Source organism: Lepidochelys kempii, chromosome 18, assembly GCF_965140285.1.
Source record: "Lepidochelys kempii isolate rLepKem1 chromosome 18, rLepKem1.hap1, whole genome shotgun sequence".
Lineage (NCBI taxonomy): Eukaryota > Metazoa > Chordata > Testudines > Cheloniidae > Lepidochelys > Lepidochelys kempii.
In genome coordinates, this window is record NC_136397.1 from 3,936,612 (window position 1) to 4,007,550 (window position 70,939).

The following is a 70,939-nucleotide window of genomic DNA, read 5'->3' on the forward strand; positions in this document are numbered from 1 at the left end:
GGGCTTTGTCCCTGGGCAGCAGGGCTCAGGTTACAAGCCACCCACCTGGAGCAGAAGCCCTTGGTCTTTGGCTTTGGCCCCCCTGCCCGGGGTGGTGGGGCTCAGGCAAGCTCAGGCTCAGGCTCTGGTCCCTCCTCCTGGAGTCATGTTTTTGTTATCAGAAGGGGGTTACAGAGCAATGAAGTTTGAGAACCCCTGCTCTGCTTTGCTGTGCCCTGGCAGCACAAACCTGGTTTAATTGAACAGTTGGGGATTCTTCTGGTGAAGAGGCATCGCTCCATGGTGTAAAGCTGATGTAGCCACCCTGCATCCCTCCCTCCTGGCAGGCTGCTGGGGTGGAGCCAAGAAGAGGGGATGTGGCCAAGCAAGAGCAATCCTCAGTTGCTGGAATGAGACCTGTGCCTTGAGGCCATTGCAGCCAGCTATGGAGCAGCTGAGGAGAGACCAACAGGAACAGGGACTGTTGCCCAGTGCTTCCAGTGAAGGGTCCTCAACCCTGGAATTGTCTCACTCCCCCCTTAGGGTGTGACTGCAGTGGAACTGGAAGGTGTAATTTCCAGCTCCAGGAGACAACTACCTCCGACCCAGTGGCGGGAGAGGCAAGCCGCTCCACTACATACCTCTGATCTCAGACGGGTACATACCAGCGTCAGAAGCTGTGACTGGATGACAGGAGATGGGTCACTTGATAAATTGCCCTGTTCTATTCATTCCCTCTGAAGCACCTGGCATCGGCCACTGTCGGCAGACAGGACACTGGGCTAGATGGCCCCTTGGTCTGACCCAGTGTGGCCATTCTGATGTTCTTATACTCAGGGCGTTACCCCTCCAGCACTCAGAACACCGCTGCTACACTTCTGTTTGTAGCACACTGACTCAATGAGAGCTACACAGGTATGTGTCCTCGAGCTGGGGATTTCACCTTCCAGCTCTGGAACAGATGTGCCTTCTGTCTATCTGAGCCCAAGTTCTCTGACCTTCAGGACACACTGCAGGGGCTGTTCAATGTGTCTTAGAATCATAGGACTGGAAGGGACCTTGAGAGGTCATCTAGTCCAGTCCCCTACACGCAAGACAGAATTAATTATTATCTAGACCATCCCTGACAGGTGCTTGTCTAACCTGCTCTTAAAAATCTCCAATGATGGAGATTCTACAACCTCCCTAGGCAATTTATTCCAGTGCTTAACCACCCTGACAGTTAGGAAGTTTTTCCTAATGTCCAACCTAAACCTCCCTTGCTGCAATTTAAGCCCATTGCTTCTTGTCCTATCCTGAGCCATTAAGGAGAACAATTTTTCTCCCTCCTCCTTGTAACAACCTTTTATGTACTTGAAAACTGTTATCATATCCCCTCCGGTCTTCTCTTCTGCAGACTAAACAAACCCAATTTTTTCAACCTTCCCTCATAGGTCATGTTTTCTAGACCTTTAATCATTTTTATTGCTCTTTTCTGGACTTTCTCCAATTTGTCCACATCTTTCCTGAAATGTGGTGCCCAGAACTGGATACAATACTCCAGTTGAGGTCTGATCAGCAAGGAGAGTGGAAGAATTACTTCTCATGTCTTGCTTACAACACTCCTGCTAATACATCCCAGAATTATGTTTGCTTTTTTTACAACAGTGTTACACTGTTGCAAAACCTAAACCACTGACTGCCAGAAGCTGGGACTGGATGACCGGGGATGGGTCACTCAATAATTGCCCTGTTCTGTTCACTCCCTCTGGAGCATCTGGCACCAGTCGCTGTCAGAAGGCAAGATACTGGTTGGACCATTGGTCTGACCCAGTATGGACATTCTTATATTTGTATTTTTTAATCAAATCTATTTGATTTAATATGTTTCAGAGGTGCCACAAGTACTCCTTTTCTTTTTGATTTAATATGTAATGCACTTGTCCTAACAAGTACATTTAAATCAAATCAATTCAATACATCAGTAAAGCCAGTAACAATTAGACTGACCTGGCATGGTAGTCAGTCGCCTGCTCACTCCGTCCTCGCAAGCTGGGGACTTTTTGGCTTGACTCCAGACCCAGGTTTATCACTGTTAGGATCAGGTGCATATAATGATCAAACAGTGATTTTCCAAACTGATCCTTACCCCAGGGTCCACTGTCCGGAACTCAGCACTTCCCAGGCATGCAACCAATGGACCATCAGACCCAGGAAACCTCTCACTTATGGATGAGAGACCAGAAACTAACGAACATACAGTTTGCCCAGCCTGCCAAAAAGCTGTCCCAGTACACAACAGCAGCAGCAAAGGTGCTGTGAAACCAATCCCCATACTTTCCTCCCCTACATACCCCTACCTCACTGAGACGTTAATTGTAGAGTCTATTCAGGATTGTTCACATACATTCCAGCCTCACTGACCTCTGCACTCCAGGGAGCAAATGGGAAGGTCTGAGTGCATCACAGGTGCCCTGAGTCTGCTTTTTTTGCTTTACAGGTCAGACTTGGGCAGAGCTGATTTCCCTTCCCTTCCCTTTTAAGTCAGTGCATATTTACCAGGGTAGGGTGACCAGATGTCCCATTTTTATAGGGACCGTCCCGTTTTTGGGGACTTTTTCTTACATAGGTGCCTATTACCCCCCACCCCCGTCCCGTTTGTTCACAGCTGCTATCTGGTCACCCTATACTGGGGCCTTGTCTACCCTACAGACGCTACAGCAGCATGCTACAGTCACCACTTAGCATCATAGTGCAGACACTCGCTGTGGCCGCAGAAGAGTTCTTCCATCACTGCAGCTCATCCACCCCTCCAAGAGGCAATAGCTGGGTGGGCAGAAGAATCATCCTGTTGACATAGTGGTGTCTGCCTGGGGGTCTAGGTTGGCTTAACTACGTCTCTCAGGGGGGTGAATTTTTCATATCCCTAAGCTACGTAGCTAGAGCAACCAAAGTTTTAGGTGTAGACCAGGCCTGAGGGTTAACAGCTCTGCAGCCTAAGGCCCTATTAGATGTCCGTTCTAAATCATATCTACACAGAAAAAAAGTGACTTTTAAAATAACATTAGCTCAATCTGGGCTTTGCCTTTGGCAAGAAGAGGGTGCTTCACACTGAGCTAACCAATTGCAGCGGCTATCTCAATGGAACATCCTGCTTTGGAAGATCGAGTTCACTCAGTGGCCTTAGTTTAACATGACGGGTGCATTGGGGACCCACCATTAACACCCCGCAGAAGCAGCTTCACTTCTTCCCAGTTGTGCTGCCCCCCGGGCTATAACACAGCCATGTGTTACGCTACCTGCCCCTGAAGTCAAATAACCCGTTCAAAGCATCAAGTCCAAGGCCTCATATTTCCCAAGTGACGAGTGATTTTGGCTGCCCAGTGAGAGGCTTCATAAAGGGTCCTGGTTTGCAGAGGGTGAGTGCCAAGCACTGTTTGAAAATCAGGCTTCTTAAAGTGTTTCCGGGTTAGGCCCGAAAGGATGAAGGCACCCAAATCACTAGTCACCGAAAGTTTAGGCCTTCTCCCCAGGACAGTGTAATGCTTTGGACACTGGCAGATCCTCGGGTGTTTTACACATTAAGCAGGAGCAACAAAGGCCTTGACTACCGGGGAACGTGTTACCGGCTAGATAGGACTGGTCGACATTTAAAATGTAGGTCACCAGTGGGGCCACATGTGAGCGGGCAGTGGGACCTCACCACTGCCAATAGTATGCACGGCGTGTAAGGTGCATACAGCTGCAGGCACCACTGGAGGGCACCCGGATGGGCTAGTGAGGCTGAAGGGGCTCTGTTAGCCTCAGGCGAGAGAGAGACCGCGAAAGGGAGCAAGAGCAGGGAGGGTTGAGGGGCGCCTGCTGCAGTGTACGTGCAATGCACTGGCTTTGTGTGTACTGGTGAGAGAGAGTTTAGAAACTCTGCCAGTGCTGCCAGGGGAGATCTCCTTTAGTCCAGGGGACTGTTTGTGGAGCTGAAGGATGAGAGCTCTAGTCCTCTCTCCTGATGTGTGGCGGAGTTACCTAGTGGTCACATCTGATAAGTGCAGATTTAGCAAGTGGGCCACATAGACAGGAGAGTCCTCCTCCTGTCCTTGCAGCGAGGAGGCCAGACCCCACTGTCAGTCTCAGCGGTGCAAATAGAAAGTAACCCCACTGACTTCAGGGGACTTACTCCAGACAGACACTGTGTAAGTCAGAGCAGAATTTGGTTCGTGCTGCTCCAGCTACAGGCTCTCTCTACTGGGAGCTGATGCATTTTCATTATGGAGGTGAAGAGGCCCTCTTTGTGGGTGAGATCACTATATCGATGTCACACTCTGGGCACATGACTGACCACTGCTCAGGACCAGCTATCCTGCCCTATCAGAAGCCTGCTTAGGAATTTACATCAGTATAGGTGATTTCAGAGTAACAGCCGTGTTAGTCTGTATTTGCAAAAAGAAAAGGAGGACTTGTGGCACCTTAGAGACTAACCAATTTAATGTATTTGTATTTGAGCATTATTTATTTCCACAGTATGCATCCGATGAAGCGGGCTGTAGCTTACGAAAGCTCATGCTCAAATAAATTGGTTAATCTCTAAGGTGCCACAAGTCCTCCTTTTCTATCAGTACAGCTGTGTCTCTTAGGGTTATGAAAAATCCACACCCCTCAGAGATGTAACCCCCGCCGTAGGCAATGTCCGGCAACCTAACCACTGGATGACCTCTTCCCGTGAGACAGGAGCACCCCTCTCCCTGGCGTGAGAGTGTCTACACTTCAGCACAACAGCGGTGCTGCTGCACTGGTGCCACGGTGGCATTTTAAGCCTAGACAAGCCCTTCGTGCTTACAACATGAGCAAAGGTCTTCTTTGATGAGGTCTGGAGAGGTTTGGTGGCTGATTCAGAGGCTTTGTGAGGGGTGGATGACATAGCTGGAGGGATGTGGATTTGAATTGATGGGAAGGAAATGGCAGACATTGGCGACAAGTAGCTGTTAATTAACCCCTTTTCCTCCTTATTCAAGGGAACATCTTCAGTTACACACTGGCGAATTATTAAGGAGTCAGAGGGGAGCAGATGTGAAATGCAGCAGATAAGCTCTTTCATGATTTTTGTTTTAGTACTTGCTCTTTAAAAGGAGGGATTGTCCATTACTAGTCTTCTGGAGAAGCATGCTAGAAACAATAAGCAGGGCAAAAAACAAGAATTCGTTCCACTAGAGACTGTTCTTAACTCTCTTTATTGCCCCCTTCACAGAAACAAGGAGTTCCAACATAGCTCTCTGCCTGCCAAAGGCAATCAGGCAACTGACAAACTTTTCAGAGGCAGTGCGGATGCAACATAGCGGTGTATGCAAGGACTTTAACTCTAGACATGGAATAGATGACTCCTGCTATACAAACTATATGGAATGTGAGCTTGGCATTACAGAACTAACTCTACTTGTGCTGGTCAAAATATATTTGCTCCAAAATGAGGGAGAAATGCCTCCCCCCTGCACATTATAATATCACCAAAATAATAATGCACGGGTGTGTTTCTACTTTGGTTGTTAAGAATATCATCCATTATGGAGGCATAGAGTTGGCTTGTCTGTTACTTCACCCACAATATTTCTAGCTAGCTAGCTATCCTTCAGTTCTTGTTGTGCTGTGGTTTCTAAGAGCCTGCTCACACTTGGGATTGTTTCATTGATAGGGCTGCACTAGTGCAATCTCCCAAAGTAGATGTCTGGTATTGGTGTAAAATGTGAGTAGCTTTTGAAACCAAAGTAAGCCAGAATGGTGAAAGTCATCTGACCTGAGGCAGCATTAAAAATTTAATAGCCTTGTTACCTAAAAGGGCTCAGTGTCCATTGACTCCCAGGTCTGCTGTTACTAGATGCACCTTAGAGACTAACAAATTTATTTGAGCATAAACTTACTATGCGCAAATAAATTGGTTAGTCTCCAAGGCACCACAAGTCCTCCTTTTCTTTTTGTGAAAACAGACTAACACGGCTGCTACTCTGAAGCCTGTTACTAGATGGGCACCTCCAAACATATTAGTGCACTTGAGGCCACCACTGCAAGCTGATCTGTATGTGGGGATCATAGAATCACAGAATCTCAGGGTTGGAAGGGACCTCAGGAGGTCATCTAGTCCAACCATCTGCTCAAAGCAGGACCAACCCCAACTAAATCATCCTAGCCAGGGCTTTGTCAAGTCAGTCCTTTAAAACCTCTAAGGAAGGAGATTCTACCACCTCCCTAGGGAACCCATTCCAGTGCTTCACCACCCTCCTAGTGAAAAATAGTTTTTTCCTAATATCCAACCTAGACCACCAACACTGCAACTTGAGACCACTGCTTCTTGTTCTGTCATCTGCAACCACTGAGAACAGCCTACCTCCATCCTCTTTGGAAGCCCCCTTCAAGTAGTTGAAGGCTGCTATCAAATCACCCCTCACTCTTCTCTTCTGCAGACTAAATAAGCCCAGTTCCCTCAGCCTTTTCTCATAAATCATGTGCTCCAGCCCCCTAATCATTTTTGCTGCCCTCCACTGGACTGTCTCCAATTTGTCCACATCCTTTCTGCAGTGGAGGGCCCAAAACTGGACGCAGTACTCCAGATATGGCCTCACCAGTGCCGAATAGAGAGGAATAATCACTTCTCTCGATCTGCTGACAATGCTTCTACTAATGCAGCCCAATATGCCCCGTTAGCCTTCTTGGCAACAAGGGCACACTGTTGACTCATATCCAGCTTCTCATCCACTGCAATCCCCAGGTCCTTTTCTGCAGAACTGCCACTTAGCCAGTCGGTCCCCAGCCTGTAGCAGTGCGTGGAATTCTTCTGTCCTAAGTGCAGGACTCTGCACTTGTCCTTGTTGAACCTCACCAGATTTCTTTTGGCCCAATCCTCCAATTTGTCTAGGTCACTCTGGATCCTATCCCTACCCTCCAGCATATCTACCTCTTCCCCCAGTTTAGTGTAATCTGTGAACTTGCTGAGGGTGCAATCCATTCCATCATCCAGATCATTAATGAAGATGTTGAACAAAACCAGCCCCACGACCAGCCTCTGGGGCATTTGACTTGATACTGGCTGCCAACTAGACATTGAGCTGTTGATCACTACCCACTGAGCCCGATGATCTAGCCAGCTCTCTATCCACCTTATAGTCCATCCATACTTATTTAACTTGCTGGCAAGAATACTGTGGGAGACTGTATCAAAAGCTTTGCTAAAGTAAAGATATATCACAGCCATCGCTTTCCCCATATCCACAGAGCCAGTTCTTTCATCATAGAAGGCAATCAGGTTGGTCAGGCATGACTTGCCCTTGGTGAATCCATGTTGACTGCTCCTGATCAGCTTCCTCTCCTCCAAGTGCTTCAAAATAGATTCTTTGAGGACCTGCTTCATGATTATTTCTGGGGACTGAAGTGAGGCTGACCAGTCTGTAGTTCCACATATTCTCCTTCTTCCCTTTTTTAAAGATGGGCACTATATTAGCCTTTTTCCAGTCATCTGGGAACTCCCCCCAATCACCATGAGTTTTCAAAGGTAATGGCCATTGGTTCTGCAATCACATCCACCAACTCCCTCCACACATTTCATCCAGCCCCATGGACTTCTGCATGTCCAGCTTTTCTAAATAGTCCTTAGCCTGTTCTTTCACCACAGAGGGCTGCTCACCTCCTCCCCATACTGTGCTGCCATCTGGGAGCAGACCTTGTCTGTGAAGGCTGCCACCACAAGTCTCTGCTAGGCTTTATATCAGCTCAAAGGGAACTAAAGCATCTGCCTATAGCTTTAAACAAGTTAAACAAAGCAACAAGCACTTAATAGAGGTCAGATCCATTCATTAAAAGAAAACATATTTGTTTTAAACAAGCTATTTATTAGAAGGGGTGTGAATTGAGGGGTTGATAATGGGATGTGATGGGTTTTCATTTAAGAGCCACTGGTTCTAATGCAGTCTATACTAGTAATGGCTATTCCTGGGAGATATAGATATATATATTGTGACAAAGTTCCTGCTCTACCTTGGTGGGTCTTGCGCTTATTGGCAGATTTGCTCGCCTTGGAGCTTCACAGCAGTCCTCAGCTTGGCTCTTTTTCTGAATTCACAATCCCGGTCAACTCCTCCTGTGTCTGACCAGGAGTTGGGAGGTTTGGGGGGAACACAGGCCCACCATCTACTCTGGGTTCCAGCCCAGGGCCCTGTGGAATGTAGCTGTCTGGAGTGCCTCCTGGAACAGCTGTGTGACAGCTACAAGTCCCAGGGCTACTTCCCCATGGCCTCCTCCCCACACCTTCTTTATCTTCACCACAGGACCTTCCTCCTGGTGTCTGATAAGACTTGTACACCTCAGTCCTCCGACAAGCCACATTCTCACTCTCAACTCCTAGGACCTCTTGCTCCCAGCTCCTCACATGTGCACCACAAATTGAGGTGAGATCCTTTTTAAGCCCAGGTGCCCTGATTAGCCTGCCTGAATTGATTCTAGCCGCTTCTTGATTGGCTGCAGTTGTTCTAATCAGCCTATCTGTCTTAATTGTCTCCAGAAGGTTCCTGATTGTTCTAAAACCTTCCCTGTTCCTTACCCAGGGAAAAGTGACCTGGTTAATTGGGGACCAAGAGCTTTCCCTTCAATCACTCTTCTGTAGCTCTTTAGCCTGGAGGAAGAAGAAGGAAGAGGGCTGCTGCTACAACTCCAGCTCCTACTCCTCCCCTGGCTGAGCCAGACACCACCCCACTCCCTTCTCTGCTGCTACCAGGTTGCTGGCTGGCTGCTGGCCCCCCCACCCTTGGGTGCTGCTACTGCTCCAACTGCAGCCCCTTGGGGGTGGGGAGCCTGCTAGCCCACTCCCCAGAAGGGGGGAGTGAGGGACCCCAGTCCCAGCCACTGTGGACACCACCACCACCACCTGAGAGGGGTCCTTTCTGCCTACCTGGAGCTGCTGCCGAAGCCCCGAGGAGGAGGAGAAGAGGACCATCTACCAGTGGGGGAGCACCTAGAGACTCTGCAGACCACTGTGGAGGGGGCCTTCTGAACTGAGTAACTTTCAGACTGTGCTGTTGTGGTGGGGGTCTTGAGTGTGTTTGCAGGGACACAGGGGGTGTGGTGTGGAGCTGCCCCCTGATCTATCTGTGTGTCCCCCACCACTGCCCCCTCCACCACCCCCACTGGCTGCATACCACCTGCCTCAGCTCCTGTCTCTGGACTCAGCTGCTTGCTTGGCTTTGCCACGCCCCGATTCCACCCGTGGGCCGGAAGCAGCAGCCAGCCAAAGTGACTTTGTGCAAGCGCACGTGGGCACACGTGCCCCCCTCCCCCGGACTGCCCACCTCACAGCTTTGCCCCTTGCTGCCTGCCCCATTTGCCCTTTGCAGCTTTTGCCCCCCCTTTTGCCCCAGCCCCCCCTTACTAGCTTCAGTTTGTTTGCCTGCCCTGCCCGTTTTCCCTCTGTAGCCTTTGTTTGTTTGCCCCGCCCCAGCCTCTGAAGCTAGCCCCTCTGTTTCCCTGCCCTAACTCCAGCCCGCCTAGCCCCTTGCTCCGTGCGCCCATGGGCTTGAGCCACTCCCCATTTTAGTTTCAAACCTCTTCACTGCACCCCCAATGCTGTTGTATCCCCCCCCCACGCCTAGTGCAGCTAGAGGAGCCGGAATTCCACCCCGTGTCGGCGACTGACCCCTAACCCCTGTTTTGTCCCGGCGCCCAGCCCACCCCTTTTGGCGCCCTCCTCCCCTGCCTGCAGCCTAGCAGGGAGGAGTGATCGACCTGCCTCCCCTTTCCCCTCCTCCTTCTGGTGACTCCCCTTCCCTCCCTGCTCACGATGGGGGGGAGGGGATGAGATGGGTGGGGCCCCTCCAGCAGCCCCAGCTGCCCCTCCCCCGCCTGCCCCTCTGTCACCCCCACGAGCCTCTACCTCCGCTGCTGAACCACCTGCCGCCCCCGCGGTGACCTCCGCTGCTGCCGCGTCCCTCCCCCCCTCAGATTCGGGGGGAGCCTCCCCAGCCGGTGGGAAAGGCCCTGCTAAAAAGACCAGGCCCTCCATGGCAGGGGCTGCCCCCACTGCCGCTGGCCCACCAGCCGCAGCGACTCTCCCCGCTGCTCCCTCCACCAGCTCTGCGGGTGCCCCTCCCCCGGCCCCCAGGGCCTACGCTCAGGTGGCGGCAGCTTCTCCACCTGCCGGTATGGCATCTCTCCCGCCCACCGCCTCCACGACCATCTATAGCGGCCAGGGACCCTTCCCCACCATGACCAGGAAGCACGGCGTCCGTTGCCTCCTGGTGCCCGCCTCGCCCCACGTGGAGACCTACATGCGGGCGTTGGCGAGGGTGGTGGGGCCCATGGCCATTGTGGCGGCCTCCAAAATGTACGGCAAGGTCGTCTTCTTCTTAGCAGCGGAGGCCGCTGCCCAGGAGGTGGTGGAGAAGGGCCTGGTTGGGGGGGAGGAGGGCGTTCTTCCCCCTGGAGCCGCTAGAGGACCTGGGCGCCCTCCTGGTCCTGACCTCCGTCCCTCCCTTTCTTCCCAATGCCGCCCTGTTACCCGCCCTCTCCACCCTGGGGAAACCCATCTCTGTCATCAGCCCTCTCCCGTTGGGCTGCAAAGACCCCCCCCTCCGTCACATCCTCTCATTCCACCGGCAAGTGCAGCTTCAACTGCCGCTGGCGGCGCGTGAGGGAGAGGCGCTCGAGGGGTCCTTCCTGGTCCCCTACCAGGGGGCCCATTCCCGGGTGCACTACTCCACGGGGGAGGCCCGGTGCTACCTCTGCCGGCGATGGGGCACGTCCGGAGGGACTGCCCCTTGGCCCGGCAAGGAGGGGCATCCGGGACCCCCAAGCCCCGGCAGGGCGCCGGCCCCATCATCGCCGGCACCCCTAGCTGCCTGGTGGCCGGAGCCACCCCTCCTCCTTCCCAGTCCACCACTGCTCCCTCTCGGGCCCAAGGGGCAGCTCCCCCACTATGCCCAGACGAGCGGGAGAGCCCCGCCCCCGCTGCTTGCAATCTGGCGGGGCCTGTGGAGAAGGCTGTGGCAGGGATGCCGCTAGGCATGGGAGAGGGCCCGCCCCAGGGGGAATCCTCCCTCCCTCATGCTGCCCCACCATTACCCCCCCGAGTCCCTGAGCCATCGCCTCCGCCCCCTAACATGACCCCTGCTAGCCAGCCCCCGGATGATGCCATGGAGGGCTGGGCCCTGGTCCAGGGGAGGCTCAAGCTCCACTCCTCCCATCCGATGAGGAGGTCCCCTGGAAGACCAGGAAGGGGGGCACCAATGCCAAACCTTCTGCCTTGCCCACGGGTGTATTCCATCCACCGGTGCCAGCTGGGGAAGACATGGCAGCACCGGAAGGCAGTATCTCCCCTCCACGGGAGTCCCTCCCCTCCAAGGCCCCCGACAGAGCCCCTCCTGCCCTGGTACCATCCGAAGCCCCTGTGAGCCCCGAGGCAACCGTCGCGTTGCCAGCGGGGAGAACCCCGGGGTGGCAAACAGCGATCTCCCCTCCATATACTAGGAAATCGAGGCCCTGGGTCTGACCTCGGTCACCCAGGGGGAGGACGACTCTATGCCAGTGGGCCTCTATCTGGGCAACCTCACTCCAGCCCCCCTTTTTCCATGCTCACTCCCTCCTAACCGTTGCTTCCACTCCCACTTCCGAGGAGCCCCTGGACTCCTCCATCAACCCGGCCGCAGATGTCACCCCGCTGACGGCCACCGAGCCTGTTGAGGCGACGGCGAGAGTCACGCGGCCGGTACCCAGCCACCAGGGGCACCCCTCGTTGGTGTGGAGCAATCAACCTCCTTCCCGGGCTGGGGCCTTACAGAAGATAGTCCACCTCCTGATGCCGTGGCTGCCAAATCCACCATAGAGCCTGCACCCAGCATGGCTGAGAGCCCCCTCCTCACCCCCCCAACCCTTGAGCCTGATTGGGAGGCGCCACCATCCAGCTACTTGGCTCCCGAAGCCCAGAATCTCGTCTCTGACCCTGACCCTATCCCGTCCACCTCCCGCGATGTTATTGCCGCCCCTGGGGCTGTCTCCTTCCCTTTTCCAATAGGTGACCCCCAGGGAGCGGCCTTTGTGTTTCCCTATCCCGACCCACTAGGGGCTGCTATCCTCCCTCTGCCGCCCCCTATTGCCCCAAGGTTCAAAGCAGGCCAAATGGCACCAGTCCATCAGGCGCCCCGTCGGGGGTCTGCACCATGTCTGCCTGTCTCGGTGGGCCACGGGGTTGTACCAAGGGCCCCATCAGGGGATAAGCAGGAGATCGTAACCCCACCCCCCCATGCGCTGTGAGAGGAGTTGCGGGAGTTTTTAGAAGACGTCCGTGGCTCCTGCAACAAGGTACAGCTTGCTCTCCAGCAATGGGGGGACTTTCATCAAATCCTCCGGGCCGCGACGGCCCTCATGCGGGAGAGTAAAAGGACCTGGAAGCAAGGCGCCGCGGCCTACTGGCGGGTCTGTATCTTCCATGATTCCTTACTCACTTACGGGGTAGGTCACGGACTGTTGCGTGGCCCATCAGGAACCACGAGCGTCCCTGCTGGCGAAGATCCCCCCCAGCCCTCCTCATGGCACCTCTCACCATCGCAACATTGAACACCCGGGGCTGTAGGATGGGTCTCCGCAGGTCCCAGGTGCTCTCCTTCCTTCAGGAGGGTGGGTACTCTGTGGTTTTCCCGCAGGAGACCCATGATCCGACCGCCAAAGACAGCTGGCAGCTGGATTGGGGGGACAGGGTCTACTTCAGCCATCTCACAGCTCGTACGGCTGGAGTGGCGACCCTGGCTGTTCGGCGCCCACCTCCTCCTCCTCAGTCCACCAGTGCTCTTGCTCGGGCTCAAGAGGTACTTCACCCACCGCGCCCAGACAAGCGGGAGAGCCCCGCCTCTGCTGCCTGCAATCTGGCGGGGCCCCTAGAGGAGGATGCAGCAGGGATACCGCCGAGCATGGGAGAGGGCCCGCCCCAGGGGGAATCTTCCCTCCCTCATGCTGCCCCACTGCTGCCTCCCACAGTTCCTGAGCCATCGCCCCGGACCCCAGATGATGCCATGGAGGGCTGGGGCCTAGTCCAGGGGAAGCGGGGCAAGCGGAAGGCTCGAACTCTGCTCCTCTCCACCGATGGGTCCCTGCAGGGGTTCTCCATCTACCCCTGGAGGAGAGAGGGCAGGGCCTGAAATGTCTGCACACTCAGGTCCATGTCTTCCGCCTCCAGGTGCTGCAGAGGCTCCTTTATGGTGCAGGTAGTCTGGTGTGGAGCATACTTTGGAGGGAGGAGGGAGTGAGCATGGAAAAAGGGGCACGCCTTCTTGTGCCGCTTCCGAGTGCTCCGATAGGACTGGAGCTCCTTTATCTTCATCCGAGAGGTCTTCTTCTCCGGACTGCCAGTCTTTTACCAGGACCTCCTGCGGACCTGGAAACTGCTTTCAACGACCAGGTCTGTGGCAGCCATCGACCTTCTGCCACCTTTGGAGGGTGAGGATCCCCGGAGGGCCAGCCTATATTCCACCTTGGTCCGGAGGCCCAACGGGGATATCAGTTGGTGGCTCCTTCATGGAGCCGTGAGCACGGGCGTGTTCTTGGAGCAGTTCACCTCTATCCCAGACACCTGCCCCTTTTGCAACGTGAGGGAAACCCTGGCACACATATATCTGTAGTGTACCAGGCTGGAGCCCCTATTCCGGCTCCTCACCAATATTTTATTACGTTTTTGGTTGCACTTCTCCCCTCACCTTCGTATTTATGCACTCCCTATCTGTGGTCCCACAAAGTCATGGGATTTCCTGGTCAACCTCCTCCTGGCCCTAGCTAAAATGGCCATCTATAAAACCAGAGTGAGGAGGTTGGCCGATGGAGTCTCCTGTGACTGTGGGGCCTATTTCCGATCCTCGGTCCGTTCACGTATCTGGGCAGAGTTCCTCTGGGCGGGGTCCACTGACTCCCTTGATGCCTTTGAGGAGCAGTGGGTGCTGTCCAGGGGTCTCTGCTTGGTGTCCCCATCTAGTTCCCTTCATTCGACCCTTTGCCCACACTCCTGTCCCTGTTATTTCATTAGTTGTCCCCAATATTTATTTGGTGTCCAGGTCCTGTGGATCTCCCTCTTAGGCTGAGGCGGGGAATCCTTTAGCAGTGGGCAGGCTTTGCCAACCCACTTCCCAGATCCGAATAGGATCACTCTCCTGTAGCCATCTGGCCCGACACTGTCACAAAATTTATATATATAAATAAGTAGGTGGGTTTTTGTTCCAGCCCTGGTGGATCGGCGATACCACAGAGATGGAAGTGCCCATCTTCATGGAGGAGTTGTGTCCAGAACAGGGTTCAGGTAGGGGAAGCTTTACTGCCACTTTTTTTTCCTGGGTATGTTCGGACTAGAGTTTGTGATCCTGTTTGAATGCAAGTGAATCAAAGTCAGTGTCCAGACTATTAGCTACAATCGTGTTCATTACCTCAAGTTTGTTGGCAATCACTTGAGGACTACAAACCCCCTGTGGATGAACAGATTGACAGGCCTGGTGACTGACACTGATCTCTTTCACCAGTACTAAATTGCCTTGCCTACCTTTCAAGGGAGAATTGTTTAATTAATGTCTTCCTGGAGCTCTGGCCAGGCAAAAGCTGTCTGAGTGCTCCCCAGGGTTACTAACAATATAATGTCATAAAAACTTTCACAAGATATTTATTCTCTCATTGTGTTTCAAAATATTTGTTAACAGGCAGGAAGGACTGTGCATGGGAATACTTATGGCAGAGGGAAGTGGAAAGTGTCAGGTGTGTCTGGAATTTGCAGCCAGAGACTGACTTTGTTTTGCAATGCCAAGGTGTTGCTTCTATGGAAATAAAATGAAGCCGACTTCCTGGAATGCTGGTAGAGATCGATCTATAGAAAGCCTGACTGTCAGTCCTGTGACCAGTCCTCTTTTGGGCAAGACATGCCAATGTCAGATTTCCATACATATCCCTTTGAGTTTACATATTGCTCACAAGATGAGTCCAGACACATTCTGATAAGAGTTAATGATTCATTCTTTCTTATTTACATATGTTTGTATCAACTAAGTCACTACATGGGAGCATGAATAACCAGTCTGTCTGCAAGAGGATGTACATCTGGTAACCAAAGTGCCCTGCCCTGCTGGGTCCTGTCTGGTGTATATCTTTATAAGCAGTGTACCATATAAATGTTAGCTGGTAATTCATTAGAGATGGTTAGACTCAGGGCACTGGATGGGTCACAGGACTGCTACTGGCAGACTGAGCCTTCCACTTCTAGGTCAGTGATTGAAAAATGACCCAGGCTCATAGTTCAACTTTAGAGGCTGAAATCTGAAAGCTTTTATGTTACATATATGAAATAAATTGCAGACGCTGGCCCCAGTTTATCTAATCCCATATGCATGTGTTTAACTCTGAGTGTGAGCTTAATAATAGTAATAATAATAAGGGAAAAGGCCAGATTTTGCTTTGTCGAATGGACTATCGAATCCCTCCCATATTGCACATATATCAACTGACACTGAAAAAATTGGATGATGTCTTTGCACACCTGGACTAACTTAGTTAGAAAGGTATGCATTCTACATAATTATGAATAGCTTGTCTACCCACCCACTCAAAGGACTGGACTAGCAAATATCCCTTAAATCCCCCTGTAAACACTGATTGACCAGCCTTACTCAGCACAAAGGGGGATTATTGCCTCTGTATTTACAAAGCCCCTATAATTTCCCCTCCATCAGCACTTCTTCATGATTTTCCCTAGTAAGATTATCTCCTACCACCTTCCTTTAAAGGGAAGAAATGTAGGGTTTCCTAAGGAAACAAACAAAGATTGTCATCTCTTTGTGCCATGAGAGTAATCCCCAGATCAGTACTCCACACCCTCACCTTTTATGTCTATGCAAGAAACAGGCAGGTTGGTGGATTGTTGAAGACGGAGGAGTCAGTGACCATGCATCCTGTCACATATACACTGTGAAAGGGTTTGCTCTCCCTCCCTCCCTTCCTTGTGTTTCACAAAGATTTGTTGGACCAAGATTTTAAAGTAATCTAGATCAAGATGCCCAGATGTAAAAGGCAGATATTGCAGAGTCTGCATCTCAGTGTGACCTGATCAGATAGAAGGCTCCCCAAGGGGCTGAGCCTACACCCATTGCAGACAATGGCAAAGATCTGATTGATTACCATGGAGAACAACAGGCCCCTGCATAGAAGTGGTCAGAAATTTTCAGTAGAAAATGCTGATTTGTCAAACCTGAAATATTTCACAAAAATATTTAGTCAACCTGCAGGCAGGGTTTGGATGGAAATCTGCCTGGTTCTGAGCCAGGGCACCTACTGGGCTGCTGGAGACCTCAGAGCTTTCAAGGATCCATGGCTCCCAGACTGCCACAGTGCAGTCAGCCCCAGGTCCTCTGCTCCCGGGCAGCTCCACCATGTGGTCTTTCTCCCCCAGGATGCGGGAGCTGGGCAGAGTTGAGAACTGTCTGGCCAGGGAATTTGGAAGCTCTGAGGTACCCAGTGCTGGGGCAGTGTGCATGGCAGAACTGCCAAGGATCCAGGAATCTCTTGGAGCCCCTGAGTGAAATTGACATGATTCTTGTCAGTTTCATGGCTTCTATTTAGAGATGAGCAGCAGTGAACCACTGACATCAATCATGTCAAGATCACTTAGCTGCTGGGGTTCTGGGATGCAAAAGTGTTTTGGAAACATCATGTTTCTTAAATGAAATCTTTGGAATCCCCAGTTCTGAGAAGTTTAGAAAAATCTGTTTTCTACATGAATCCACCTGAAACAAAATTTCAAAATGACAAAAATTCCTGGGAACCGGAAATTCTGGATTTTAGTCTTCTCTGCCCCTGATGTACAGGTTCAGCATGTAGTAAGCAATCCAGTGGGGGAACAGATAGGGGGAGATGATCTCTCTCCATTGAAAGGGATGATGGGGTAGTAGAATGTCTCCAGATTTATATTAGTGAGGTTTAAAAACACACACAATGTTTAGAAAGGATAAATCCTTGTGCTACCGGGCCTAGGATTTTTTGTATGATAGGGGTTAGAATTAGGAAGAAATTGCCCACTATGGTGTTTTTTGCCCCTTCATCTGGTTCTGACTGCAGTCAGAGACAGGATCTGATGAGATCTGGCAATTCACTGCCACCTTTTATCCGTGGTCACAACTATAGATTCCTGTTGTTTCTTATTTGTTTGTTTTTTTAATGCTTTACAGTTTCTGGTCTCCTAGCATTTGTCAATTTGCTAGTATGAACTTTTTACAGTGCTAAAACATTTCCACAGGAAATTAAAATTCATTTTTCATGTGTACTCAGTGATCCTAGTCATGCACCAGCTGCTGACTGTAGCAGATTTCAAAATGCCAATCAAAACTAAAGGCCCAAGAGCTCGTTTGCTGTCTCTCTCTTTCTACACACGGCTCAGGCGGCGCCTCATGGTCTCGGACACCATCCGATGGTCCAGGGACATCTACATCGAACACATCACCGGCCACTGACAGCACCAGGAGGAGTGAGCCGGTACGACATCGTGCATCCACTATGGGAAAGGGGCAGAGAGGCTTTTTCCATTGGACCATATGAACTGGAACCATAAACTCACTGAACATTAAATCCCACCAAATAAGGGTAGATCCATCCCCATCATCGTATCCGCTCATTATACGCCACACCTGAACATAGCCATTATATGGACAGCATACCCCCATAGCTCAATGTCTGTACTCTGACCGGTTAACCTTTTACCCCCAATCGGGGAGACTGCAGATGATGTATTCCTTACTCCACGAGCTCCTAAACTGAATTTCGCACCCCTTGATAATCTGTATCTTATTCCCTGATAACCAGAAACTTCTATGCTTGAACTCTGTGCCGTTTTCTTTTTATTTCAACGTTATCTTAATAAAATTATTTAACCTGCGGTCCTGGCAAGACTGATTGTTATTCAATAATGGGTGATTTTACTCCGTTCTTATCACTCTGCTGGGGAAGGGACCCGGCTGCTTGGAGCAAGGGGGTGGGGAAAATATGTTTTGTTTTCTTTGCGAAGTGTGGAATAGAGTCAGTCCTGCCTTACAGCCTCCAGCAGACAGAGCAACAATCTCCTTTCAGCAGAGGAGCCGGCTCCACCTTTAAGCTCAGCAGGTGCAGTGAGAGGCCGAAAATTCAGAACAGCGACGACACCGGGGGATGAAAACACAACAGGAGAAACTCCAGCGTGAAACCACCATTTAAAGTTGGCAATCCTATCCCTCCCCTTCCCCCCTCTGCTCCACCCCAACATCGCCAAGGCCTGAGTGAATTGCAAAGGGAGGAGTTTGGTACCGAGCAAGGAATGAATTGCAGGCTCTGTTCCTTTCCCCCGGACCCTTTTTTCAATGAGGTGGTTGTACCGTGTGTACGTGCACGGGCGAGAGAAAGCGCCCATGGGAGGAGCGTAGCATCTTGAAATCTCTCTGTCTCGGGCCGGGCCGGGCCCGAAGACTCTCTAGGGCTGCGGGCCGAGCCGAGAAATGCCAAGCAGGAGCCCCCGGGAGGAGGAGCCCCCTCTGCGGTGGCTCGCTGGGGAAGGGCCCAGCCGGGAGGCTGCGGGGATTGCAATGCTGTCCTCGTGTGCCCGGGCTCGCCTCTGCAGCGAGCTCCTGGGCGATGAGCGCCGGCGCCCAGAGCCGAGCCGCGGCCCCGCCAGCGCGTTAACAATGAGGCCCACGTCCGCCCCCCGCCGTGCGCAGCGCGCGGGAGGCCGGGGCCCTTGACGGACGGACGGGCCAGCCACTCAGGGCGCCGCGCCCGGGCCCGCGAGCCCTCCAGCGGCGCACCCCCGACACACCCCCGTGAGCGCGCGGCCAGCCAATCAGGCGGGGCGCTCGCCACACACGCGCACACTTAAGCCGGGTCGAGGCGCGGCGGCCGGGCCAGGTCTTATACGGCGCGTTCCGAGCGCAGCGCGCGGCACGGGCAGCGCCGGGGCACCGCAGCAGCAGCAGCAGCGCGCCGGAGGACTCGCGTCGGCTCGCCGGGACCCCCCCGCGCGGCTCGGCGCCCTGGCCCGGGGCAGCGTCCCTTGGAGCGAGCGCGCGGGCGCAGCACCATGGAGTCGGGGAGCAAGGTGACCGTGGGCCCGGCGGGGGGAGGCTCCCCGGGACCTTCCGGCGGGGGCGGCGTGTGCGTGGCCGTTTCGGGGGGAAGCGGGGTTGGGGGAGGGCAGAGCGGCCTGCGGGGGGGGGGGGGGTCGCTGCTTCCCAGAGTCTTTCCGCCCCAAGCAGCCGCCGGCCTGGCCCTGGGCGAGGCGACGCGCACCGGGCGAGCCCCGTGGCCGGGGGCGTTCGGGGCAGGGTGGCTGGTCTGCGCTCGCCCACAGCGCAGAGGGAAGGCGGCTCTCGCGGGTCCAGCAAGGCCGCTTGGCCGCCGGGCTGGGTGCGGGCTCCGTGTCCTTCGGGCCGGGCTCCGTCTGGGGCGTGAGGCGGGGCCGAAAGCCCTAGGAGCCCCCTGCCCCTTACGGCGCATCGCCGCGGGCGCGAGTCCTGGCGGCTGTTTCAAACCTTCCCCCTCCTTGGCGCCGTGTGGGCTTGAGCCGCCGCCTGCTTTGGGCTCCCTTAGCCAGTGCCCCGCTGGCAGCGACGGGACCCGGCTGTTGCCCCACGGCTCCCTCCGGGGACGCCCCATCCCGCATTGCCCGGCGGGGGCGGCGGCACCTGGGGGGTCGGGGTGCTGCGCAGCGCATCCCGGTCCCAGCAGCGTGCGGAGTGGAAAGTTTTCAGCCTCGAGCGGCGATCGCGTGTTTAAAATAAAATAACTAAACAAATTAAACCCTCAGACAAGTGACTGATGGGGGGGGGGGGGGGGGAGTTCCCTGCCGGAGTCCCAGATGCAAGATAATCAAGCCATGTCCGAGGTGTTCGGTAAAAGGGCAAGTTTGCAGGGCTTAGGACTGGGGGGTTCCGCTCCACAGCCTTTGGGGCTGGACCGGGGGGCAGAGTTCGTTGAAACTTGGTGCTGCGGTTTGGTGGGAAGGATGCCCGCCCCTGTAGCCGGTCTGTATTCAGCGGCTTAAAATACCCCAGCCTTCCTGTGTGCGCGTTAGCCTTGCCTGGCCGACACTGGTGACCCCAAAGCTCCTAGAGGCACAGGAGGGAAGGGCTGTAGGCTTACGGGTCAGGACGGGGCTCGATGTCCCGCGTTCGCAGCAAAGTCCCCCCGTTTTCCCAGCGAGCCAAGGGCCGAGGGGATGCGGTGCTTCGGAAAGCTGGAGGGTTTCCTGTGTTGCCAATTCCTGGGATTTTTTTCCTTGTACTTGTCGGTTTTTTCAAGCCCTACCGTCTGGAATCGAGGGTTTCAATAAGAATCTCCCCTTCCGTTTGACATGTTTTCCGAGCACGGCTTGTTATGGAGAAAAGCGTGGGAATGAGGCCAGGTCCCCTCCAAAGGTTCAGACCAAAAGGCAAATAAAAAACCCCGAATCTTATTGGGGGAGCGGCCTGATTTTTAAAAGATGGGGGGCCTGACTCGGGATTTTTGAACATGTGGGGTTGGCAGTCCTGCTCTTTCGGTCTACGTTGTCCCGTTACGTAATGGGTCGGACCATTATGACTGTCTAGTCTGGCCGAGAATTACACCAGGTGGCGATTCCTGCATGGAACTTGTTTGAACTGGAGCAGGGATGTAATCCCAGAGAGAGTAACCAAGGATACCCTCTTACAAATTATACAATCACAGTAAGGCCTTAAGGGGGGAAATAGTGTATGTATTTCTAATAATTCTTCCTTTGAGTTGGGCCTCGCATCAGGTTCAAATCCCCTATAATCTAATCCACACACAGGCTTGACTTTCCCTCTTTTTGGTACATTTGCAGGACCGTGTTAAAAGGATTTTTTTCTTGTTTTTATTTGTTTGGTGGAAGAGCCCCCTAGTAGTCCCTGCCCTGAAGAGCTTCTTTGTTCTGTGCTTGGACCATACCTAGGACCATCTAATGCTGGTCCGGACTTGGAGCTCTTAAACACTAAGTGGATTAATTAACCCTTTAGGTTTTGTTTTTCTTCCCTCCTCCCTCAGGCTCCAATCCACAGCAGTCACCTTGTTTTACAGAGTACTGGTATGTGATGATTACATCGGTGCTCATGGTAAAAGAATAGGTTTTATAATGAAGAAAAGAGGGTGGGGGATCCAAAGCAAAAAACAGAAAAATCCCATCCCTGCCCAACTCCACAGAACAGAAGGGTTCAGATTGAGACTCCAAGTGGTCTTTTCTGATCTGACTTCTTATGGGTCTCAGATCATCCCAATGAGTAAATTGTTCCCCAGTTGCTCACATCTTCCCTGGTTACCTTCCACTTCACAGGCTCATCTGTTGCGTTACACTGGTATAGTTGATTTGGGTGGTGGTACTCCAGATTACAGCTGCTAAACCGTGGCCATGGAACAAAGGTTTGTAGTCTGGCTGCGCTGGGCTAGCTGCACTAGGCGAGTTTATAATGGTTGTATATTTAAAAATTGAGTATCCACGCAAACCTCTATGTAGCCTCTCTTTTGGTATAAACCTGGCTTACATCGATTTAGTTTTAAATGATTTCTTGCTAATTTAAACTAAATCACTGTGACTGGGTTAAATTGAATTAAGAGTGTCCACAGAGGGGGTTGAACCAGTTTAACCAAATTGATTTAAAATAATGATGTTCCTTAAACTGGCAGCTCTTGTGTGAAGATAAATGTGTAGACGAGCACTTACAATCATATTAGGTACTTTGAGTCAATTGACAATCAATTAATTCGAGTTGCATACTTGACGGTCGGGTCCCTAAAGCAGATTTTAGGCCCCAGTGTGCAATGAAAGGGGATACCAGAGCGGGGAATTCAGTCCAGCAGGCTCCTTCCCTCTCTGTTCAAGAGACCCATCTCTTTTAAAATAATAACTGGTCTTGTGACCATGCAGGGAGGGCACAGGAGAAGCCATGCTGTTCCGCCAGTCTGTGTTTTCTGGGTCAAGATGCTTACAAAGTTTATTTGTGCAACACTGTCTCCAGATTCCCTCCTTTCTCCCTAGCTTTGGAATGTGGTTTGGGATCAGCGCGTTACTGTATTTAGTTCGCTGCGCTCTTGTGCATTTTCAGGAGTGCTGATGGCTGGGTGGGGAGCTGGCTGGCAGCTCCCGGAGTGGAGCGTTCCTGTGTGCCCAGCTGTGGGCTTGGAACCGGAGCTCTGGGACGTGACAGCCAGGAGCACCTCACAGGCACAGCTTGCTCCGGAGGGGGAGGAGGCGAGCGGCTGGGACTGAGGGAATTTTGCCCGGTTGAACACAGAAGTCCAACGCTGGGCCAGATTCTGATCTCGGGCACAATGGTGTAAATCCGCAGTAGCTTGCATTTGGCTGTAGAAGCCCCAAAAGGAGGACAAGGGGCCGGTTCACCTACCATAAACATAGAACTGGCTGGTTTCTATCAGCTCTGTGCTTGGAGGATATTTCCTCGTCTCTCTTTAGCGGATCTTTTCAACCTCTCGATGCTGCCTTCATTTCTGGGGGGTCGGGGGGTGTCACTTCAAGCTGTTCGAGTGGAGACCGTTTAATCATAAAGGTCCCCGGGGCGAGTAGAGACCAGAGCGCTGGGCAAGCACCGGCTAAGCCTGGCACCCTGTTACCCGCTGCCTCCATCCAGTCGGGCCCGGCTGCCTGTCTTAGGGGTGCCCGCGTTTCCCCGCTGCCCGGGCCGGGGGTGGCTTCGTGGCTCCCGGGTACTGAGCAATGGGCCGGGCTGGGCTGGGATTGCCGCGGGTTGGGCTCGCACAGTCCCGGGGCTGGCAGCAGCCGCTGCCCCGGCTCCATTAGGAGGGAAGCTGCCGGCATGTCCCCGGCGCCAGGGGGCGGTGTCGCGCTAGCCCCTGCGATGTAGGCCAAAGGGGAGAGCGAGCCCAACATCCCCGGGCGGGGCCCGCCGGAGCTCGCCGCCCATTGGCGGCCGGCGGCGAGCCCCTCTCAGCGGGCTGGGGGGAGCCTAGCTTCGAGCCTGCGGCAGCAGCTGCCAGCGCGGGGGGGCGGCGGGGATCCAGGGGCCCAGCTGGGCAGTGCGGCGCTGGGGAGGTTCCCGTGGCTCCCCCATCTGTAACTTACCGAGGCTTGTTGCAAGGCTCTAGGTACCGGGCCTTCATTCCTGCCAGGGGGCGCCCAGCCGGATCTCTCAATCTCCATTCTCTGTGTTAAGATCCGGTCATTGCTTTTTTTGTGTGTAGTAGCTCCCATGCTTTCTGGGCGGAGATAGGGGAGGGAAATCCCTGGGTCACATCCCAAACATAATAACTTTGGCAATGAAACCTTCCTCAGCATGATCTGCACAGGACCATGCAACCCTGACTTACAGGAACTTGCGGGACCACTTGGGAGGAAGGATTACTTACCTGAGTAGGGGTTGCAGCTCCAACTGTATTTCTAATGTACATCACAAGACCAGGTCTTCTTAAACCACTGTTTTGATCTAATGAAGATCTGACTGATGCACCCTCCACTGTACAGCTGCAATACAGCACCTTCTGATGCCTAGGCAGAGCCCACAGCTTTGCTTGCAAAATGCTGTAATTTCCTTCCCTCCAGCCCTGCGACTAGTAGCCTTCAGAAAGAGCCCTGCTACTTTTGTAACATGTTACAGGATATGCTGCAACTGACTGGGTCATGTTATGTAGCAGATTGCATTACACTCTCTATCCTCCATCATTACAAAGGTGGAAAGTCCTGTAATTCCCTTCTAGGACTAAAGAGTTCCTTATTTCCTGTTTCCTGTTCCTAATTGCAGACTGAGCCCTTTTAAATGAAGTTGAGAGGAATTAATAGGTGTAAGGATGGAGGGAAAAGACAAAACAAATAAAAAACACAGTAGAAAGAGACAATCAGCTGTGGATACTCCTGTTTATCAACTAAACAAACTTAAGTCTTAACTCAGTGGTAGAAGATTTTGTTGGGTATCTCTAAATTTGAGATAATGGATGATCCAGTTAGGATAAAATAAGAGTCCGTTCAGACTCAACTAATTTTAGCCCTAACTGAACCTTTTGTGAGAGTCAAAAAGGCTACAAATAACACCTTTAAAAGTATCTTCTTTGTGAGTATATCATGGAAATAACAAATAACACCTTTAAAAGTATCTTCTTTGTGAGTATATCATGGGAGAGGCTGTGCTTCATTTTCATTCCCAATTTTCCAGACTCCAGATGGCTAGCCAAAGCTTATCCAAACTCATAACCTTTAGGGTGCCTGATCTGACCATTAAACCTTTTAAAGAGATAAATTTAACCCAAAATTTAGGTTTTGTAAAATTTATTGGTGGAGACTCAATAATAGGAAATGCTATAAGAATTTTCTGGGGGCAAAAACAATAGAATTTAGGTAGAAACTTAATTTGGTTCTATTAAAAATTAGCCTTAATACCTGCAGAATTTAATAAAGCACAAAATCCTCTTCATATGAGTTTTGAACCATCCTTTAGAATTCTGTAACAAAGCTATCATTTTATATGATCTATATGATGGATTTTAAAAAAAAAACCCTGTAGAAAAGTTACTTTTCTGTTCACTTCTACAAGACTTCCATAAGAGGCAACTAATAGAAAATTTTTAATTCTAATGGAAAGTTTAAAAAAAGCAAATATTCTTCTGCCTTGACTGCAACCTAAACTAATTCAAAATCCTGCATGAAAACCTGAGAATGGAATTGAATGGAAACTGCCTCTAAACAAAAGTGACACTGACTAGATAATTTTCACTGTACAAGAAGATAGAAATCCAAAAAGTAAAAACAACATAAATAGTGAAGAGTAAATTGATCTTTAAAATTTTCAGGTTTAACAATTGAAGGTGTTAATACATGCAGTATGTAAAATTATTTATTTAAGCTATGGGCAATTAAAGTGGCTAGTGACTTTTGGATGCCCATCTTGAAATAACTTACAGGGGACCTGATTTTCAAAGTTCTGAGCACACATTTTCTATAAACTATGCCCCTTTATGGTGCTCTAAGATAGCTAGTCACTTTTGAAAATCTTGGCCATGGTGTAAGATGTCTGTTAGATGTTCACCCACTGATAATTTAAACAGTCCTGCAAGAGGAAAGGCACATCTGGCTGAAGAGAAGGCAAATCAGTGTGATTCCAAATGTAATTGGAGAAAGCACATTGAAAGGTGAATTTATAGTAGTATGCATCGATCAAATTCCTTTTAAATGAGAACCAGTACAGCACCTGACTGTACCAGACATTCAAACCTGTCAAGGACCTGTGCTACAGTATCCTTCCGTAAAAGCTCACTGTACAATAATTAGTTCTATGCAAACAGCGTGGTGCAATCTTATTGACGTAATGCTTCATAGTACAATATTCTGAAGATCTGTTTATTGCCATTTATTGTTGCCTCGTCATTCAAGGTGTGCAAATCATGATGACTAATTAGAAATATTCTTATACTTTCAGGCTGGTGTGAACTGCTCTGCTCCAGCATGGGGCAGAAGGAAAGTCTTTTTCTGTTTGGTAGGAGCTGATTCCATGAGAGCAGGGGAGAGGAGTCTTCCTCTTGGACCTTTCTTTATTTGGAGGGGTGGGGGATGACTTGTGTGCTTTACATAAAGCTGCAACTACTGGCCTTTTAAAAAATTAAGAATCATTTTATAACAGTGGTGTTAGGGCATGTTCAAACGCAAGCTGCTTTTCATGTCCACAGTGATGACACACTGTTGCTTTCGTAGGGGAAACTGTCTTGTGTGGTCATGGTGTGGCAATGATTTATGCAAAATAGCCTTTGGAATGAAGGAAATCAGCTGTGCAGAAAGGACAGAGTATGGGACAGGGACTTAACTTCCAGGATCTGTTCCTGGTTTGTGTAACAGGATGGCTTGACCCTTTAAGGGCTAGAAGCCTGGTGCCAGCCAATCCTAGTTAGGAAGAAGACACACCTGTGCCAGGGATCAGGTGATTACCCTATAAGGAGCAGCAGGAAGCTGCGGAAAGGGGATGATGCAATCTTCAGAAAGAAAACTAGAGGATGCTGTGGCTGGCAGTGAGCAGCTCCTGCGGTAGACCCTTGACCATGGCAGGGTTTGAGCCTGGAAGTCAGACAGCGGACTCCATAGGTGTCAGAAGGAAAAGAGTCTGGTCTGGCCATGGCCTGCAAAAGCAGGAATGGCCCCAGGCAGGAAGGCTGGCATTGGAAGAGAAACTTTTAGGGGTTTTTTGTTAGATGATTTGATGATAAACCTGACAGAAGGAGGGGTATTTTTGATCACAAAGCCGCTGGGTGACTGAGGGGTTCAAGAGGGCGAACAGTGGGGATGCTTTCGGGGCTGCCCTGAAGCCAGTGGGGCCCCTGGGAGGAGGCCATGCATTGACATCCTGCCACTTGCTTCCTGTGACCTTGAGCAAGTTAGCCTTCCTGTGCTGCAGATCCACTGTGTGCTGTGCTGATGCTGATCCATGCCCCATGTATTGAGGGGCTTCATTCAGTGCTGCTTTTGAGGTCTGCAGCTGGAAAGTGCCAAGCTCTGCAGCAGAAGTCTGGTCCAGCTCCATCCAGTTCATTTGCTGGAAAAGATTCCCATTGGATTAACTGGGAGTTGGATTGAACCACTGATAAGGCGAGGGAGCTGCTCCACAGCTGTCCAGCCACCTCCAGACCTGTCTAAGGCATATAGGGCAACCCGTGTTTTCTGCTTCTTCCAAACCTGCCACAGGTTGTAAAGACAGGGCCCTGATCCTGCCATACAGCTAAGGCTGGCAGGGACCACTACAATCCATTCACAGAGAGCAGCTTTCAGGAGTGAAGTCATAGGCTTCATGTGCACAGGACAAATGAGTGTGTCTAAGAGCTGCATTAAAACCCAGTTATGGCCAAAAAAGGCTGAAATTCCATGGGGCTGGCCAGTGTGAATGGCTTATCTTTTGATTAGCCCAGTCTGGCCCCATCCACTGTAGGGCTTGGTCCTACTTACATTTAAGTCCGTGTCAAAACTGCCATTGGCTCCAGGCCTACAGGATCAGATCTGCGACAGCCAAACTGTATTTAATCTAGTTCAGCCACCACTGCATATAAATGGCTTTAGCTGTAAAATAGTTCTGCTCTGTGTGGAAGGAGCCAAGATCTCCTTCTGTGCTTGCTTCCTAGAATCAGGAGAAGGGAGGGGAGAGGTTTAGGAATGGTACTGAATCTCTGGGGGCCCAGGTAGGTTTGCCACCTACAAGATGCAGAAAACCTTGTCACAGGCCACCCCAAACAAAAAGGGTCCTATTGCCAACCCTACCAGAGAGCCTTCTTGGGGTCCATACCACTTCCTGGAGCCTTCAAGGGAATACCTATTGTCCCCTCCTAGGAGGAGCCACTGCCTCCCTCACCCCACTCCTTGTCCATTCTGCTTGCTGGTCCCTGGCACCAAGAGGAGCCACCATGGTTTCTGCAGGTGAGGGCCTGCCCCGTAGAGGGAAGGGACCAGGGTACGAGCTGTGCTCGCAGCTGTGATCTGCATAGCCAGTAGTTTCATGATCACTACGGGCATCACCCAAAAAACCTGGCACATTACATCTTTTGACTGGCCATGAGCAAGGCAGTACAAAAACTAGCCAGGCCAGGTGGCAATGCTAGGTCCAGAGCCATCCTGCCACATGTTTTCAGTGTGGGTGGGAGCACATGGTGGTTTGTGCCTTACCCAGCATAATGGGGCCAGATCATTACTGGGTGCAGTTGTATTAACCACAGTGAGCCCCACCTTGTGCCCCCTTTAAAGGGGAATGTATTACATAGTAGAAAGTAAATGCAGTCACGCGCACACAGCCTCCTGTTCAGTGCTCTCGTGTTAGCAGTGGGTAACAGCATGGGTGCTCAGCCTCTGCCTGCTGGTATTCTCGGGTTACGTTGGTACGGTGCCCTTAAAGGGACACACCATTTCAGTGCCTAGCATTAGCACCGGCTGAACATCAGAACATGCTGCAGGAGCATGGGGTGTCGGCAGGCATGGTAGCTGGATGCCATGCCTGGCACTCAGGAGTGCGAGGTGAGAAGGGGAAGCATGTATTGCTGGGGAAGGGGATTTCTTTCCTCTCTGAACCTATACGGACGGGATGTGGCCCCTTTCTACATAAGCTCAGCAACACAGAGAAAGAAGTGCCTGTGAGAAAAAGGAACAAAGTGAGCAGTTAAAGGAATCATTATAAACCTGTCTGAAAACCTCAGCTTCTGCCTGAATCCCATGCGATATGTGCCCTGTGCATCATGAATGGTGTGTGCATGAGCTCACATGCTCCACCCCTTCCTTGTCAGTCTCAGGCCACCAGCTGCCTGCAGCCCTTCACCAAACTCAAGTGAGACCTTTGTCCAGAGCCCCCAAAGGTTGACTTCCTATGTAGGCTCAGTGTCCTCTTCATCCCCATCCTCCCAGCCCTTTGGGTGTATGTCCTTGTCCCTCGGTGTGTTTGGGGAGATGGGCTTGGGCTGCAGGTGTTGGCTCCTAGCCCTGGTCAGCTGGGCTTGAGAGAACTAGCTGTACCCAGAGCTACTCACTTCTCACAGTGCCCAGTATCTCTGGTCTTTGTGGTGTCAAAAGGCACTAGGACCTGCTCCTCTTAAGGCCTGGCATCTCTGAACTGGAAGGATAACCATTACCGATACTTCCACAGGGTAAAATTCACCCCTGTGCAGATTGTGCACCACTGGGGATGTCTATCTTATGGACTTCTGTGCTTTAGAACTTGTACGGATCCTCTTGATACCAGCTTCTGCTCCTTGATTTTTGCAAGCCAGCAGGCACTGAATCTGGTATGAGTTAGAGCAGCTTAGGGGCTGCTCTAATTTATGCCAGCAGCATATGGACCTTGTATCAGCTGTAGACTGGGGTAGCAGGGTGGAACTCAGTCCTGTCCTTCCCCACTGAATTACTCTTTGATGTGCCCCTTGTGCCAGGCTGGGGGCAGAGTGATTGGCACAGAACCCAGCTCTGATATCTTTACACTAGCTGATACCCCTGCTGCCAGGGGAATTCTCGGCTGGCCACTCAACCCAGAGCCTGGCTTCTTTTATGCAGATGGAGAAACTGGCCCTGTTTCAAAAAGTGGTGCTTGGAGCTCTGCAACAATCATGCAGTGTTTCCTTCCTTAGCCCAAAGCCCCTTTGAAATCCAGGAGAAGCTGCCCTCGCTGAGGAGGGCCTGAGTCTTAAAACAGAACAAATCCCCCTCTCCCCGTCACAACTGAGTGCACCCTACAGATGCAGGGCCAAATGTGCTGGTATGCTCCAGCTGCTCTGTCACTTGAGCAGTGCAAAGCTACAAGTGACTGGCCTTGAACATGCTTTTCACCATTCATGCCCTTTGTTTGTCTTTTGCATTTGACTCAGCCTAGTCAGTTTCTCTTTACATAGGCTCACAGATGGCACAGCTAGAAGGGACTGTTAGGATAGCCTAGTTGGACCTCCTGCATAATACAGGCCAGAGGACTTCATGCAGCAATTGGATGACCACTTGTGACTGAACTAGAGTAGATCTGTTGCCATTCATTGTTGCACCCAGGTTCCCATGTTAGCATTGGGCTGCAAACACAGCAGAGGACTATTCCAGTGGAAACACTGCTGCTGTTTGCATTTCATAAAACCAGTACAACCCCCTGCTCTGAAATCAATACAAGTGCCCATATGATTAGACAAGGGAGGACTGGGAGACTTGCATTTTACCTGCTTTGGGAAGGTTCTGGGAAAGCTTTAAATGCTGAGCTGCCTCTCATGTTCCATCATTCCTGTTTGCTGGTGGATGCAGATCTCATGACTTAATTGAGGCATCTCGTTAACTGTTGCTGGGTAACTTGAGATGGTAACCTCATTGGCTATCCAGGCTCATACTTGCTACCCAATGAAATCAGCCACTGGTAATTAAAGTCAGGCAATTAAAAAGTGGGTTCAGCATCCCCCTCTGAAAAGAGGGCGGGGAAATGAAGGGGACCAGGCCATGGAAGGAGGCTCTGCTTCCAACTGAGCTGTGAGGAGAGGTGCAGAGTCAGAGGGACAGAGACAAGACAGGTGGCTAAGCCAAGAGCTGCGCAGAAGAGGGCTCTTGAAGCTGGGCTGCTGAGAGGAAGGGATGAGGGACCTGAGCTGTGGCTTGTGAATCAATCTGTGGGCGGATTAACGAGGAAGGCAGTGTCAGGGAGGATTTTGACATGAGTAAGGGCCCAGAGGGGTTGTTCCAGGGCTGCAGGGGTGATGTAAGCAGGCAGAGGGCATAGGCTAGTGTCTGGGGAGCCAAGATTGGCAGATGCTGTAGAGCAGAGTTCCTGTGGTTAAGGCAGAGGAGGAGCAGGTGTCTTGTGCACAGGCCTCGGTCATGGTCTGACCCCTGCAGGTCCTTTCTGAGCAAAAAAGTAATTGCAGTTAATTGTAAAAAGAAAAGGAGTACTTGTGGCACCTTAGACTAAATTGTGGCTCTCAGACTGAGTCTCCCATGTGACCAGGCTCTGGGTCCTGGCTCTGTACAATACAGGGGTTGGGGTGGAGCTGGATCATCACCCTACTACGCCCCAGCAGATGCACATGGCCTAGGTTAAAGGTTTGGGATCTCTAACAAGGGCACACTGAGATCTGGCAAACCTGCATGGCTGCTTCAGCAAACTCTGCCCTCCACCAAACTAACATTGCTTCAGAGAGCGGGTGTGAAGAAATCAAAGAGAGAGCTTTTAATTTCACATGGCTATTCCAAAGCTCATCAGCCCAGCCTGTGAAAAGTGGATCCCAGTTTTCTGGGTACAGCCACCAGGACTGTACCCACTGGTGACTTTCCTGCCTGGATCAATGGGCCATTCATGGAGGTGTCCAATTACCAGCCTGCGCAGACACTCCCTACCCCCACCCTCCCACTTCCTCCAAACAAACTGCCAATTGTTACTCTAACCCTAGGCAGGGGAGAGGTAGTGGGAGAGGACTTGCCAAGTAGCTGTAGGCATTGAGCGTTGCATAAATGCAGGGATTTTGCTGAGTAACTGAACTATACTGACAGATTGTTTGCCTCGGCTGAACCAGGCTGCAAGTGCAACCCTGCGTTTGCTTTCCTTTCAAACTTCAGCCCTGCTGCCATGGCATTACCCCTTCTCCTGCCCAAGTGATGGGGCCTTCTGATGCATATCCTCTGGGAGGAGAGAGGACCTTGACTCTGGAGGATGGGTACTGCTCCCTGGAATGGATGTACTGTTTGTCCCAGCCCCAGTTCATAAACAGTAGGTTTCTGGTACTCAGCTCTGCAGAGATTTAAACTAGTGAATGCCAATACCTGATACTTATCTTACCTACACAAGCTTAAAGCCAGAGTAACTCCATGGAGGTCAATACAGTATCACTATTATTTATTTAGCATATGCATAGACTAGCCAGGCGATGGCATCTTCAGAGGCCTGATGCAGTTCTTCTAGGCTACCACTGAACCTAATTGTCAGGCATTCATCAACAATGTGCGTCATGCAACAAAGGGCTGTCACGAAAGCCCCGGCAATACTGCCTGCACAGGGACCTTGCCCTGCACGCCCAGGTTAGAGGGCAGGCCCATGCTTATGGCCCAGTGCCTGGAATCCCACAATTTCAGCATTTGCTTTAAAAAAAAAAAAAAAAAGTTCAACCTCTGGATTGAAAGAAAAGTTTGAAAACTTGACCTGAGTTTCCTTAGACTGTAAGGTCTTTGGGGCAGGGGCTGTCTCTTCTGTTAGTACAGCGCCTAGCATAGTGGGATTCTGGTCCATCACCAGGGCTTTTTGGTGCAACTGCAATTAATAAATGACTAATACCTGCCTGAGTCTGCAGATAGCCTGAAACAGTAGCCCCAGCCATCTTAACTCTGAAGAAGAGACCACAGCCACAGTATGGTGATCAGGGCTCCCATCTGAGGTGTGCCAAGGGTCCTGGATTGTTTAGTTCAGGCCTGTATCCTTTTAAGTGAGGGGAGATTCAGGCTCCCCATCTTTCCCAGGAAACTGCTTTTCGTAATATGATACATACACACGTATATATTAACCCCTGAAAGATCTGGTCAGACACTTTGCTGTAGAAAATGGGTGGATTTAATCTAGAATTGCATTGATGGAACAAGTAAGGAAATGCTAACAAGGGATACCCTTTATGGGATACTAACTCAGTGGGCCAAATCTGACTTCATGTCAATCAGTGCAACTCCACTGCAACTTGTGAGCTTGCATGGGTGGACTTTGGATTTTTTTATTCACTATCCATGCCCCAATCTGCAAGCTTCTCTACTGGGAGCTACTTTTCTGAGTAGGGAGAAAGCTGGGGGACGACTGCTCTGCTCTGTTCAGCCTCTCGCTCAGTAGTGGATACGCTGGAAGCCAGGAGAAGATGAGCCCTAAATCTCCTGGCTCGTTGCAGATGGGAAGGGGGCAGGGAAGGGTGTACAAGTCTTGTACGTGCACAGCCGCTGCCCAGTTGAGATCCAGAGGACTGGATCCTAAAATGGTTCAGGTCAGGAGCCAGGTGGGTGACCTGGACCGGGGGCTGCCCCCACAGTCCTACATTGGAGAGAGGAGCATTTCCCAACCTGACCGCATGTTTCTCTTGAAGCAGATGACAGCCCGCTTGATGCTGGCGGTGGGAGGAGCAGTGCTGGGCTCCCTGCAGTTTGGCTATAACACTGGAGTCATCAACGCCCCTCAGAAGGTAAGGGGGAAAGGCTTGGTGTAAGTACAAACATTCTCTGCTGTACTCATGCTTCCCCGTGCTTGTGCTTTGCAGCCTGTCCTCACACAGGCAGACATACACACAGGCAGACATCCATCGCACACCCCACAACATGAAACCTCTCAAACTGCAGCACATCCCCACACATGGAAACAAGCTGCCACGCACGTGCACACGTGGAGAGTGACGCATCCATCATTGTAACACAACACTTGCATGCTGCAACACAATGTGAATACTTGCACACTCCAAAACCACTCCACACATGAAAGCACACACCGACACATACTACCCCCCCTCCAAGCTCCGCTAAAATAGCACATCCTGTTAAACAGCTTACTGACGCTAATGAGATTTATTAAGCAGTTATTTGGCTGTTGCCAGGAGCATTAGTTTCCTCTTTGTTTACTATTTTGTTAAAGAATTCTGGGAAAGTTATTACATAAACTGACCTCTTCTCTTGTCTAATGAGAGAGGCCCCAGCAATGCAGATCAGACCAGCATCCGAGCCTTCCCAAATTAGTTCAGACTCGGGGCTTGGATTTGGGACCCTTTTCTAAGGGTATGTTTACATTGCAGTTAGATACCTGCGGCTGGTCCATGCCAGCTGACTTGGGTTCGTGGGCAGAGAGGACCCATGCCTGTGGATAGTGGGGGTTGGGGGGGCAGAGTGAGGGCAGCTGGTGTCAGCAGTGTTACTGAGCATGCTCAGTACAAACCAAACTGCAAATCTGCATGTGTTGTGGTGTCATTGTCGTTCCCCCCCCCCCACATACACACACACACACACACACATTCCCTCTGCTCATGGTGCTTGGGCTAAGGGGCTGTTCAATTTGACATTTGGATTCTGGGACCCTCCCACCTCCACTAGGGAAAGTGATGGAGGAGCCTGAAATGTAGATGGGATTCAGGAGTTCTTAGAGCCAGCTCAGAGCAGGTCTGGACAACACTGAGCATTGCCTAGATAAGTCCCACTGGTTGAGCTGCCTTGGTAGTATGATGCCTTTGGGCTGAGATAAAGAATCTGTTTAAAAAAAAAAACAACCCACCAAATAGTTGCTTTGAAGCAGGATGAGTTTGACAGCCTTTGGTTCAGCCCACAGGGAACCTGATCTCTCCAGCTGCACAGGTGCTGATGATGGGGATTACCTACACTTTATTGGTGTCTCTTACCTTTATATGTGTTCCTTATTGTCTGCTGCTTAGCAACCACCCCTGCCCTCCTGCACTGCCCTTTTAGATCAGCTGTCTGTGTATTTGGTCAGCTGAGTCATACCAGATCTGCATCCTCATGCTGAGACTATTACAACAAGGGTGGGAAGAGACTCCCTGTGAAAAGGGATCCTCTAAAGCAGGGGTAGTCCATAGGCAGACCCCAAGCCAAATCCAGAGATGCTTTTGAATGGACCCCAACATCTTAATCTTATTTACTTATTGTTACTGAGGTGTGAAAAATGTTTCTCTGGAGTCTGGACTTTGACAAAAATCAGACTACCCCTGCTCTAAAGCCAGATTCCATTAAATCTGCTGTCCTTGAGGGCTGGGGATGACATATTGCCCAACCTTCCTTCCTAGCTAGCTAGCTTGCAGGGGCAGGGTATTGATACCAGTTTCAGAAATACTGGGCTTTCACTCACACTCCTGATTTTTACTGATGTGAGTAAGGATGGAATCTGTCAGGAAGTATGGCACCAAGGTACCCCATTATCTCCTAGCAGAATACAACTAAATCCCAATAGCGTCCGCAGAGTTACTTGTATCCTACAGGTTTCAGAGTAATGGCTGTGTTAGTCTGTATTCGCAAAAAGAAAAGGAGTAGTTGTGGCACCTTAGAGACTAACCAATTTATTTGAGCATAAGCTTTCGTGAGCTACAGCTCACTTCATCGGATGCATACTGTGGAAAATACAGAAGATGTTTTTATACGCACAAACCATAAAAAAATGGATGTTTATCACTACAAAAGGTTTTCTCTCCCCCCACCCCACACTCCTGCTGGTAATAGAGACTGGGAATGGTTGAGTCATTATAAAAAGTAACCTATTTCCCCTTGTTTATTCCTCCTCCTCCCCCCTACCCCCCACTGTTCCTCAGATGTTCTTGTTAAACCCTGGATTTGTGCTGGAAATGGCCCACCTTGATTACCATACACGTTGTAAGGAGAGTGATCACTTTAGATAAGCTATTACCAGCAGGAGAGTGGGGTGGGGGGAGAGAAAACCTTTGGTAGTGATAAACACCCATTTTTTTATGGTTTGTGTGTATAAAAACATCTTCTGTATTTTCCACAGTATGCATCCGATGAAGTGAGCTGTAGCTCACGAAAGCTTATGCTCAAATAAATTGGTTAGTCTCTAGGGTGCCACAACTACTCCTTTTCTTTTTGTATCCTACAGTGCAGGACACTACAAGTGTTGGGGACTGGAGCCTGGGAGAAGATGCCTAGGAGACAGATAGGGCACTCTCCCCTGGTCTCCCCGAAGTGGGGGGAGGGAAGTAATGCCAAAGAAACCAGGATGGGGTCCTGCTCTGAGTGGATCATCACCAAGGGTGGGGTGGAGTTCTGACACCTTTGTGTGTTTGGTGTCCAGTGACAAAGCCCTATTGGCAGTCAATAGGAGCTGAGAACGAATTCACTTAGGTGACTGTGAAAATCCTACGGATCACTTTCATTCTGGCATCTAATGTGCACACTGGAGATTCAAGAAACTTTTAGAAAAAGCTCTGACATGTTTCTCCCACATGCCAGACTCAGCTGTTTTCAGGGCCCCAATGTCTCAATCTGAAACATCTGTGTCTGCCATGAAGGACAATCCACGCCCACCCTAATGATCACACCTGCTGCCCAAAGGCAGACACAAGACAAGCCTTGAACTGACTGCTGCTGGTCAGCTTGAAAAGGACCAGGCATTCCAGGACCATGGAGAGAATTAAAACATCAAAGTATCTTTGTACAATTCCAAATAATTAAAAATACAGAGGTAGAATTTGTGCTGTAGGAATATTAAGCCTATTGCAGGAGGGATCAGCAGGCCAGCTGCACAGTGGCATGATTTGAATTACAAACAAGGCCCTGTTACTCTGAAACAGCTCAAAGAGGTTAACAAAAAAGCTCCTTTTAGAAACTTTCTAATACTTGTAAACAGTGTAGAAATTTGTAATGACTTAATCCATTTTCACCTCAAATTAATATGGGTCATCTAGCTAATTAGGAGACTGCAAGAATGTTTTTTATTGCAACATGCAAAGTACAGTTGAGCTAGGAAACTCGTTTTGGGGGGAGTTTAACCCCTTTCACACCAAGGTCTAGGCTATAGTCTTGCAGGAGCAGAACTAGTGTTTTGAACAATTCTCCGAAGAGGCAAAAGCACTGGCTATGTGCTAAATTACTATTCCGTGTTGCAGCTAAACATACAGAGTGTGACTCTACACGAGGGATTTAATCCTGTGAGATGCTGAAGAGCCGGCTATTCCCAGTGAAGTCTGTGGCTCATTGTTCACTGACAGTCTGTGTGATGCATGTCTTGCTACTGAGTCTCCTTTCTCTTGCCTCTGTAAATCTGAACTAACTCAGCTGATGTCATCTTGGTGTCAAACCAGTGTGAAACCAAAACTGGGGCCCCTGGTAGAATTCCAGTCTGCCTTCTAGTTCTCTCCTGGCCTGGACACTTTGTTGGGGGAAAGGGGCTCATGAGACATTGCTCTGTAAAATGAGCTCTTGTTAAAGGGATTATGGGTCTGAAGCTTGGGAAATCCAGGCAGCCCTGCTGGGCTGGGCCTGCATTGGAGAAGCTGTGTTCTGCAGGGTTTAGATGGACACAGTGCTTAATTTGTTCCAGGGCTAAGCCCTGGCATCTCTGAGCTTGAGAGTTCATAGCCCCAGCACCTCTGCATTTGCTGTGTCAGTTATGAATGTAAAAAATATTGCTTGAGCCCCAGCACCTCTTTCCTTGCAAATTAAGAACTGGTGGCCAGTTGTTGCAGGGACAGGCTGGCCCTGCCTTTCACTGGCATTTTCATTAGTGATTTATGGCTAGTGTTCTGGGACCCACCAGAGACTAATTGATGGCAGCTTCTGTGTTGTTGGCTGCAGATTCATCCCAACTGAGAGCAGAGGAGCAGCCTCCGCTGTCCTGCAGAGCCACAGTAGAGGGAGGGCATGGCTGTGAAGGAGAGATCTAGAGCAGCCCAGCTGCAGAGTCCTACCTGAGTTGAGTCCTCCTCGTGTGCCTCACTAGGACTTTCGGGGTGCACCTCATGGTTCTCCATGCTGCAGCGAGCTGAGCTGCTCTGTGATGGAGAACTTTTGTCCTGCTGGGCACATGAGAGGAGTTGTGGGAAGGCTCTGGCAGACTCATTGCAAAGAGGGCAGATTACTAGCCTGAGTGGAAGTGGAACCTGGGCTCTAACCCACCCCGGAAGTCCAGCCAACATGCCTGTGCTGAAAGGCTGTTGTGCATGGCCATGGCAGGGGTATAAGAGCTTGGGCTTACAGCTGCAGTGAAGAGATCCTGTAACAGATTCCTACTAAGAAAGTAAGTTTTTGATGCTACCCCACCCTGCCCACAGGAGGCCTTCACTCCTCCCAGCTGGAGGGCATTGGCAAAGGCACCTGCATCCAGACTGTTAGAAGCAATCATATCTGGTACTTTGCACGGGGGAGGGTGTGAGGTGGAAGCCTAGGATGGACTGTAGAAACCCGGAGTCTCAGCACGGGTTTATTCCCGATAACCTCCAAGTCATTGCTTCCCAGGATAGAGTTCCCCATCATGTAAGTAGGGCCTGAATTCTTTGTTCCTAGATGTAGAAATTCTCATTTAGCCACATCAAAACACATTTGGCTTGCACCCAGCTTATTCAGAGTGATCTAGATTGCTTAAGTGACCTGTCCTCTTCATTATTTATCACTCCTCTAATTTGTCATCTGCAAACTTTATTGGTGGTGGTTCTGTTTTCTTCCAGGTCATTGGTGAGCCGAGCAGCTCATGGGATTGTTCTTTGACCCTGCAAAGATTAAAGTAAAAGCACTTACACAAAATGGGATACATTTGAGAAGTTAATTCCCAATAGGTTACCCATGGCCTTGGGCAGGGCATACAGTGAGGTTATATTAGGAACATTCCCCATAGCCCATCCATGCTACTTTGCAGAGGGTGTGTGGGGTGCGTCCCCCACAGGCCATGCGTACTAATCCCATGGAGGTGTGTACAAAGGGCCATGGGAAGTCTGAGTAATTCATTCCTTATGAAGAGGGTTTGGCTCATTTTTATTTAAATGATGCATTTGGGGGGTTAAATTCTGCCCCATGGGGAAGGAGGGAAGCAGGACTTAACCAAACCCATGGATGTTAATTACCCTCCCTGGGTTTCTTTGTGTCCTGACCCTATAAAATCCTCTGTGGAGCTCGTGTCCCAGACACTCCCCCTTTAGCCAGCTTTGCATTGGCCCCACAAGCTGGGCTCAGGAGCTCAGTCATGTGGGCGCATCATGGAGCTAGAGACTTCACAGGCCTGCTGGGGTGTGGGGAGGCAAGATAGCTGGGGTCCAGTGTCTGGGAGATGGGGGCCAGGGCCCTTCACCTGGCAAGTGGACTTGGGGCCTGTATTTTATACCTGAGGAGGAGCTGGGATGGGAGTGAGGGTTAATCTCCTGTTGCTAGGAGAGCAGGGAGCACTGGGGAGGGGGAGAGGAGAGGTCAGGGCTGTGTCAGGGAGAGGGGGGATGTGGAGCAGCAGCAGTTTGCTGTGGGGCCTCCCAGCTGCTTGGGCTCTCAGGAGCTATTTCCCTGTGAGTGGCCTGGCCCTGGCTGTTCCCTGGTGCCAGCGCACAGGGGCCCAGGTGCAACTGGGCTCACTCTTCTTCCCTAGGCATGGGATGGGGGTCTCTACTGCTCTCCCCCTTCGGTGGGCACAGATGGGGGCTGTTCTGTGCCATGCCATTGCACTTGGCACTCCAGGGATGAGATGGGGGGGCATGAACTTTGTCAGCCTTTCTTCCCCTTGGCCGGCCTTGATGCCGTTCACGGTGTGTGTTTGTGGGAGGAGGAGTACCAGTAAACCACTGCACAGCGCTGGCCAGCCTGAGTCCCCAGCGGCAGCGAGGTTGAGATACTGGGCAGTTTGGGGTTGGGATACAGAGCCAGTCGGTGTGAATGTTGTCTGGGCTCCTAGTAGAGGAGGAGTTGTTGGTGACTGGTGGGGAGTGAGTGAGCAAATCCCTAATGGACAAACACTCCCAGCGCACGCCCTGCATCATTGCTGGCCAAGAGTTTAATGGGCTATTGAGGCCAAAGCCCCCTCTCACCTGAAGAGACTGGGGCTGATCCCCATGGACAGAGCATGGCGCAAGCTTATATAACTCACTGGCAAAGTGTGGGTCGTGCCCACTGCTGCCCAGTGGCTGAGCTGCTAGAGGAGAATAACCTATGACAGCTGCCAACCAGTGGAGTTGCTTTGTTGGCTCAAGCGGTAGAGATCAGTGCTGAAGTTCTTGGGTTTCCAAGCCTCTGGTAGTTACACGTGTGCTGCCTGCTGGTGCTGGTTTGCAGGGCCCTTGGGCCGCCCCCTTTCACCAAGCTGTATTCAGATTTCAGCCTCCAGGCCACCCTGGGAAGCTGCTGGCCTGCGTCACACCCTGCACACAATGTTGCCCAGGCTCCTGATGAGCTTGTTTTGACCATAGAGCAATGGTCAAGATGACAATGGCTGCAGCAATTGGGATTCCTTGCCCTGCTGTGCCCATAAACACACCTGCATGCTTCAGCTGTGCAGGAGCAAAGCATAGCTGGTCACTAGGCAGCCTCCAAGGGTAGGGCAGGCGCTAGGAACGGGGAGACTCGATGAGAACTGCTGCTCTTTAAAATGACCCTCTGTATTTAGGGACAGCCCAGGAACTTGGCAAACTGAAGCATTGTCCCTGCTCTCCAGGAGGCGCCAGCCTGGGATCTCTGGTATTGTAGCTAATAGTCTGAGTACAATGAGGATGAGGGAGTGAAATGCTGATCTGCGGCTAGGCCCCGTCAGGTGCTGGTGGAGCTCCAGCGGCAGAGACACTTAGGTGAGATCTTACCAAGTGGATCCTCAACTAGTGTAAATCAGTGTTCCTCCTCCAGCTGGAATTGGCTGCATTTCATGGGGCGGCTTTAGTGGTATAAATGGAGCAATGTTGACTTACCCTGGCTGAGGATCTGGCCCTCAGACTTCCCAAAACTAGCTTGGTGCTGGAGGAGAGCAACAGAACCCACGTCCGTGCAGATCTTCAAGGCAAACACTGGGGGGTGAATATCTGCTGTGCTGTCACTGAAGAGCCCCCTCCTCTCTCCTGCGCTGCCCCCCTTCAATTGCTGAAACAGCTTCTACTTAATTCCTTGGGGTGTTGGGGGAGCAGGGATGTCAATACAGGCTGGACTAGGTATTTGAGAAATATGTAGGGGAGTGTCTCTGCCCTGGACATTGCACAATCAAAGTGGCTGATCCTGCTCTCACAATCGGTGCCAGTGAGCCATTCAGCTCATGTGGACTGAAGGAGGGAGGGGGGAGTGCAGAGATCCAAGTCAGTTCTCTTCTCCTCTCCCCCTTCCCCCCCCCCCCGCCCTTTCCATTGCTCACTGGATGCCTGGGGGTGAAGTTCACCAGATCACAGCTTCACTTGTCCCCCTGAAATTGCAGAGCCCCTATGGCAAATGGGACCTGTGGAGTCAAAGCTTTTGAACCAAAGATTTTGTAGGCATGCAGCAGGAAAGCTGAATGGGGCACCGCTCCCCTCTGGCCTAGTGTATCCCTCTTTCCGATTGAGGAACAGCTCCTCTCCCACCTGCAGCCCTTTTGCGACCAAGGAAGGAGCCTGATGGTTTACTAGAGAGATGTATTAATTTCCCTGCCTTCATAGCCGATAACGGGGTAACCCTGATGCCCCTGCTTGGACTGGCTTGGTTGCTCTCCAGCAAAACTGGACTTTCTTTTCTTCTTGCTATATGTAAATGGAGGCCAATTGCCAAAGACACCCTGGCCTTTATGTTGCTGACACTGAAATCAGCTTCCTGTATTTTAATTTTTGTGTAATTCATCCCTGGGCTGTTTACATCCCAGTAGGGCCAGACACTTCTTCCCCCCCAAACACATGCCTCAGTCAGGTTACCACTGCCCCAGCACCTGCCCTGCTCACCTGGCTCCTCCTCCCCAGTGACTCTCCTGCTCCCCCATCCTTAGCAGCAGTCACCCCAGCTCCCAAATAATCCTCCCCCTTCCTGCAGCAAGCTGTAGGACCCCCTTTCCCTTCCTTGACCCAGCAAGGACCCACCTTGTGTTCTCACCTGCTGCACCAAACTCCATCCCCTCCCTACCGCCACCCCCAGCAGTATTTTCTGCCAAACTTCAACCAGTTCATAGCCCACTCCCAATCTCCCAGCAGTGAGTGCAGGATTGCCACTGCAGTATGTTTCCCCATGTTTTTGTGAAGTATCATGCTGCATGGAGTAGGGGCTTTCCCCCTTTAATAGATCAGTCAGTGTCTTCTGCTGTTAGCTTAGCTCTTCCTCCTAACATAACAGGGTTTGGAATAGACCAAGCACGGATGCAGCTCAGAGGTCACTGGGATCTCAAATTACATCAGTTTTCCCCTAAATTCTCTCTCCAAAGTATTTATAATGTTTCTCCTGCTGGATCTGAGCAGCCTCTCTGAAACAGAACAGCACACGTGTTCCTCCCCTGCCTTAAGCTGTTTGTGAATTAGCCACCTTGGCTGCTGCAAGAAAAGAAGTGCAAAACCTGAACTCGGACCTTGCCAGAGGCAGGAGAGAAGGAAACTATGTCCAAACTGGCCTTTTGCAATCTCTTTGTAATTACACAGTCCACTGAAGTCAATGGGAGCATTGGATCAGGTCCATAATGGATAAGTACAATTATATGCATGGAAGGGGAAATTGTGAACATGTGATAATGAAACAGGCTCCAACACACAGATCTGCACCTGTACTTCATTAGAACCCTGTTCAGCTGGTCTGGCACTTTGAGAAGAAATAACTTTATAAGCTGAAATTTAGTGGAGGATCCAGAGTCTTATAATTGGAATCAGATTTGTTCCTTTTGGGGGGTACTTTCTTTCCCTCTGTTTGAGAGGAGCAGTAAATCCACAGTTTCTGACATTTTCACTCTGATTTTTAGAGGGATGCTGTCAACTTGTAATCTAGTCTACTTCAAAAATGACCCGTAGTTACATTTGCTGTGCCTGCCTCAGAATCCTGCTGGCAATCTTTGTAGTTACACAAACGAAGTTACCCCCTCCCGACCTGGGACAGTGACTGTCTGCCCTGTTTAACCCTCCTCGGGATCAGGGATGTAATTGATTGACCTGCTGCCATTCTGCCAAGTGTGTTAGGCACCTCTCCCTTCTCTCTCCCCTCCAGAGGATCCCAGCTCCACCCACCAACCCAAGAGACTCCCTGAGATTTCACATTCTGCCATGCAGACCCTGCGCAATTCACCTTCCCATCAGTAAACCTCTCCTTTCTCTGCATTCATATTCCTGCCTGTCTGCTGTGGCCTGGGGATGAGGCTGTCCTTTCCCTCAGGCACAGCAAGGAGGTCATTTCAGAAGTCTTGTGGTTTTGTTGACTGTCACTAGGTTGAGATCACAACTTGTCTGGCCACATTTCTTTGCAGGCAGTTTCCTCCCAGTGGTGCTATGGCAAAGTTATTAACTTGCTGCGGAGAACTGGTTTGGTGACTCCCATCTAGTGGAGGAAAAGTGTCACTGGTTTAAAGAGAGTCCAGCCTCAGGCCTGCGCAGGGGTGTGTGCTTTGTGACGGAGCAGCTTGTGACTGAGGCATATGGTCCAAGTCTGGGGTCAAGGAAAATAGCCTGTAGGTGAGGCCTGGGAATTTTTGGCATTTATCACTGCAGATGAAATCCAAACCGGAACAGAGTGTCCGTGGAGATGGAAGGAAAGGGACAGCCCTAGTGACTGGACAGGAAATTAATAGCCAGGGAGAGCTCCTTGGTTCTGTTATTGAGCAGGAGTAGGCCGAAGGGTAGGCAGTGGTTCACCTAAGTAACGGGGGTGATAATACTTGGCAGTGCTATAGCGCGTTCCCAGAGGATTGCAGCACGTCTTGTCTGGCCTGTGCCTCTGAGGTTCCTGCACTGGCAGGTATTACCAGAGTATCTGTACACACCGTGTGCAGTGGTCGCTTCACTCTCCACTGAGATGCAACCCGTTGTGGGGAGGAACTTGGTAACAGCGCCCAGTAAGGCAATATGGCAAGGAGAATCTTGTCTCTAGTTGAAATGGGAGGGGGAATTTAAAGAGGCAGAAGACAGTTACCCAAAAAGGGGCTTGCAGGTTCACCACTCTTGTGAAAAGTGCCATGTGCTTAGAGCCTGGCTTTTGTCTCATCTGACATGCAGCACGTGTTGGAGATAATAAGGTAGCTAAGTTATTCACTCCATTTGGAAAGCACTGCACTTGGCTTTGGCATATTCCTGGGTCTGGCTGCAGGGCTGCCCTTAGGATTTCTGGGTCCTACACAGTATTAAACTGGTGCCCCTATGCCCAACAGCAGCCCGGGCTCGCAGCCCCGAGGGAGTGGGGAGGGGAGGAGGCAACTAAGGATACCGAGCCACCAGGCCCGCCTCACGGCGGCAGAGAGGTACAGTTCCCTACAGAGACCCCCATACCCTCTTCCTCACACAGAATGCGTGGCACAGAGCTTTTGGCTCTGTGGATACGGCTCCTGCCTAAGGAGGCTGCTGGGTGTGCGGGAGCCAACCCGCTCTTACCTGCTGTCATGGGCAGAGGGTGAAGCTGCCGCTTGGGGAGGCTAGCTCCCCAGCCCACCTCTTCTGCCTGTGGCCCCACTCATACTCCAACCCTGCTCTGCCCCAGGCCCTGCCCTCTCCCCACTGTCTCCCTCATCTCTTCCCTCCTTCCAGCCAAATCCCTGAACCCAAATGAAGCAAATTACATTTGAAAAAAACACTGTTCTGCAATTTCTTTCTAAAGAAAATGGAGCATGTTTTCCACTGTATGTCAGATGGTGAAGTCTGGACATGCAGAAGGTACCTAATTAAAAAGCACTAACTTTGGGAATAAAAAATGTCAGTCACAGGTTTTTTGATATAATACCCTGAAGTTTGTCAGATTTATTTGCAAAAACTTTATAGTAAGGGCAAGTCAGCTGTCCTGCTGAATACATTAAATATTATCCCCCCCCCCTCCCCCCAAAGAGTACTTGTGGCACCTTAGAGACTAACCAATTTATTTGAGCATAAGCTTTCGTGAGCTACAGCTCACTTCATCGGATGCATACTGTGGAAACTGCAGAAGACTTATGTGCACAGAGACCATAAAACAATACCTCCTCCCACCCCACTCTCCTGCTGGTAATAGCTTATCTAAAGTGATCATCAAGTTGGGCCATTTCCAGCACAAATCCAGGTTTTCTCACCCTCCGCCCCCCCCACACACAAACTCACTCTCCTGCTGATAATAGCCCATCTAAAGTGACCACAAAGTGTGGTTTTTGGAGTGGGGTGGGGGGGTGAGAAAACCTGGATTTGTGCTGGAAATGGCCCACCTTGATTATCATACACATTTTAAAGAGAGTGGTCACTTTGGATGGGCTATTACCAGCGGGAGAGTGAGTGCGGGGGGCGGAGGGTGAGAAAACCTGGATTTGTGCTGGAAATGGCCCAACTTGATGATCACTTTAGATAAGCTATTACCAGCAGGAGAGTGGGGTGGGAGGAGGTATTGTTTTATGGTCTCTGTGCATATAATGTCTTCTGCAGTTTCCACAGTATGCATCTGAGGAAGTGAGCTGTAGCTCACGAAAGCTTATGCTCAAATAAATTGGTTAGTTTCTAAGGTGCCACAAGTACTCCTTTTCTTTTTGCGAATACAGACTAACACAGCTGTTACTCTGAAACCTGTCATTAAATATTATGGAATACATAAAAGAACAGCTCTTCTGTTTTACATTTTCTTAATCAGTATTTCTAAGCTGATTTTATATTTAAAATGTACTCTTTAGCCTTCATAAAGTAATCCATTCCAGATTACTACATATTTAACTCACTGAAACAAAGACATTATTTTAAATTAATCAGTCACAGAGGTTTAGTGTGTTCAAAACAATGTTCATTGCTTTTAGAAAAAGGGAACACTAATTTATGTTGTGTGCTCTCTGTAACAATAGACATGTTTATGAAATTTCATAGAATCATAGAATAGAATCATAGAATATCAGGGTTGGAAGGGACCCCAGAAGGTCATCTAGTCCAACCCCCTGCTCAAAGCAGGACCAATTCCCAGTTAAATCATCCCAGCCAGGGCTTTGTCAAGCCTGACCTTAAAAACCTCTAAGGAAGGAGATTCTACCACCTCCCTAGGTAACGCATTCCAGTGTTTCACCACCCTCTTAGTGAAAAAGTTTTTCCTAATATCCAATCTAAACCTCCCCCACTGCAACTTGAGACCATTACTCCTCGTTCTGTCATCTGCTACCATTGAGAACAGTCTAGAGCCATCCTCTTTGGAACCCCCTTTCAGGTAGTTGAAAGCAGCTATCAAATCCCCCCTCATTCTTCTCTTCTGCAGGCTAAACAATCCCAGCTCCCTCAGCCTCTCCTCATAACTCATGTGTTCCAGTCCCCTAATCATTTTTGTTGCCCTTCGCTGGACTCTCTCCAATTTATCCACATCCTTCTTGAAGTGTGGGGCCCAAAACTGCACACAGTACTCCAGATGAGGCCTCACCAATGTCGAATAGAGGGGAACGATCACGTCCCTCGATCTGCTCGCTATGCCCCTACTTATACATCCCAAAATGCCATTGGCCTTCTTGGCAACAAGGGCACACTGCTGACTCATATCCAGCTTCTCGTCCACTGTCACCCCTAGGTCCTTTTCTGCAGAACTGCTGCCTAGCCATTCGGTCCCTAGTCTGTAGCTGTGCATTGGGTTCTTCCGTCCTAAGTGCAGGACCCTGCACTTATCCTTATTGAACCTCATCAGATTCCTTTTGGCCCAATCTTCCAATTGGTCTAGGTCCTTCTGTATCCTATCCCTCCCCTCCAGCGTATCTACCACTCCTCCCAGTTTAGTATCATCCGCAAATTTGCTGAGAGTGCAATCCACACCATCCTCCAGATCATTTATGAAGATATTGAATAAAACCGGCCCCAGGACCGACCCTTGGGGCACTCCACTTGATACCGGCTGCCAACTAGACATGGAGCCATTGATCACTACCCGTTGAGCCCGACAATTTAGCCAGCTTTCTACCCACCTTATAGTGCATTCATCCAGCCCATACTTCCTTAACTTGCTGACAAGAATACTATGGGAGACCGTGTCAAAAGCTTTGCTAAAGTCAAGAAACAATACATCCACTGCTTTCCCTTCATCCACAGAACCAGTAATCTCATCATAAAAGGCGATTAGATTAGTCAGGCATGACCTTCCCTTGGTGAATCCATGCTGGCTGTTCCTGATCACTTTCCTCTCATGCAAGTGCTTCAGGATTGATTCTTTGAGGACCTGCTCCATGATTTTTCCAGGGACTGAGGTGAGGCTGACTGGCCTGTAGTTCCCAGGATCTTCCTTCTTCCCTTTTTTAAAGATTGGCACTACATTAGCCTTTTTCCAGTCATCCGGGACTTCCCCGGTTCGCCACGAGTTTTCAAAGATAATGGCCAATGGCTCTGCAATCACAGCCGCCAATTCCTTCAGCACTCTCGGATGCAACTCGTCCGGCCCCATGGACTTGTGCACGTCCAGCTTTTCTAAATAGTCCCTAACCGCCTCTATCTCCACAGAGGGCTGGCCATCTCTTCCGCATTTTGTGATGCCCAGTGCAGCAGTCTGGGAGCTGACCTTGTTAGTGAAAACAGAGGCAAAAAAAGCATTGAGTACATTAGCTTTTTCCACATCCTCTGTCACTAGGTTGCCTCCCTCATTCAGTAAGGGGCCCACACATTCCTTGGCTTTCTTCTTGTTGCCAACATACCTGAAGAAACCCTTCTTGTTACTCTTGACATCTCTGGCTAGCTGCAGCTCCAGGTGCGATTTGGCCCTCCTGATAACATTCCTACATGCCCGAGCAATATTTTTATACTCTTCCCTGGTCATATGTCCAACCTTCCACTTCTTGTAAGCTTCTTTTTTATGTTTAAGATCCGCTAGGATTTCACCATTAAGCCAAGTTGGTCGCCTGCCATATTTACTATTCTTTCGACTCATCGGGATGGTTTGTCCCTGTAACCTCAACAGGGATTCCTTGAAATACAGCCAGCTCTCCTGGACTCCTTTCCCCTTCAAGTTAGTCCCCCAGGGGATCCTGGCCATCCGTTCCCTGAGGGAGTCGAAGTCTGCTTTCCTGAAGTCCAGGGTCCGTATCCTGCTGCTTACCTTTGTTCCCTGCGTCAGGATCCTGAACTCAACCAACTCATGGTCACTGCCTCCCAGATTCCCATCCACTTTTGCTTCCCCCACTAATTCTACCCGGTTTGTGAGCAGCAGGTCAAGAAAAGCACCCCCCCTAGTTGGCTCCTCTAGCACTTGCGCCAGGAAATTGTCCCCTACGCTTTCCAAAAACTTCCTGGATTGTCTATGCACCGCTGTATTGCTCTCCCAGCAGATATCAGGAAAATTAAAGTCACCCATGAGAATCAGGGCATGCGATCTAGTAGCTTCCGTGAGCTGCCGGAAGAAAGCCTCATCCACCTCATCCCCCTGGTCCGGTGGTCTATAGCAGACTCCCACCACTACATCACTCTTGTTGCACACACTTCTAAACTTAATCCAGAGACACTCAGGTTTTTCTGCAGTTTCGTACCGGAGCTCTGAGCAGTCATACTGCTCCCTTACATACAGTGCTACTCCCCCACCTTTTCTGCCCTGCCTGTCCTTCCTGAACAGTTTATAACCATCCATGACAGTACTCCAGTCATATGAGTTATCCCACCAAGTCTCTGTTATTCCGATCACGTCATAGTTCCTTGACATCACCAGGACCTCCAGTTCTCCCTGCTTGTTTCCAAGGCTTTGTGCATTTGTATATAAGCACTTGAGATAACCTGTTTCACCAACTTTAAGAAATGTTTCCAAAGATTTTAGGCATAACAAGGGTTTTATACCTTACTAAGGTACTGATTTTTCTGGAGGGTTCTCTTTAAACTAGTTCATCAAATAGAGTCCCTTTAAGGAAAGGAAAGAGTCCCTTTAAGGGCTCTCTTCAACAGGGGGTGAAGGGAGAAAGGAATGGACAGGAAGGGAAGACTTTGGAAGCAAGTTTTTTTTTATACTATAGTCATTAAAATTAAAATGTGTATTTTAGATAAGGGTGGTCTTTTGAATGATTTATTTAAAAAACTATGTCTGAAGATCCAAGCATTTAAGGCTAAAGATGAATACTCAGATTGCACATCTAAAAATCTATGCAAGGATTTTTTTAGAGATATGAGTTTATAATCAACACACCATTGAAATATTTTTAAAGCAAATTTCAAACTAAGGTCCTGTAGACAGGTTCTGAGTAAATATTACAGCAGTGCACAACTGTTTTTGTCAGTAAATTCAGAAACCTGGGGGTTGGCAAATGCCTGTTAAATGGCCTCATTACCACCTGAATGGCTCTTAACACTTTCAATGTTGTGCTAATAGGTCTGGCAGGCTGGAAGGCTTTTTCACCTTTAACTAGATCCCCTCCGGAGGAAGACTCACCAGGCTGCAGCAGTTAGCTGTTGGAGCCTGCAGGAAGGGTCAGAACACAGATAGGAAGAGGTGGGAGGGTAGACACTAAGACCCAGGGGTGCCCCAAATTTTCAGGTGTCCTATGCAGCTGTGTATGCCTAAGGGCAACTGCATATGCCTAAGTACAGCCCGGTCTGGCTGCCAGGTCTGGGAACTCTCCGAACTTGTGAGAGGCTGGATGGTTGAGTGCTTATGGACATTAGCCTGGGACTTAAGACAGTGCTACTCAAAGTGATGGTCCGCGGATGGGTGCCAGTCCGTGAGCCATTGGCTACCGTTCTGCACGCGCATTGGAAAAAAAAAATTGCTGGTCCCCCACATCAGATAGCTTGAGAAACACTGACTTAAGAGACTCCAGTTCAATTCCCTGCTCTGCCACAGCCTTCATGTGTGACCTTGGGCAAGTTGCTTGTATTATGTGCCTCAGTTTCCCCACTGATCAATGGAGATAATATCCCTGCCCTGCCTCAGGGGTGTGTGAGGATAAATACATTAAGGATTGTGAGATCTTTAGCTGCTACAGAGGTGATCCGGATAAGAACCATAGGTAGATAAATGTCTGGCTAATTCTAGCTGGACTATCCCATATTAGTTTGGGGCGGGAGCTTAATATGTAAAATCTCTAAAGTTACAACACAGAGCGTGGGTGGATCTGTGCAGATAATGGGTGAGGAGTGAGAGTTCATTGTTGTCTAGGCTTCGTGCAGGGCCTGTGAGCAGGGTGAATGTCATTCGGCGTGAGCCTGGGTCTGTCCCCAACTGATTGGATTTCCTTCTACTCCTGGTGCAGGTGATTGAAGAGTTCTACAACCAGACGTGGCTAACTCGCTATGAGGAACCGATCACCACTGGCACCCTTACCACCCTGTGGTCACTCTCTGTTGCCATATTCTCTGTTGGGGGAATGATTGGATCTTTCTCCGTTGGGCTGTTCGTCAATCGCTTTGGCCGGTAAGTACTGTGCGTGCTGGAACTGCTCTGTCCATCCTGGGGCTGGTGGGGGCTCATCACCTTAGTATCTGGGTACATCACAATCAGCTCCCCCAAGTGGTAGGGCAATACTGTTATCCCCCTGAATGCCTCCCGTACCATCCTCTTCTGGCCTCCCAAGCACGCACACCATCACCTCCATCAGGCTGTATAAAAGGCAGCCTCTTAAATCCTCTTCCTTGTCTGTTAATTTCATCACATTGGAATCCTCTTGAAATCCCTCCACTGGCTCCTCATCAGATCTAAGCTTCTTGTCACTGCATAACTCTGCCCCTGCCTCCTCATTCTCCCTCCCCCTACTCCACCAGCATTCCCAGGCTTGGTCACCTCTGTCAGCTCCTCCCCAGGCCTGTCTGTGCCTTTTCCGTCATGCCCCACCATGCATGGTACCAACTCCATGAGCTTATCCACAGGGCCCCTGCTCTGCTGTGTTTCAGCCCTTCTTTGGCTGTGCTGCCTACGGTGAACTGATATGACTTGTGTATCAGCTGCCTGTGGCTGTTCCCTTTCCTCTATCTCCAGAGCAAGGGCCGCCCTTCTTTGATGTCTGGAAAATGCCCAGCAGACAGTGGGCACTACAGAACGGGTCCTGAGGGACAGCAGAATTCATTGACTTACCCACAGCCTCAGAGAGGCAGGAACAGAGCACAGAGCTCTTGAGTCCTAAGCCACGGCTTTACCTATAAAACCACTGAGCTGTACTCAGGCAGTTCGACCCCACTCTCTCTTCTGAGAAGATTGGAACCTGGAGCCAGGACTGCTTAGTGCAGAATCCCCTCCACACAGGCCAAATGTGTGTAATCTCCATGTCCAATAGAGTTTGTCTATTGGCCTCTCCAGCTTTGCGTGCACACTCCTGTCAAACAAAGCTGCATTGAGAAAGAAAATAAGGAAGTGTTGTTTACTACTTCTCATAACACAAGAACTAGGGTCACCAAATGAAATTAATGGGCAGCAGGTTTAAAACAAATAAAAGGAAGTATTTCTTCACACAACACACAGTCAACCTGTGGAACTCCTTGCCTGAGGATGTTGTGAAGGCCAAGACCATACCAGGGTTCAAAAAAACTAGATAAATTCATGGAGGATAGGTCCATCAATGGCTGTTAGCCAGGACAGGCAGGGATGGTGTCCCTAGCCTCTGTTTGGCAGAAGCTGGGAATGGATCACTTGATTGTCTGTTCTGTTCATTCCCTCTGGGGCACCTGGCACTGGCCACTGTCAGTAGACAGGATACGAGGCGAGATAGACCATTGATCGGATCCAGTGTGGCTGTTCTTATGTTCTTATTGTGCTTGGGTCCTCAGGTTGCTGTTTACTGTCAAAGGAGAATTTCATCTCTCCCTTCATGACTAGACCCAGTGTCTCCATCACAGCTGCTTTGAGAGTTTTGCTCATGCTTTGTGTGAAGGCTCATGAGTGTAATCATTATCCCACACTGGTGTTAGGCCTTGTTTGGTGGGTGGCTCTGGCCTCAGGGTGACCAGGTGTCTGGTTTTCACCCTGAACACCCGATCGAAAAGAGATCCTGGCGGCTCCGGTCAGCACCGCTGACTGGGCCAGTGACTGTCCAGTTGGCGGCACTGCACAGTGGGGCTGGCAGGCTCCCTGCTAGCCTCCATGTGGCTCCCGGAAGCAGCGGCATGTTCCCCCTCCAGCTCCTACCCGTAGGGACAGCCAAGGGGCTCTGGCCAAGCACCACCCCCCCAGCTCCCATTGGCCAGGAACTGCAGCTAAGGGGAGCTACAGGGGGCAGCATGCAGAGCCACCTGGCCACGGAGCCCCCACCCCTGCCCCCCCATACTCCAAACCCCTCGGCTCCACCCGTCAGCCCGGAGTCCCCTTGTGCACCACAAACCTCTCATCCTTGGCCCCACCCCAGAGCCCTCACCCCCAGCCAGAGCCCTCACCCCTCTTGCATCCCAACCCACTGCCTCAGCTTGGGGCCCCCTCCTGCACTCTGAACTCATTTCTGGCCCCACTCCTCCCCCAACATCCCAGCCCCCTGAGCCAGCCCGGTGAGTGAGGGTGGGAGAGCGGGGGAGGGGGATAGAGTGAACAGGGGGTGGGGCCTCAGATGAGGCGGGCTATGGGCAGGGCCTCGGGGCGGGGCTCGGCAAGGGTGTTCAGTTTTGTGCGAGTAGAAAGTTGGCAACCCTAGCCTTAGATCATTGCAACAAAGTATTTGAAAACCAAGTAGAGTTTTCGCCCATCCTTGCTTTAACAATTTTTTGTATTTCATGCAGCTTGGACACTGGAAACTGCTTTGTGTTTAATTGTCTACTTCTTCATTCCACTTCATTTCTCGTTCACATGTTCTGCACCTATTGTCTTTGCCTCTATTCTCTTTCCACAATTAGGCTTTGGAAACCTTCCTCTTTTCTTTTTACCAAGAACTAAAATTTGGGCTTTTGTGATTTTCCCAGTGCCCCTTGGATGCAGCATTGGGACAGCTGCCCTGCTGCTGGTCCTGAACTCCATGTCTTTGCCTCCCCAGACGTAACTCCATGCTGATGTCAAACAGTCTCGCCTTCCTGGCGGCCATCCTGATGGGGTTCTCCAAGGTGGCTTATTCCTTCGAGATGCTGATCCTGGGCCGCTTCGTCGTTGGGTTGTATTCTGGCCTCACCACTGGCTTCGTGCCCATGTATGTGGGTGAGGTGTCTCCGACAGCACTGAGAGGGGCTCTTGGAACATTCCACCAGCTTGGCATAGTCGTGGGCATCCTCATCGCACAGGTGAGTTCTCCAAGGCACCTGCTGCTGCACTGGCCAGTCTGTGATACGCTGTCAAGTGGTCGGTTTCCCAAGAATTCATCTGGTTTCCTGCCTTTGTTTTTAATGTTGCATTGAGTTGGTGAGTTTTTATCAACGCTGATTGGAGATGTTTGAGGTGCTTTGAGAGACAAAGGGTGGAGTGGGGCCAGGGCACTGGATTGGGATTCAGGAGCTCTGTGTTCCGTTCTGAGCTCTGCTTGTGACTTGCTGTGTGACTTGGGCAAGCCTTGTAATCTCTGTGTGCTTGTTTCTCACCTGTAGAATGGTTATAATGACTCCCTGTGCCTGTTGATTGTGCGCTCCTTGGGGGGGGGGGGGCGCGTGTGCAGCGTCTAATATGATGGGGCCCTGTTCTTGAGGTGCTAATGTATAATGGGCAGATCTAGGTTTGGTGCTCATGAGGTCCACTGTAAATGTCATCTAAGTGTGGCCTGGTATCCATGGGGACTGAAGATGCTCAATTATCTCTGGCTCCTCTAGAGAGAGACGGGGATCTGGTGCCGCTGTGCTGGCTTTGCATGTGATGATCTCTTGTGGCTGTGCACAGAGGGCGAGAGACCTAGACCTAGGGCTGTGATTCTGGTGCTGTAGTTCCCTGGTTCTCATGCTGGCCCTGCAGTCTCATGTGATCTACCTTATCTGGTTGTCACGGTTCCTGCGTTCATAGCATTGCTCAAGTGGAAGGAGCTGGAGGGACAGTATTCTCTAGCGCAATGTGGCTTCTCTTCCTGCTGGCCTACCCAATGACGTTTGAGTCTGCTGCTGCCTCCAAACCTAGGCCTGCTCCTTTTGCTCAGGCAGTAGAAGCGCAGTTTCAGATTCAGACATGCCAGGTTCAGTCCCTGCCGCTGACCCCACTGGGGCCCGTCGGTGGTTGGGGTTAGTGTGTAGGTACGGGGTGGCCTGTGATACACTGGAGGCTGGACTAGAGAATCTGGCCTTACGCTCTCTGTTACCATGGCGTTTGCAGGAGGAGCTAAGCTTGTTGTCTCTCTACAGGTGTTTGGGATGGACTTAATCATGGGGAACGAGTCGCTCTGGCCCCTCCTGCTGGGCTTCACCTTTGTCCCTTCCTTGCTGCAATGTATCATCCTGCCCTTCGCCCCCGAGAGCCCCCGGTTCCTCCTTATCAATCGCAATGAGGAGAACAAAGCCAAGAGTGGTGAGTTGGCCTCCCCTGCCCGGGGAAAGGCCCTAGGGGGCCGGCTCCCTTCAGCATTCCTCACCTCTCCACCTCCTTCCCCCCAGTCCTGAAGAAGCTCAGAGGGACGACAGACGTCAGCAGCGACCTGCAGGAGATGAAGGAAGAGAGCCGGCAGATGATGAGGGAGAAGAAGGTCACAATACTGGAGCTCTTCCGCTCCCCTTTGTATCAACAGCCGATCCTCATTGCCATTGTGTTGCAGCTGTCTCAGCAGCTCTCGGGGATCAATGCGGTGAGTGCAGCGCTGCTGGGTCAGCTGTGCCGAGGCCTGGCCGCGGGTGGATCTCACAGGGCTGTACCAGGACGGGGGGCAGTGAGCTCTCCATCCTGCAGTGCCACATCCAGGGTCAAACGCTCCGAATGGAACCCTTGGGCCAGTGCCCTGCCCACTTGGCCACAGTGCCTCCCATTGGTGCAGCTTTGCACACCCCTCCACACAGGGCTGTGCTGAGCACCACAACCCAGCCCTCTCTTACTCTATATATACACCCCCACATGAATGGCATTGGTCAGACGGTTTGAAGTCATGCTCTGCCTGTAGATGCTCAGAGATGCCTCAGGCTGGGACCTGCAAAGCTTGTTCATGGCGTGTTGCTTTGTTCTGTAGGTCTTCTACTATTCTACCAGCATCTTTGAAAAGTCAGGTGTGGAGCAGCCAGTCTATGCCACCATCGGCTCCGGGGTGGTGAACACTGCTTTCACGGTTGTCTCGGTGAGTGTCTGCTGAAGTCTTCCTTCCCACTGCATGTCCGTAAGTCCTTGCAGGATTGAGGCCAGTGCTGGTGTGTGTGGATTTGGCTGTGAGCAAGGCCCCATTAGATAAACACCTACCCAAATGTGATGCTCTACCTCTACCCTGATATAATGCGGGTTCACATACAATGCGATAAACCTCCGACACGCTGCTCTGAGCAGCGTGTTAAGGGTGTCGGGCCAGGCCAGGGCCGAGGGGTTGGTTAAGGGGCAGAGGGTCTCAGGGGTGGTCAGGAGCTTCCCCCCCACCCCCGCCCGGATCTGGGAGGCAGGAGCTGGGGGTGGGGGGGCACTTTTGGGGGCCCCACAGTCCCAGAGTGGCCTGGGGGATTAGCAGGGGGCAGGAGCTGCCCGTTCCAATTCCCTCGCCCTGGCCCCAGCCCTGTCACTTGGGGGAAGTGAGATTGGGATTCCCCCCCCCCCCCGCCCCCCGGCACTCACCAGCAGAGGTGGAAGCAGAGCAGCCTGGCCCCAGCCCGCTCCACTCCGCCAGCTCCCAGCCATGGCGCTCCGCTTCCTGCCACAGGTGAGTGAGGGACCTTCCCCACCCCCACCTACGCACAGAGCAACATGGCTGGGGCCAGGGCAAGGAAAGCAGAGCGGGATGGGGCTGTGTGAGTGCCTGTCAGGGGGCGGGGGTGTGGATAGGGGTCGGAGCAGTCAGGGGACAGGGAGCAGAGGGGTTGGGTAGGGTTTGGGGTCCTGGGGGTGATTAGGGACAGAGGTCTCTGGAGAGGGCAGTCAGGGAACAAGGAACGGGGGGGGCCAAAGCAAGTTCAATACAAAGCGGTCTCCCCTAGAACGTGGTGAGATTTTTTGTCCTCCGAGGACCGCGTTCTGTCAGGGTAGAGGTGTACTTCACACTGCTAGCGCTCCCCCTCCTTGATCTCAAAGCTCTTTGCCAAACGTAGTGAGAAACGTCCCTCATTTCACAGCTGGAGAAACTGAGGCTAGTGTAGTTAATGGCAGCCTTGTTAGAGGTGTCGAGCCCTGCAGGTCCCACTGGCATTAGTGCCTCTGAAAACTGTGCCACAAGTGACTTGCCCAAGGCCATGGAATGAAACTGCAGCAGCGCTGGGATTAGAACATTTTAGACCAGGGGTTCTCAAGCTTCATTGCACTGCGACTCCCTTCTCTACAACAAAAATTACTACACAACCCCAGGAGCCTGAGCCTGCCTGAGCCCCACCACCCCAGGTGTGGGGTCCGAAACTGAAGCCTGAGCCCCGCTGCCCCGGGCAGTGGGGCTTGGGCTTCGGCCACTGGCCATGGGTTAGAAAGGATGAGCGTGTTCCCCAGGGAGGGGTATTGGTGGGGCCGGACATGGGTCCATCCCCTGGTTGTAGATGTGCTGAACAGTGCTCCCCTCCCTCTGTCTGACAGCTCTTTGTGGTGGAGCGAGCCGGGCGCAGGACGCTGCACCTCATCGGCCTGGCTGGGATGGCAGGCTGTGCAGTACTCATGACCATTGCCCTGGTGCTGCTGGTGAGTGATGGTTCCGAGTTCATAGTAACCGGTTTCGGGGTTGGGTGCCACCTGGAGACACACCCACTGAGTAATACAAGGGAAGGAAGGGGTGAGGCACTGAGCACTCAGGTGGTGGTAGTTGGGAGGCTGGTCGAATGAGAGACCTTGCAGGGATGATGTCACATTGTTGGCCAGTCAACGCTGCCTGAATCCCTGATGTCATTTCAAGAAACCCTTCCTCCATGGGGTCGTAATTCTGGAGAATGCTGGCTCCTGGGATAGCAGTGCTCATTGCTTCAGAGGCAAGACACCTGCCTCCAGGCTTGTCCAGCATGAAAGTTAATCCCCAGCCCACTGGAAGCACCTCGAGATCATTTGTCAAAGGAATACGACGGGGTAGAGGAAGCTTCCTGAAAGTGGGGGGGCCCTGGCCTCCTGCCCCTCACACCCCACCCCCGTTCCGCTGCTCCGGAACACAGTTGTACCAGAGATGCAGGGTCCACGTATGTTTGGAACAAGTTAATGCTCTTCTCTCTTTCCCTGTGCTAGGACCAAATGGCCTGGATGTCCTACATCAGCATCATTGCCATCTTTGGGTTTGTGGCTTTCTTTGAGATTGGCCCAGGCCCCATCCCTTGGTTTATCGTGGCAGAATTGTTCAGCCAAGGCCCTCGCCCTGCTGCTTTCGCCGTTGCCGGCTTGTCCAACTGGACCTCCAACTTCATTGTGGGCATGGGCTTCCAGTATGTGGAGGTAATTCCCCTGCCCTGATTATCCTCCAGCTCTGTGAGTGCTGAGGACATAAGGCTGCTGTGAGCCACTCTGGCAGAATTTCACTTTCCCGAGATGGGCTGGGACTGGTACTGTAGGTGGGACTGAGCATCGCAGCCTGCATCCACACCTGGATTGGGGCTTCCCCCCGGTTTGATCTGGGGTTGTGGTTTGGGCCCATTTCTCTCTGCAGCCAGATAGGCTGGCAAATGGTGTTAGAGAAGGGAGGCTCTAATGGATGCAGCCACCTACTGGGGCAGTGCAGGGATACCCGAGTAGGACAGAGACTGATTAGCATCCAAGAGTTCAGACTTAGCTTGGTGTCCGTGGGTTCTACCCCCCGAGTATTCTAGAGAGCGTCCAGCTGCTTACATCCTGGCTGCGTTTGGTTCCCTGGCTTTCTGTAAAGACCAAATGCGCAGCAGCATGCTGGATGATGCTAGCGAAGTATAACTGTCTCCTCTCTTGCAAGCCCCGAGCAAAGGAAAGTCCGTACCATTATCCCTGTTGTATGGCCCAGTGAGGCTAAATGACTTGTTGTGGAGCCAGGGATAGCAAGCAGCTCTTTGGAGCCCCCAGCAGTGCCCACCACACCACCCTGCTGCCTCCTATGCAAGCTAACCAGAAAGACCCATGTGTGTTTTCCCCAGTGGGGGCCTGCCACCGCTCTGCCTCTGCCAGTGCCTCAAAGGCTTCCGTGGTGCCTGAGCCGTGTGCTGGCTCCACTCCTGGAGCGGAGTTTCACTTCCAGTGAATGGTACAAAGACACAGGCCGGGTCACCTTGTGAGGATCTGCCCTGCTGAAAGGGCACACCCAACCCAAACAGCTCAGCATTGCTCAGCCAGGAAAATCTCTTGCTTCCCACACGAATGGGTCCGGCCAGGTTGCCCCTGGCTGCTCAGGGCCCTGTGAGAGCATGAGGCTCATGCTCAGCATGGCGTAGGACTTTGGTCTGAATGAGGCAGCTCCCCAAGCTACTCAGGCGGAGGAGATGCAGGTTTGCAGCTCTTCTTATGTGAGTAAGCAACTGAGACTGAGCTGAGGCTGCTGCTGGTGCCTTTAACCCCAGGATCAGCTCTGTACATGACCCTCTAGGTACAAAACTACCTAGCAAAGTCATGGGCCAGGTTGCGCCATCACAAAGGCAGAGCTAGGGCACATCCTTTAGGTGAAAGGTCACCTGGGGTTGGGTTCAGGTGTGTTTGACAGCTGTCTGTATAGAAATAGATAAGGAGGCAGTGGATGTTGCTCAGGAATTGGTAGCATAATGCCTGGCAAGCTCTGTGGTGCCCCTGAGCACCCCAGACCAGGCAAGCCCTGTGCCAATGCCGATTGGCACCTCCAAGAAACATACTCACCGATTCCCTGGCTGTTCCTTTTCAGCAACTCTGCGGCCCATACGTCTTCATCATCTTCACGGTGCTGCTGATCCTCTTCTTCATCTTCACCTACTTCAAGGTGCCCGAGACAAGGGGCCGGACCTTTGACGAGATCGCCTCCGGGTTCCGCCAGGGCGGCGCCAGCCAGAGTGACAAGACGCCTGACGAGTTCCACAGCTTGGGAGCAGACTCTCAGGTCTAACAAGCCAGCCGCTCGTCCTTCTGCTCCACCACGGAACTTCGCTCCCAGGGGGTTTAACGCAGGTGCAGAAACCAGGCAGGAGGAATGAGCGGGGAGAGGGGGTGGCGGGCGCATTTGTTCCATCTCTAGAGTCCCCCAGCAATATACGGACACACATTTGCTAGGAACAATTTTAGCTGATTTCATGTCCAGGATTTCAAATATGATAGATTCAGAAACAACAACTAATGTTTTAAACCAACCAACCACCTCCAGCTTTGTGAGCCGGAGGCGGCTCCCTTATTAATGAAGCGACAGATTTTTTTAATTAGAAGTTTTTAAAGGTGAATACTTTTAAAGGTTTTAATCACTGAAGAAAGCCTGTTTTAATGTCTCAAACAGTCTAAAATTTCAAACCCCCAGTGGGCTGGGGGAGCAGGATTCTACCCACCAGGGACCATGGGGGGAGGGGCCAAGGACTGTAATGTTAATGGATTCATTCTGATCCTCTACAAGTCTGAGCAGTAGCTACAGCTGAACGGTGCCCCAGGAGGAACGCTGAAAGGGCTGTAGCACTGTAGTGATACATGGACAGTCCTAGGGGGACCTGCCTTCTGGGGTCCTCACCACATCTCCCAGGATTTAGAATCTCCAGTGGCAGCTTCTCAGTCCTTCTGAACCTGTCCCCAGCTGAATATACTTCCCTCACCTGAATGAATCATTTCCTCTGAGTCAGATGGGTATAGTTTGGGTGGGGTGAGATTTTTGTTGGTGGGGGGGAGGGGGAAGGGAATTAAAAACTGGTTTTTTTTTTAGTCAGGCAATATTTGCCTTATAGGTCAATTGCCGTGAATATGGACAGGGAAGCCTCACTACTGAAAAACCAGCAACCTGCCCCCTTGGCTCATTGTTAAAAACAAACCAACACACCAGAATTGAAATCCAGTCTTGCTTTGCTCCCACCACAAGCAACCCTCGCATTGAAGGTATATTTAAGAAGCAGTAGTGGTATGTTTACAGGCCGCAAAAGCCAGTTTGGGGCAAAATAAACTGGCTGCCACAATACAAACACTAGCCCAGTCACTACCTTGTAAGTCCGAGACTCTCAGAAATTAATCACAGGTTTCAAAGTAGCAGCCGTGTTCGTCTGTATTCTCAAAAAGAAAAGGAGGACTTGTGGCACCCTAGAGACTAACCAATTTGAGCATAAGCTCAGGAAAGCTCATGCTCAAATAAATTGGTTAGTCTCTAAGGTGCCACAAGTCCTCCTTTTCTTTTTGAGAAATTAATCAGTTGAATGGAGACATACATTTCCTGCTTTGTGTATAGACTGGAAGATATATATTTGTTCAATGGTGTTAATAGTAGACATTAAGTTATAGTGTTTCTGATTGATTGACAAGCAAAGTACTGTAAATATTCTTGAACTATATTCACATTGTACAATGTAAACAAAGTATAGATACAAAGGTATAGTTTCTATAGCAACTGTAATGAAATGCTTGTTCAATAGAATGAATGACTTTTGTATAGTTAACTTACCTGCACTGTAGTTGCATCTGTTGCACTGAATTTTAGTCTTAGCATATTACAAACAAACACCCTGTCCTTTTAGAGGCTCATGGCACATTTCCAAAGCCACCTGCAGCTATTTAATAATATTTTTTTATTTATTTGTCTGTTTTTAAAGTGGCTACATGACCACACTTGAAAGAAAATAAACTTAGAAAAAAATCATCTCTCTGTGTACAGCGCAAAGTCCGAAAGACTAACTGTTTTTTAAAAAAATAAATAAAAATAAGTGCCAAGAGAAGGAAGAGAAACTTGTGTGGTGTGGAAAGAATTAAAAAAAAAAAAATAGTACGTAGGACAAGATGTGCAGTGTTGTGTGAATTTGTTCCATTGTGGGTGATGTTCAGACTTTGGCCAGCTCAGGGCATCAGGGGCAGTTTACTAGAGGATGATTCTACAGGTGATTCAGCATTGTCCAGAGCTCTCTGCTGAGGGTCCTTTCTTTTGACCCCAAGACCTACATCCCTGTCCCAGTTTTTCATTCTGTTAGAGCTGTGGAAATAAGTGGATTTATTTTTTATTTTTATTAGGTCAGTGGCCAAACCAAAAAAAAAAATGGAATCTAAAATTATATTGATTTTTGATCTGCAATAAAAATGTTGGACATTTTCAGCAAACTAAAAATTAAAAACAAAAAAAAATGTTTTGGATCAAACATAAGACTTTAGAAAATGAAATTGAAATAAAATTTGAATTGAAAAGTCAATTGAAATATTTAGCCTGTTTTGATCACAAAAAAACCTTCCAAAAATTTGCAAAATACTCTGGTTGACCTAAATAGCTTTTTTTTTTTTTTTTTTTGGGGTATGGAGAAAAGTTTTGTCTGGACCACTGTGCCCAGCTCCTGTTTTTGCCCCATAGTTCTGGGTGCTGTAGCCATTCCCTCCTCCAAGGGGAGGGCCTTGTGTTCAGGTGAGCTGTCCGCCCATCCTAGGATTTAAATATGCTGTGTCTCCTAGAGCTAGTTTTAAAAACACTTTTGGGGGAGGGGGGGGACAAAATGGACTCGTCAAAAATGAGCATTCTGGTGGGGAAGACGGGTTTACAAATTTTTTAGATTTTCTTTAAATGAAACTCAAACTGTGTTTTTAGGGTGCCCCCACTTCCCTCATTCCCCTCTAGCATAAAGGAAATGAGGAAGCATGAATCTTCAAAAATTTGTTTTGTTTTTCAAAAAAATTAACTTCTGGGATGAAAATGATCACAGAAGCAGCTGTACTGGCCAGGCTCCACAGATCTCCTTTTGAACCATGCTGCTTTGCATGCTGGGACTTGTAGTCTTCAGGAGAGGCACCTCCATTCAAGAGGAGGCTGCCCATAAAGTGGGTCAGTTTTGGCCCCTGGATGAGACCTCTCCTATGGAGCCTGAGGGAGAGTTCTAAACTCTGTGCTTGGCAGGGTTGGGGAGGGAATGATGGGAGGCTGTTAGGAAGAGAATTATTTCTGCCAAAGGGGCTGATTGACTCTACTGGGTGCCCAGTGCTAGCCCAACTGGACTACAAGGGCTCCTCTTGCGGGGTGAGGATACTCTGACCCAGCCCCTCTGTGACCCCGAAGCCTCTGCTCTTGCTACTTTGGGCTGGGGTTGAAGTATTATGCAAAAGCAGATGTGGAGCATGGGGGCAAAGTGAGCCCAAGGTGCATTGTGGGATTCTCCAGAGTGGCCATCTGGACTCGTAGACATGACTGTGCACAGACTGGGATAACTTGGCTCTGCCTGCTGGGGCGTGAGAAGACATCTGCCATTTCATCCTTGAGCTTTTCTGGTGAAGGGTAGCAGTGCCCATTCCTCACTCCCAGCTCGGTGCTAGCTGAGGAGGGCACAGAGCAATCGCTCCTTTTTTGCTGATAAATACAGGGCCTGGTGCAACTGCTGTTCTCATCTCCTGGGCCCCTAGCCCTATTCTGTCCATTTATTAATTTTTAACAAGCTGGGCAATGGCAGATTTAGAGTTACTGGAGCCCTGGGTGCAGCTTCATTTTCAGGGGGGCCCCCTGGGGTTCCAGCCAAGAAAAAACATTCTCCTCTCCCCTCTGCCCGTTTCTCATTCTTTCTTCATCCTCCTATATTCTAAGTAATAGAAAGTAAATGAAAATAAAGGGAGGTACCTTGGTTGGGGTGCAGGGAGGGGTGTGGGGGTTGGGCTCTGGGAACAAGTTTGGGCAGGGATTTGGGGTGCAGGGGGAAGAGGGGGTGGGCTCTGGGCTGGGGCAGGGGCTTGGGGTCTGTGAGGGGTGCAGGATCTGGGCTGGGACAGGGGGTTGGGGTATATGAGGGGTGCAGGCTTGGGGCTGGGGCAGGGGGCTGGGGTGTGGAAGGGAGAGAAGGGTGTGGGCTCTGGGCTGGGGCAGGGGGTTGGGGTATGTGAGGGGTGCAGGCTCTGGGTGGACGTTTGGGTGCGGGCTGGGGCAGGGGGCTGGGGTGGAGGGGGTAGCATTTACCTCATAGCGACCAGCACACCCTGCTGGCAGCAGCTCCTGGGGGGGCGGGCAGGGAATCTCTGCATGCTGCTGCCTGCAGGCACCACCCCCACAGCACCCATTGGCCACGGTTCCCAGCCAATGGGAGCTGCGGCGTTGGTGCTCGGGGCGGGAGCAAGGTGTGGAGACACCCACCAGGGGGCGCAGGGACATGCTGGCCACTTCTGGGCGCGGCACGGAGGGAGGGAGGCAGCGCGGGGAGGGAGCCGCCTTACCCCTGATGCGCTGCTGCTGGCCCGTCTCTGCGCACCCCTTGGGGGCAGGGGGACCGCGGGTCTCCGTGCACTGCGTGGACAGGGGCAGCGCACGGAGCTACCTCCCCCTCCGCCAGAGGCATGTAGGGATCTGCCAGCAGCCAGCCGCTTCCTGGAGCTGCGTGGGGCCACTGGCCACGGCATGCAGGCAGCTGGTTGCGCCGCCGGAGGCAGGTTGTCAGGTGAACTTTGTCCTGCATTTTGGGGGGGGGTCTCCCTGTCACTGGGGGCCCCGTGCCGCCACACAATTTGTTTCATGGTAAATCCACCTCTGAAGCTGGGGCCTCCTTGTGGAAGGTGCTGTGTGCAAACATCTTCCGCGCCAGATGAAAGTGAGGAAAAACAATAAAGAACAAATATAAACTCTCCCTGAGAAAGATGCACAGTGATCTCTTGCACTGTAAAAATCCTCCATACGCAAACCCTCCCAGCCCTGTCCCTCGGACAGCCAGGCAAGCAGGCACACAGCTCACATTTAAAGGTGCAGGCTGCAGAGAACAGAATCACAGCACCATGCCCCACACTAGGCATTTGCCGCCTCGGACAATTACATTTCTGGATTCCCTACAGGCCTGAATGCTAAATACCTGTGAGCATGTTAATGCTGGATCCCCTCAGCTTTCAGGGAAAAGGCAAACACAGCCTTGCAGAAGCTTCTGCAAGAGCTCTGCGGCTCACACCGTTTCATCCCTCCCTGAGACTCACCATTCAGGCATTGGCATGTTAAAAAGGCTGCAGGGCCCCAGAATGTTGTACATCCCACTCCTTCATCTTGCCATGGAGCGCTCCTTCATGCTGGATGTGTTGACAGAATGAGGTGACCAGTCACCATCTGACAGAGACATCGGAGCCAGCTAGCAGCAAACAGGCAGCCAGGAGGCGGGAGATGTTACCACGTCGCTCCATGCTGCAAAAGCCACTTCTCAGGAGCTTTCCTAAAAGTTCCAGCATTGCCGGTTCTTGTGAGTTTATGTTAAAGCCCCAGCTCCTGGAGTCATGGGAGTAGGTGAGACTCTCAGTTTAGGTGGGGTTTTTTTTAAGGTAAGTTCATAGCCCTCGTGGTGCCTGAAAAAAGCCTGAAAACATGACCTGAATGGAGCCTAGGAGCTCAGAACCCAGAAGTTATAAAAAGACCCACACATTTATTATTTTAAAAAACCTTATGCTTTCTAGGCCTAGCTTATGCTTTTGGGGGCCTGACACACCACTTTTTGAATGCTTGGGTTTGGCAGCTCTGGAGTTGTATTTATAGCTTTCATGCCAGCCCTTGTGACTCAGCGCACACTGTTTCCATCGCACAACCATACACAGCTCTGATCTTTGCCTATTTCTGTAATCCAAGGGCCTGCCCCTCACTGGACCGCATCCTCAGTCACAGCCTTTCAGTCTGTAAGAAAGAACTCAGCCTGTCACTCATTCAGCTATGCTGAGAACACGCCCCTGGCCTGGACCTATCCCAGCACTCAGCATCCCGCTTCCTAGGACAGTTTGACCTTGCAGGCCAATGTCACGTTCTTTCAGTTCAGTGGAAGAGGCCCGGCTGGCAGATAAGAGGGGAAATAAAGGAGAGCAAGTGTGATTTGGTTTTCATTTTACCTCTCTGGAAATGGTGCAATGTTATTGGCCATTGGCAGGTTTCTTTTTGTTTGTTATTGGCAGTATGTTAGGGCACAAGAGCAAACGATCCCAATGCATAAGAAAGGAAGCCTGGTAAGAGACACACACACACACCCCCCGTTTAACCAGGAGATCTACAGTCACTTGAATCTAAAAAAAAGAGCCATACAAAAAGTGGAACCTAAGTCAAATTATATATAAGAATGTTAAAAAACAACAACACACATGTAGGGACAAAAGTAGAAAGGCCAAGGCACAAAAATAAGATTAAACTAGCTAGGGACATAAAGGGTAACAAGAAAACATTCTACAAATACATTAGAAGCAAAAGAAAGGCCCAGGACAGGACAGGGCAGGCCCATTACTCAACAAGGAGACAATAACAGAAAACCCAGCCATGACTGCAGTGTTGAATGCCCTTTTTGTTTCAGTTTTCACCAAAAAGGAGAGCTGTGATCAAATGACTAATATAGTGAATGTTAAAAGAAAAGGAGTACTTGTGGCACCTTAGAGACTAACCAATTTATTTGAGCATGAGCTTTCGTGAGCTACAGCTCACTTCATCGGATGCATACTGTGGAAACTACAGCAGACTTTATATATACACAGAGAATATGAAACAATACCTCCTCCCACCTCACTGTCCTGCTGGTAATAGCTTATCTAAAGTGATCATCAGGTGGGCCATTTCCAGCACAAATCCAGGTTTTCTCACCCTCCACCCCCCCACACACAAATTCACTCTCCTGCTGGTGATAGCCCATCCAAAGTGACAACTCTTTACACAATGTGCATGATAATCAAGTTGGGCTATTTCCTTCACAAATCCAGGTTTTCTCACATCCCCCCCACCCCCATACACACACAAACTCACTCTCCTGCTGGTAATAGCTCATCCAAACTGACCACTCTCCAAGTTTAAATCCAAGTTAAACCAGAACATCTGGGGCGGGGGGTAGGAAAAAACAAGAGGAAACAGGCTACCTTGCATAATGACTTAGCCACTCCAAGTCTCTATTTAAGCCTAAATTAATAGTATCCAATTTCAAATGAATTCCAATTAAGCAGTTTCTCGCTGGAGTCTGGATTTGAAGTTTTTTTGTTTTAAGATAGCGACCTTCATGTCTGTGATTGCGTGACCAGAGAGATTGAAGTGTTCTCCGACTGGTTTATGAATGTTATAATTCTTGACATCTGATTTGTGTCCATTTATTCTTTTACGTAGAGACTGTCCAGTTTGACCAATGTACATGGCAGAGGGGCATTGCTGGCACATGATGGCATATATCACATTGGTGGATGTGCAGGTGAACGAGCCTCTGATAGTGTGGCTGATGTTATTAGGCCCTGTGATGGTGTCCCCTGAATAGATATGTGGGCACAATTGGCAACGGGCTTTGTTGCAAGGATAAGTTCCTGGGTTAGTGGTTCTGTGTAAATGGGGTAGGATCTGAGGCTAAAATAGGGAAAGAACAAATAAAAAGTTACTTCGACAAGTTAGATGTCTTCACGCTGGCAGGGCCTCATGAAATACATCCTAGAATACTTAAGGAACTGGCTGAAGAGATCTCTGAGCCACTAGCGATTATCTTTCAGAACTCATGGCAGACGGGAGGACTGGAAAAGGGCAAATATAATACCTAGCTATAAAAAGAACAACCCAGAGAATTATAGACAGTTGTCTTAACTTTGGTACCCAGAAAGATAATGGAACAAAAATCAATCAATCAATTTGTAAGTACCTAGAAGATAATAAGGTGCTAAGCAAGTATTTGTCAGAAATAAATCACATCAAACCAACCCAGTATCCTTCTCTGACAGGGTATCAAGCCTTGTGGATGGAGGGAAGCAGTAGATGTGCTTTATCTTGACTTTAGTATGGCTTTTGATACTGTCTTACGTGACCTTCTCATAAACAAACTAGGAAAATATAGCCCAGATGAACCCACTAGAAGCTGGGTGCACAAATGGCTGGAAAATCGTACTCAGAGAGTAGTTATCAATGTTTCATAGTCAAGCTGGAAGGGCATATAGAATAGGCTAATGGCACAGAGAGTACACTCATAAATTTTGCAAACACCAGCAAGCTGGGAGGGGTTGCAAGTTTCCTAGCTTTGGACGACAGGATTAGAATTCAAAATGATCTTGACAAAATGGTCAGAAATAAATAGGATGAAATTCAATAAGGAGAAATACAATATACTACACTTAGGGAGGAACAATCAATTGCACAAATACAAAATGGGCAATGACTGCCTAAGATGGCGTACTGCAGAAAAGGCTCCGGGGGTTATAGTGGATCATAAACTAAATGAGAGTTGACAATGTAACACTCTTACAAAAAAAGCAAACAGCATTCTGGGTTATATTAGCAGAAGGGTTGTAAACAAGACATGAGAAGTAATTCTTCTATGGTACTCAGGACTGAAAAGGCCTGAACTGGAGTATTGGGTCCAGTTCTGGGCACCACACTTCAGGAAAGACATGGACAAATTGGAGAAAGTCCAGAGGAGCGCAACAAAAATGAGTAGAGGTCTAGAAAACATGACCTACAAGAAAAGACTGAAAAAATTATTTGTTTAGAAGATTGAGGGGCACGTGATACCAGTCACCATGTAACAGGTTGGTATAAAGAGGAGGGGGATAAATCGTTTTCCTTATCCACAGAGGTCAGGACAAACAGCTGTGGGCTTAACTTGCAGCAAGGGATATTTAGGTTAAACTATACAGGTAGTTGAGCAATGGAACAAATACCTAGGGAGGTTGTGGAATCTCAGTCACTGGAGATTTCTAAGAGCAGGTTGGACAAACACCTGTCTGGGATGGTCTAGATAATACTTAGTCCTGCCTCAGTGCAGGGGACTGGACTAGATGACCTCTCAAGGTTCTGCCCGATCCCCCATTGCTATGAGTCTATGACTGTGAGAATGGAGAAAGGAAAGGGACTCTAAATACTGTTTGCTCTTGGTGCTTGGACTCATCTCACCTGAGCTTCACAATGTGCAGCTGCCTTGGGCACTGTCCTGCTTTCCCAATAGAGACCCTCACATCCCAGTTGCCTGGGAGTTTGAGATCTGTGTATGGGATTCTACATGTGATCTAAGCAAGTTCAAGGAAATTCCCTCCTGTCTCTTGTAAAGCTGGCAAGCCTCAATGAGCCAGGAGAACTGAGATGGATGAGCCCAGCCACTTCTCTGCAGCTTATCAGAACATCCTGAATCTGCTTTCCCAGCCCAGTCACATCACTTTCTTCTCCCGTTACAGCCCTGTGCTCTGGAGTGTCTCAGAAGAATGTGGCCACTGGAAGTTACAACAGAATTGGGGTCTGTGAGTCAGGAGCAAACAAGGATCCAGAGTGCTGCAATGTTAGACCCAGAATGAAGACAGCAGGAATGGCTGAACCCTGCCACTCTGAGGATGTCACTTTCAGTTTTTTTGTGTGATTTATGTTTTTGCTTGGGTGCTTAGGGCTCAGTGGTACCGGCTGTGCCTCATTCACCCAGTCTTGCCTCAGGGCTCAGAGACGCAGTGCCCATACTTCCGGGTTTCCTTTCTCTCCTTGACAAGGCAAGGTGTCTAGTTCAAAGGGCTTGTGAACATAATGGGATGTAGGGGGATCTCTTGTGGGTTGTCTAGTTGCTCCCACTGAACAGAAGCAGAACTAATTTCATAATAATAAAAACACCCAGCTCTTACACAGCCCTTTTCACCAGCAGCTCTCAAAGTGCATTACAAAGGGAGTCAGCAGCATTAGCATTTTACAGATGGGGACACTGAGGCACAGTGAAGGGACGTGAGACCCAAGAACCTCTTAGTGCCAGCTCGCAAGAGAGTGCAGCGGGGACACAGACATCGGATGAGTTTGGTGTGTTGCTTCTAGTTCACCAAAGAATATCTCGTGAGGTCTTGAATAAGGCCTGTGTCACTCTGGTCATCAACTCGTGAGAGGTATGTACAGATCCTGTGTCAGGAGTTTTGTCTATATACTGAACATATGTTGTTAAAGTCTGTAGGGACTGGGCACCAGTAGAGGTGAAAACTAGGGTTTTTTGTCAGACAGGAGATGTTTCTTCATCTATCTGTTGACATCCGAGACTCATCAAGCCCTTGGATCGCTACCCCTTCCTGCTTCTCCACATGGGCACCAATGATACTGCCAAGAATGACCTTGAGCAGATCACTGCGGACTATGTGGCTCTAGGAAGAAGGATAAAGGAGTTGGAGGCGCAAGTGGTGTTCTCGTCCATCCTCCCCGTGGAAGGAAAAGGCCTAGGTAGGGAGCGTCGAATCGTGGAAGTCAACGAATGGCTACGCAGGTGGTGTCGGAGAGAAGGCTTTGGTTTCTTTGACCATGGGATGGTGTTCCATGAAGGAGGAGTGCTGGGCAGAGACGGGCTCCATCTTACGAAGAGAGGGAAGAGCATCTTTGCCAGCAGGCTGGCTAACCTAGTGATGAGGGCTTTAAACTAGGTTCACCGGGGGAAGGAGACCAAAGCCCTGAGGTAAGTGGGAAAGCGGGATACCGGGAGGAAGCACAGGCAGGAATGTCTGTGAGGGGAGGGCTCCTGCCTCATACTGGGAATGAGGGGCGATCAACAGGTTATCTCAAGTGCTTATATACAAATGCACAAAGCCTTGGAAACAAGCAGGGAGAACTGGAGGTCCTGGTGATGTCACGGAACTATGACGTGATCGGAATAACAGAGACTTGGTGGGATAACTCACATGACTGGAGTACTGTCATGGATGGTTATAAACTGTTCAGGAAGGACAGGCAGGGCAGAAAAGGTGGGGGAGTAGCACTGTATGTAAGGGAGCAGTATGACTGCTCAGAGCTCCGGTACGAAACTGCAGAAAAACCTGAGTGTCTCTGGATTAAGTTTAGAAGTGTGTACAACAAGAGTGATGTAGTGGTGGGAGTCTGCTATAGACCACCGGACCAGGGGGATGAGGTGGATGAGGCTTTCTTCCGGCAGCTCATGGAAGCTACTAGATCGCATGCCCTGATTCTCATGGGTGACTTTAATTTTCCTGATATCTGCTGGGAGAGCAATACAGCGGTGCATAGACAATCCAGGAAGTTTTTGGAAAGCGTAGGGGACAATTTCCTGGCACAAGTGCTAGAGGAGCCAACTAGGGGGGGCGCTTTTCTTGACCTGCTGCTCACAAACCGGGTAGAATTAGTGGGGGAAGCAAAAGTGGATGGGAATCTGGGAGGCAGTGACCATGAGTTGGTTGAGTTCAGGATCCTGACACAGGGAAGAAAGGTAAGCAGCAGGATACAGACCCTGGACTTCAGGAAAGCAGACTTCGACTCCCTCAGGGAACGGATGGCCAGGATCCCCTGGGGGACTAACTTGAAGGGGAAAGGAGTCCAGGAGAGCTGGCTGTATTTCAAGGAATCCCTGTTGAGGTTACAGGGACAAACCATCCCGATGAGTCGAAAGAATAGTAAATATGGCAGGCGACCAGCTTGGCTTAATGGTGAAATCCTAGCGGATCTTAAACATAAAAAAGAAGCTTACAAGAAGTGGAAGGTTGGACATATGACCAGGGAAGAGTATAAAAATATTGCTCGGGCATGTAGGAATGTTATCAGGAGGGCCAAATCGCACCTGGAGCTGCAGCTAGCCAGAGATGTCAAGAGTAACAAGAAGGGTTTCTTCAGGTATGTTGGCAACAAGAAGAAAGCCAAGGAATGTGTGGGCCCCTTACTGAATGAGGGAGGCAACCTAGTGACAGAGTATGTGGAAAAAGCTAATGTACTCAATGCTTTTTTTGCCTCTGTTTTCACTAACAAGGTCAGATCCCAGACTGCTGCGCTGGGCATCACAAAATGCAGAAGAGATGGCCAGCCCTCTGTGGAGATAGAGGTGGTTAGGGACTATTTAGAAAAGCTGGACGTGCACAAGTCCATGGGGCCGGACGAGTTGCATCCGAGAGTGCTGAAGGAATTGGCGGCTGTGATTGCAGAGCCATTGGCCATTATCTTTGAAAACTCGTGGCGAACCGGGGAAGTCCCGGATGACTGGAAAAAGGCTAATGTAGTGCCAATCTTTAAAAAAGGGAAGAAGGAAGATCCTGGGAACTACAGGCCAGTCAGCCTCACCTCAGTCCCTGGAAAAATCATGGAGCAGGTCCTCAAAGAATCAATCCTGAAGCACTTGCATGAGAGGAAAGTGATCAGGAACAGCCAGCATGGATTCACCAAGGGAAGGTCATGCCTGACTAATCTAATCGCCTTTTATGATGAGATTACTGGTTCTGTGGATGAAGGGAAAGCAGTGGATGTATTGTTTCTTGACTTTAGCAAAGCTTTTGACACGGTCTCCCATAGTATTCTTGTCACCAAGTTAAGGAAGTATGGGCTGGATGAATGCACTATAAGGTGGGTAGAAAGCTGGCTAGATTGTCGGGCTCAACGGGTAGTGATCAATGGCTCCATGTCTAGTTGGCAGCCGGTATCAAGTGGAGTGCCCCAAGGGTCGGTCCTGGGGCCGGTTTTATTCAATATCTTCATAAATGATCTGGAGGATGGTGTGGATTGCACTCTCAGCAAATTTGCGGATGATACTAAACTGGGAGGAGTGGTAGATACGCTGGAGGGGAGGGATAGGATACAGAAGGACCTAGACCAATTGGAAGATTGGGCCAAAAGGAATCTGATGAGGTTCAATAAGGATAAGTGCAGGGTCCTGCACTTAGGACGGAAGAACCCAATGCACAGCTACAGACTAGGGACCGAATGGCTAGGCAGCAGTTCTGCGGAAAAGGACCTAGGGGTGACAGTGTACGAGAAGCTGGATATGAGTCAGCAGTGTGCCCTTGTTGCCAAGAAGGCCAATGGCATTTTGGGATGTATAAGTAGGGGCATAGCGAGCAGATCGAGGGACGTGATCGTTCCCCTCTATTTGACATTGGTGAGGCCTCATCTGGAGTACTGTGTCCAGTTTTGGGCCCCACACTTCAAGAAGGATGTGGATAAATTGGAGAGAGTCCAGCGAAGGGCAACAAAAATGATTAGGGGACTGGAACACATGACTTATGAGGAGAGGCTGAGGGAGCTGGGATTGTTTAGCCTGCAGAAGAGAAGAATGAGGGGGG

General features: G+C 50.4%; 1 protein-coding gene across 2 annotated transcripts; it reads left to right on the forward strand.

Moving 5' to 3' along the window:
• The first annotated feature begins 18,873 nt into the window (after positions 1-18,873).
• On the forward strand, positions 18,874-59,786 carry SLC2A1 (solute carrier family 2 member 1). Of its 2 annotated transcripts, XM_073316447.2 has the most exons (10): positions 18,874-19,063; positions 32,521-32,613; positions 49,179-49,339; positions 51,876-52,116; positions 53,155-53,317; positions 53,404-53,591; positions 53,967-54,071; positions 55,496-55,597; positions 56,129-56,332; positions 57,735-59,786. In XM_073316447.2, the coding sequence occupies exons 1-10, from the start codon at positions 19,046-19,048 to the stop codon at positions 57,930-57,932; spliced, it is 1,473 nt and encodes a 490-aa protein (XP_073172548.1). In that variant the 5' UTR covers positions 18,874-19,045; the 3' UTR covers positions 57,933-59,786. The 2 variants fall into 2 exon arrangements, with proteins under 2 accessions (XP_073172548.1, XP_073172547.1); XM_073316446.2 differs by lacking the exon at positions 18,874-19,063 and having other exon boundaries at positions 32,395-32,613.
• Positions 59,787-70,939: the final 11,153 nt, after the last annotated feature.

Coding starts and splice junctions, on each gene's coding strand:
- SLC2A1 (XM_073316446.2), top strand. CDS start 32,410: ATGGTTCAGGTCAGGAGCCAGGTGGGTGACCTGGACCGGGGGCTGCCC. Junction 53,318..53,403: donor GGAGAACAAAGCCAAGAGTG/GTGAGTTGGCCT, acceptor CCTTCCCCCCAG/TCCTGAAGAAGCTCAGAGGG. Junction 56,333..57,734: donor TGGGCTTCCAGTATGTGGAG/GTAATTCCCCTG, acceptor GTTCCTTTTCAG/CAACTCTGCGGCCCATACGT.